Source organism: Uranotaenia lowii, chromosome 2, assembly GCF_029784155.1.
Source record: "Uranotaenia lowii strain MFRU-FL chromosome 2, ASM2978415v1, whole genome shotgun sequence".
Lineage (NCBI taxonomy): Eukaryota > Metazoa > Arthropoda > Insecta > Diptera > Culicidae > Uranotaenia > Uranotaenia lowii.
The window spans coordinates 202,117,243-202,169,878 of NC_073692.1; the positions used below are offsets into that span (position 1 = coordinate 202,117,243).

The window sequence follows — 52,636 nt, forward strand, 5'->3', positions numbered from 1 at the left end:
GAAAGGGAAGGATTTTTACATATTCATTGTAAAATATATCAGAACTCGAGCAATTTTAAAACGATTTTGATCAAATTTAGCACCTAATAAAATTCTTGATGACATGAGATTATTTAAATATGTCCAAACGTTTACCACTTTTGTAAAAGGGGCTCCAATAAACAGTTTAAAAAAAGATTTAACTCGAACAATTTTCGAACAAATTTTGTCAAAAATTGATAAATATTAGCGTTTTAACACGATGAGATGGTTTTTGGTTTGGCAAACAGGTTTTGATCGAATTATATGATATGTTGTATTGAAAGACACTTTCCATTCAAATAATGAGAGCATTCATCTATATCTTTAAAATGAATGTATGTGTGTCTTTTTGTCTGTTCCCAATAGACTCGAAACTACTGAACTAATAAGTTTGAAATTTGCTGAGTAATAGTTTTTGGGGTCGGAAGTGGTTATCAAAATACTTTCAAGCATAGACGTAAGCGTAAGCGTAAGTGTTTTGACATAATTGACGATGATTTGTTGAATTGACAATTATTTTTTTACAAAATAAGAGGATATATGGTGTTGATAGACGCTTCCTTTTTAAATGAATGAAGATTCTCATATTCAATAAATGTAAAAATCGACACGAATGCCATAAGGATGGTAAAGTGTCGTTAATAAAACTTAAAAAAAAAATAAATGTAATATACCGTCAAACGGGGCATCATGCAACAGCGGGGTTAGATGCAACATTTATATATCAACACAACGAATCAATTTTACAATGTTTTGCAATAAAGTAACCTTTCAATGATAACAAAATTATGATGTCATAATTTCACGTATCTTAAGCTAGTTTTTTAAAGATTTTTATTTTTATATAAAATTTGCTTTTTTTCTAAAGATGGTTGAAATAAACAGTAAACCGAAACGTAAAAATTAAGCAAATCTTTTCTTCTAAACATCACCGAACAACATCAACGAGAACCCCCAAAAGATAAAACCAGCGGTGATCTAAACGGTCGTAAATAAAAAAAAAAATTGAAAAACCGAGCAATAAATGAACAAATTTTTACATTTTTCGATGCCGTGAAAAACATTACCCAGTAGAACGGATTGGCTTGATAATATTACCTACAAACTTTTTACTGGTTTCCTCATGGTAAAAAATTTTTTTTCGAAAAATCACTCAATTTTTTTAAATAAATATTTTTATAATTCAATTATGTGTCTGGGGTAAAATGCAACAAAATGCAAATCAAAGAAACACATTGTAAATCTCGTTTCCATGTGTTGGAATATGAATGTTTTGTATCACGCGTTTGTCAACATTGAAATTTCATTCATCCAAACATTTATTTTTATTATTTCAGCTTGTAGAATTTTTCGTAGTACTATTTAACCCCTGAATGTATGCAGCATCCTTATTTTCAATTAGTTTTTACAGAAAAAAAAATTTCTGCAATTGGTGCTATTATGCGTAATGGTCTTTAAGGCATCGCAAATATATTAAAAATTAAAAATTTTCATACCTGTTCTTAATATTTTTCATTGAAAAACAAAGTTTTTTGCAAGTTACCCCATTTTCTAAGGAGGGTGAAAATCACATGTTTTAAGAAAATTAAAAATAACTAAAGAAACCAATAATTTTTCTGACTACGCCAATTTGATGTCTCATCATTCTTACATCATTTGATGCATAAGAGGTAGGATTAACTGTGAACATAAGGTTTTTTGAAGCCATTGAAGCTGAAAATTGCTGCATGTTGCCCCAGTTGACTTGACGGTACATATTATGAAGCAGACACGAATGCCACAAGGCTGGTAAAGTGTCGTTAATTAAAAAAAAACATGTGACTAGTTCAATCATTGCCTGAGTGTTTTCATAAAGTTTTTTACACTTTTGGATTGTGTGCATATTAGCCTGTATTAAAAAATCCTCTCGCTTTTAAAGGGGATATTTTGTTTTAAAATTTTAAAGGATAATTCATTGCATTGCATTGATCCCAGAATATGACATCATTAAGCTTTCAAAATTTTATCAAATAGGCTGGCTTAACGAGGTATCAACTTTCAGTGGCACAAAAATTTAGCAGAACTGTGTTACCTAAAAGCCATGATAGCAAAGTTTGGCTTTTTTTTCTTGCAGTTCGATTTAAATTCCAACAGCTTTAAAATCATGATTTTTGTCGCAGAAATATGATATACCAAATCATGCTATCATTTGGATCTCATTTTCCTGACCTATAAAATTAATGAAACTTTATTGCTGCCTGATTAAGCTGTTATTGGAAAATCAACACCTAATCGTGCTATTAAAAACGAACACACACATATAGGATCTCAGTGAAACTTCATGTTTCTTTGAAGAGATCTAATTTACTTAACTCTAAGGCGTACATCTTTCAAGGATATTATGGCTAGCATCTTACAAATGCTAAAACCACCAGTCCATAGAAAGAGTACTATGTGTGCCGTGATCGGGATTCGATCTCATGGACTCTGGCTTAGAAGACTGGAACGCTATCCTCTAGGCCACGGCCGGCGGCTGATTTTGCTATTAATGCTTTCTTTGCTGTTGGTTTGTCATCTAATTTCAGCATTTTGACACTTTAATGGAACCTTCTGTTGGCATCGGGAAAAAACAACACCAAATAATGCTATCATTTTCATTATTGATTTATGCATCAAAGACTTCTCGGGATTTTTCAAAGAAATTTAACTAATATTGGTATTGCATGCTGATTTATAAAATAAGAGTCTGCATCATTAATTTGGGTTGATTTTGAAAACGTAATACTTTCGTTTTATTTAAATCTATAGTTAATTTCAATTGACTGTAATTCAGCCAAGGAAATAAAAAAGTTAACAGTTGAGACTACTTACATTTTACTTACATTTTACTTAATTTTCCATAGTTGAACCCTTTCAGTTTTATTATGACAACCCTTACCATACTGTTCCGGAGGTGTAGAACACCACAATTTTGTTTAGAAAGTCAGTTTCCTCCATCTTGATGTCCAAAATCGAAAACAAATCGTCAAAAGAATTCAAGACGGGGCTTTGGGATATTTCTACTGTTGATTTGGACCGAGTAGGATTGTATAATTAAGAATACAAGCTATGTGGATTGGATGAAATATGTTTGTGCCTCTGATTAAATGTCTTTGACCAAAAAAAAACAGTAGATACATTTCGTTACATTACACATAAAGAAGAGTACAATTATTTGTCTATCGAAAAAAAGTAGATGTAAGTCAGGTTAGACGAACACCAGAGAGACCCAAATGAACCGACTTTTGAAAAAGTTATGCTCATGGGCCGGATTTGGTCAGATCGGATCACGAGAAGGGGTCGCTCAACGAGCCTGAAGTTTGTATGGGATTTTGAGACATTTTGTTCGGGAGGAATATGAAAATATACTTGCTCATCAATAACTTTGATCCCCTTCGGCCGATTTCTTTAGAATACTGTTTTTCTACTTTAAGCTTTGAGAAAAACTATATTTAATTGAAATCGACCTAATGGAATCAAAGCTATAAATGGAAAAGTGTGTTTTCATATTACTGCCGAACAAAATGTCTCAAATTCCCATACGAATTTCAAGCTCGTCGAGCAACCCCTTCCCGTGATCCGTTCTGGCCCAAATTTGGCATGAGATTTTGTCTTAGGCCTAGGATCAATTTTATCCTGCAGCAAATATCATTTCATAAGTTAGAAATTTCCATTCAAATTTGTGGCAGTCCAACGGACACCCTTAGGTAGATTCATAATATAAAATCAGATATTGCTTTTTACATCGAAGTTTTCGTGCAGATGGGCAGTTTAGGATGTTTGCTATCGGATTTACCATTGGAATTAGTAAATTTCCTTCACCAAGACTGTTATTATAGCAATCTTAAACATGCTTGCTATTTAAACTTTTCAAAAATGGTAGGGTAAAACGGACACAGCATAGAAAAGGTACATTTTGCTGGAAAAGTCGCTGTAGAAGTACATATTTTTGTGAGTTAATTAAATTTGAAAACGCTTTCAAACCAAAATGTAAAAAACTGGTCCGAGTCCAGAAGCGAAATAGTGTGGATTTTGGAATTCCGTTTTTATAGGCGCTGTCTTCACCGGGGCTCCCGTTTTTACAGCTTTATGGCAAGTTTGAGATGCTGAGTGCTTTTCTTGCCAAGCTCTTTTGAAGATATATGGAGGAACAATCCGATGAAAATGTTAAAATATCTAGAAAAACTTCTGTGACCATTTTATCCGACCTTGAGGTGTCCGTCTTACCCGCCTTAGCAACTTTTTTTCAAAACGTTTGTTGCCCAAGCCCTTCGACCGAAATTTGCTTATTTTCCTCCCTATGCACAATGGGGAAAAAAGTGTACAAACCGAGAAGAAATTCAATATCTTTCGTCCTACATGACCCAAATCTATGAAGTTATACTTTCCTTTTGTGAAAATTTCCGGGAAATCGATTGGACGTAGTTTCAAACGCCGCACAAGCTTGCGAACGGATATATAGTGCCTTTTTAACCCCCAATTCCCCTATATTTTGTAAACAATCCAGAAAAACACTGATTCGAACCAGAGAGTTTTGAACGAAAACAGACCTCTCGTGTGTAATTTTTTGAGAGGAATCGAATGAAGGCAGTTTTGGCCACCACACGCTCCAGAAAATGGAGTTATGGCTGTTTTTACCCTCAATTCCCCTATAGTTTTCAATTATTTCTGAAAAAAGCTTGTTCGGACTTGAAAATTGTGAACCAAATGGGTCGTTTCTTATGTAGCTTTTTCCGAGCAATCGAATGAAGGCTGTTTGAGCCACCGCATACTTCGAAAAATGAAGTTATGGCTGTTTTACCTTCAATTCCCCTACATTTTTCAAATTGTTAAGAAAACGCATGCTCGGACTTGAAAATTTTGAATTTTTGGGAACGTATCTTGTGTGATTTTTTCAGTGGAATCCAATGAAGACTGTTTGAGCCACCGCACGCTTCGGAAAATGGAGTTATGGCTGTTTTTACCCTCAATTCCCCTACTTTTTACAATAAATTCAGAAAAAAGCATGTTCGGACATGAAAATTTTGAACCAAACGGGTTGAACTCAATGTCAATTTTTCCGGGGAATTCAACGAAGCCTATTTGAGCTACCGCACGGATTGAGAACAGGAGTTATGGCTGTTTTACCCTCAATTGCCCAACATTTTTCAAATAGCTCAGAAAAAGCATGTTGGGACTTTATGATTTTGAACCAAATGGGTTGTATTTTGTGGATTTTTTCCGAGCAATCGAATGAAGGCTGTTTGAGCCACCGCACGCTTCGAAAAATTGAGTAATGGCTGTTTTACCTTCAATTCCCCTACATTTTTCAAATTGTTAAGAAAACGCATGTTCGGACTTGAAAATTTTGAACCAAATGGAACGTATCGTGTGTGATTTTTTTCGAGGAATAGAACGAAGTCTATTTGGCACACCGCACGCATCGGAAACAGGAGTTATGGCTGTTTTGCCCTCAATTCCCTTTCATTTTTCAAAAAGGTCCGAAAAACCATGATCGAACTTGAAAATTTTGAACCAAAAGAGACTTATCTTATGCAATTTTTTCAGAGAAATCCAATGAAGGCAGTTTGAACCACCGCACGCTTTGAAATATGGAGTTTTGGCTGTTTTACCCTATATTCCCCTGCATTCTTCAATGTTTCAGAAAAAATTTAGGAGAATTGAGGGTTAAAACAGCCATAACTCCATATTTCAAAGCGTGCGGTGGTTCAAACAGCCTTCATTGGATTCCTCGGAAAAAATTGCATAAGTTAAGTCTCGTTTGGTTCAAAATTTTCAAGTCCGATCACGGTTTTTCTGAACTTTTTGAAAAATGAAAGGGAATTCAGGGTAAAACAGCCATAACTCCTGTTTCCGAAGCGTGCGGTGTGTCAAATTCGCTTCGTTGCATTGCTTGAAAAAAATCACACATGATGCGTTCCATCTGGTTCAAAATTTTCAAGTCCGAACATGCTTTTTCTTAACAAGTTGAAAAATGTAGGGAAATTGAGAGTAAAACAGCCATAACTTCTGTTTTCAAACCGTGCGGTGGCTCAAATAGGCTTCGTTGAATTTCTTGGAAAAAATTACATAGGATACAACCCATTTGGTTCAAAATTTTCATGTCCGAACAGGCTTTTTTCTGAAATTATTGAAAAATGTAGGGGAATTGAGGGTAAAAAACTCCATTTTACAAAGCGTGCGGTGGCTCAAACAGCCTTCATTAGATTCCTCGGAAAAATCACATAAGATACGTCCCAGTAGATTCAAAATTTTCAAGTCCGAACATGCGTTTTCTTAACAATTTGAAAAATGTAGGGGAATTGAAGGTAAAACAGCTATAACTCCATTTACCGAAGCGTGCGGTGGCTCAAACAGCCTTCATTCGATTCCTCGGAAAAAACTCCACATAATACAACCCATTTGGTTCAAAATTATCAAGTCCCAACATGCTTTTTCTGAGCTATTTGAAAAACGTTGGGCAATTTAGGGTAAAACAGCCATAACTCCTGTTCCCAATCCGTGCAGTGGCTCAAATAGGCTTCGTTGGATTCTTCGAAAAAAATCAAATAGGATACAACCCATTTGGTTCAAAATTTTCAAGTCCAAACATGCTTTTTTCTGAAATTATTGAAAACTGTAGGGGAATTGAGGGTAAAAACAGCCATAACTCCATTTTCCGAAGTGTGCGGTGGCTCTAACAGCCTCCATTAGATTTCTCGGAAAAAATCACATAAGATACATTCCAAAAGGTTCAAAATTTTCAAGTCTGAACATGCATTTTCTTAACAATTTGAAAAATTTAGGGGAATTGAATGTAAAACAGCCATAACTTCATTTTTCCAAGTGTGCGGGGGCATAAACAGCCTTCATTCGATTGCTCGGAAAAAACTACACAAGATACAACCCATTTGGTTCAAAATTTTCAAGTCCGAATCAGCTTTTTTTCAGAATAGTGGAAAAATATAGGGGTATTGAGGGTAATAACAGCTATAACTCCATTTTTTGAAGCGTGCGGTGGCCAAAACTGCCTTCATTCGATTCCGCAGAAAAAATTACACACGATAGTTCTGTTTTCGTTTAAAATTCTCTGGTTCGATACAGTGTTTTTCTTAAATGTTTACAAAATATAGGGGAATTGGGGGTTAAAAAGGCACTATATCTCCGTTCGCAAGCTTGTGCGGCGTTTGAAACTATGTCCAATAGATTCTCTGGAAATTTTCGAAATTTTCGAAAACGGCTCAGTTTTTTGTCAAAAAGTAAAAATGCTGAAAAAATGCTGCAGCGAAATTCTATTTGACTCGCCCAGGGTATACAATACACCTAGAATATTTACAATGAGATTTGGTTAAAAGTGATTGAATCACCTAGCAGTGAAACAGAAATACTATTACTAAAAAGTGTAGCAATTTTGTAGACGACGGCAACATCGTAGAAGCTAAAAATTCAAAATAAAAAAATCTTTCAATCGAGATGCTTGAAAGTGTTTTTAATAATTTGACGTCCCAGCCAGTATACGAAAAAAGACAACTTCCTACCTTTATTGATGTTATTATTGGCTTCTCTTTTGATGAACGCTAATCTTATCTGTAAACAGGTTCGACTGAAAGTACTTCGAACAAGTATGAGTTTAAGACCGTTCCATTAGAGTATGTGTGAAATACCCTAGCAGGTATCATAGGACTGGCTTGGTTTGCAACATCTCGAATCCCTCATGTCGCATGGCGTTACAACTCATGCTGTTTTATTTAACGTTTCGAATCCATCCCGGAGCTGGTTCGCCTAACGCTGGCAGAATGTCACCACATAACGGAACGTCAAAGTTTCCAATCCCTAAGGTCAATCTGTCATTCGCGATGTTGTTTTTACTACTTCTACTGGCAGGCAGGCTTGATTTCATTCAGTCAGTCTGTGCTATCAATCAGCTTAATAAGCATCACCTTTTTTTCTGTCCGCCTGCGTACGGAAAGTTTTGTTCCTCGACTTTTGTGGCTGGGCCGTAAATTGTGTGGTTGATCCAAAAGGCTGCTGGTCAGTTTTCGAGTGTCTTCACTGGTAGGGCTGTTTTCAAAAATTTCCTCTTTGCTGGTTGATGCTGAATGTTGTTCTAAATTTGCATAACCAGGTACAACCAAACAAAACCAATAAAATCTGAAGGGAAACGACAAATGCCCATTGAGAAGGAGGCAGAAAAAAGGAAAACCAGAAAAAAATCGTCGCATATGTACATAACTTTCCTTTATGTGCAGGGCTCGCGTAGTTTTGAAAGGGAAAATGCCATGAAATATAGCAGGAATGATATTTGATTGGCTTTTTGGTTACGGCAAGTGTATTATACAACGCGTTGTTGGTTTGATTTAATTAAAACAAAAGTCGGGTGAGATATCATCAGCGCGCCAATTCACGAGGTGAGGTGACCGACCACAGATCTCGAAACAGCGATAATTGTAGCGATAAGTGAATGAAAATAAAAACGGGACAGTGCAAAACGGGTCACCATCATCTCTGATCTCGAGCTCGAAGTCCATCCATTAAAAAATAGAAGCTGTGCAAAACCAACAACAGTGAAAAAAGAGGCCAATAAATCCAGTGGAAACGAGTGCCAATTTCTGAGTTCTCAAACTACAATAGGATGTGCTTCTATCTGAAGATTTATTAATAGTTTTCCAATGCCATCCGGATAATTTGGCTTCGGATTTGATGACACACTTGGAACGAATTTTTGTTCTCCGACAAGCTCCATAAGATGGGTAATAGTGTAATATTGTCACACGCGATGGTTGGAAATCTTCGTTCCTAAAAATACTAACCGTACAAGTATCTGAAAATCATCAGATAAAATTTTCGAAAAAAAAATCCAAACATAAAACATAACACCAACTCCATCCATGCTCATCAGGATGGTTTACTCGTCCTGCCGCAATATGACTCGGGCCAAAAACTTTGCCCTGGTTGTGCTCTTCCTCGTGGTAGCGGGGATTTTGATCTTCAACCGCACGTCTGCATCCTCAGGTAAATGATAGCAAATAAAGATTTTTTATGATGGTTTTTATTGAGGTCTTTGAAGCCAAAAGTGCATGAAAGTTACTTTAAAGATAATAAGCTCTAAAGTTGTTGTGCTGCGCGATTTTCAATACATTTTTTCGAAAAGTGTTAGTTTTTGATCGAACAAAAATGCAAATATATGTAGAGTTATTTTCTAAAAATCTGACAACTTCACCAAATATAGTTTGTAATATGAAGAATCGTTAACTCAAAATTGATCATATTAGCACTTAAATACCTCTTTTGTTCGACAATCTCTTTCTATTTGTTGATGCTCACTAAACTCAAGGTTTACATGAAGAAATTTTAACAATTAAATCAATGTTTTCAAATAACGTTTCCCATTGAACTGAAAGTAAGAGCCATCATTTTTTTTATAAGAAAAAAATGCGCCGAGGGTCTTCAAATTTTCTCCGAAAATTTAAATCTAGATGATTTTTGCGACTTAAATAAAAACATGATTTACTACAGATAAGTGATGCAAACTGCAAATAATGCACTGATGGATCTCGATCATTATTGGTTTACCTAATTGCAGTGTATTACATATTATAACAAAGCCCCTTGAATTGTTTACTATAATTTGAATCTTAAATGTTGCCAGTTTGTCATTGTTTTGTTTTAAAACCATTTGTGAAGATTTGGAGGGAAAAATTGTAATGTTAAATAAAATAAGAATAAACTGACATTTTTAAGTTGGTTGTCGACAAGATAACATCTTATCTTAATCCTATCCGAAGGTCTGACCAAACATTTTGGTGCCGTGACCAGGATGGGAATGCTTTCGCCAGGAGCCTATCGCTCCTGATCAGCGATAAGCTATCCCGTCGAACCGCCCTGGACCCATCCAAGTTACCCTAGACGAATTCGACTCACCCCAGGCCAAAGCGAGTGACCATATACCCACCAGAGTGACCCTATACCCATCCGAGTGATCCTAATTCCAATTGAATTTATTAAACCGCCCACGGCAGAATTGCATCGTTCGAACCCAGATCTAGTAAGCGTCGAGCCAAGCCACCCTGTTATCCCAGTTGTATTGACCCGTTCCCGATCTACTATTCGACCCAGATGGAGAGTACTGGTGCCAATACAAGCCATCTAGGTTCCTGCCGTACTGGCTACCGGCCAGTACTAACTCTCGATAGAACTTTGGAGGTCCCATCGAGAGTGATCGCGCCGATAGCTGATCCCTGTGGCTCTTGGCTCCCGGATCAGTGAGTCACAAATATTCCACAGACTTATGTCCTAGCCGATGAATGAAAACCACCAGTCCCAAAGTTTGTGGAATTCAGATGCTCGCAACTAATCTTCCTGTACCTACCAGTTTCTGAAAGTCCGAGCATTCGTGAGCCAGTCGAAAAATCCTACCGAGCGCCTGCAGCTGTTTAATGCCATCAACCGTAAGCCATCATACGTAACAATAGACTAGTCTACTAAAGATTGCGCCCAAGTGAACTTGAAAACAAAACAATCTAGGGCTACCATAGTTTAAACAGTTGTTTAAGGTGGCCGGTATGATGGATCTCGATCATTATTGGTTACCCTAATTGCAGTGTATTACATATTATAACAAAGCCCCTTGAATTGTTTACTATAATTTGAATCTTAAATGTTGCCAGTTTGTCATTGTTTTGTTTTAAAACCATTTGTGAAGATTTGGAGGGAAAAATTGTAATGTTAAATAAAATAAGAATAAACTGCCTTTTTTTAAGTTGGTTGTCGACAAGATAACATCTTATCTTAATCCTATCCGAAGGTCTGACCAAACATGCACATTTAAGTACTTTTTTAGCTTATAACGAGTTTTCGTGTAGATTTTTACTACAAAACATTGTTTTGTTTCATAAGCTGATACAATTTCAATGTCCGTTGAAAAATGATAAAGCTATGTGCATTTGTAAAATAGTTTAATTATTTTAATTTATAATTTAAATTCTGATATATCTTTAATGAAAAAATCTTTGGTTTTAAAGTCACATAGAGTGAGTTACCGTACTTTGAACCTACTTTGGTTCTAAAATGCCAAAAATTGTAATTTATTCATTTCACTGGCATAGATTTAAGATGCTGTTGTGCAAACAAGAAAATTTGAATCTTCTGTTAAGCTATCATACCGCTATTTCTGATATATAAAAATGGAGACGTTTTCTTTGTAACACCATCACGTATAAACGGACGGTCGGAGTGAAGTGAAATTTGGTATCCGAAGGTTTTTCGGGTAAAGATGGTTGGAATATAGGTTTCGATATTCTCACGTATTATAAAAGTGGGGCTCCCATACAAAATCAACTTAAAGTGGGACAAAACTCGATCAATTTTATGACGATTTTTATGAAAATTTATTCACGAGGACAAAGAAGTTAAAAACGTACAGATGAAGTGAAACATTTTCCAACGATTTATTAAGTAAAAAGTAAAACGAAGTATAACGAATTCGGCTGGTTTGAATAAAAAGTAACTTTCATAGAATCCTAGACGTTTTCAAAAATGTACTGTCACGTCAGTGGTAAAACAGAACGCTTAAATAAGTGTAAAGCATTTTTAGAAATAAGATTGAATAAGAAAAAAATCACGTTATTCAACTATCTGATCCAAAGTTTCAAGGGAAGCCATCATCACTGTGATAAATTTGAACTGTTTTATATATTTTTCAAAAAATAAAGGAAAATCTCTAGAAAATTTGGAATATTTTTAAAGGGTTAGAAAGTAGAAAACATTGACCATGGCATTCCACTTTTAGATCCAATGTTATCAAAACATTTGTTTCATTGCGAAAATTCATAAGGGTATAATTATGAGCCAATGTTGAACATTTTAATCTTTCTTTGTCAACTTAAAGAAAATAAGGCACAAAAATGAGCACGAAAAAGTTGTCATTATTGCGCTGCTTGTAAAACTGACTGGGTTCGAAAATATAAGAAATTAAAAATTCATAAGGAGTATTTAAGTGTTCATTATGATCTTTCACAAGAAAATGAATATTTAATCTATGTTAAGGGATTTTTCGAAAATCGAACGTTTTTTTCGATATTTTAGTATCTAGTTTCAGTACTAAAGCAGGAACAGTAGGTTCAAAATTGAAAATTTTAGTTATCCACACCTTTGTAAAGATATCAAAAAACGGCGGAACAAAAGTTCAAAATTATCGTTCAAATTTGCAGATGAGATCTTCAACTATAAAAAGATTTGATGAAAACACAAAACTCCTGTCCATTTGTGAGAAAAACATGGATTTATTAAAACCATCGCTTAAAGAAGGTTTACCAGATGTTTTCAAAAAAAAAAAAAACTGGACATTTCTTGATAAGAAGCGGGACATTGCCAAAATAAGGGGAACATTTTAAAAACTTATTTTCTTGATGATTATTCCTATACATATGTATATGTTCCTTCAGCTAAAATAGTTCATAGAAAGTAATAAAATATGGATAAATGAAATTGGTTTTTGAAATTGAATTCTCAAGGAAAACTTTCATCTTTGTATACTGCGAACACTTGAGTCGAAAATGTTATAACGCAGAGAAAGTATATTTTTAACAGCCGTTTTTCATCATCTGCCAAATTTATTTAATTTAACTCGTCCAATCATTCATTGTTTGATTCAAGGGATTTTGATAGGACTCCGGAGAAACATCTGGTGCCATCATTCTTTGGAAGCAACTTAAAGAATATTTTCTTCAATCGAAAAATATTAACATAGCTAGAACAAGCTCAAAGAATGCTTAACTGAACCAGATTGTTATGGTGATGCTAAGATAAGCTAGCCAAATTGTCCGGTTTAACCCGGACTTGCCCGGATATTTGACACAAAACTTAGGAAAAGTTCGGTCCGGCTCGGTTGCCCGGATTTCGTAAAAAAAAACCTGGATTTGGCACAAATTTATTCATTTTGATCCCAAAACTGAAGAAAAAAAACTTAAATTGAGTTATTAAAAATATTTGTTTCATTTTTGCGTCAAAAAATGACTTTATTTTAGTAAATTTAATCTAAACAATCACGAACAATTTTTAAGGGATCCTAAAATACGATTTAAAATCTGCTCATGTGTTTTGATGTACAAATTTATTTTCAAAGGTATTCCTTTTGATTTTTAATTGAATAATTCCGTGGTTTTTAGCCAATTTGCCCGGATTTTTAGTAGAACATTTTGTAATCTGATGCCCAGATTTGGCTATGTTATTAGATAAATGGACCGAATTCGCCCAGTCCGGATATGTCTGGTACATACTCTGGCAACCTTAAATGCTAAGACCCAAACGAGTTTTAATTCTTGTCTTTATAAACTTTGAAATTTTGAGACAAAAAACCATAAAAAAACATATTTGAATGATTTTTTATGTTGAACCAATGAAGTTTAATTGAGGCTAAATTTAGGTTTTTCCAGTATAAGTCAGTGAAACTTCATAAAAGTTTTACCTATTTTATTTTTAGAGCCTTATCGGTGAATGTCTTCTAATTTAAGTAAGAACATTTCAAATTTTCAAAATCATAAATTGATAAAAGAATATTATAAAAAAAATGACTTGTGTTTAAAAAGATAAAGGAGAGATACAAGTGTGATTTTTGAAAAGTAAAGATTATTATTCAAAAATTGATCCTGAAAGAATTTCGAATCCAAATATTTACGAACATATTTTTTATTTATTTAATCATTGGAATTTCAACATTTATGGAACGGCCGTAGGAACGGAGGGGGGAGGGGGGGGTTGTGATTGGGAGATGAATCCCTTCCCCTTCATGAAGCTTCATGAACGTCTCAGGAGATGTTCTACTGAAAATTTTTTATCAGACTAATAATATTGATTCAAAACAAAGTTAATCGCTTCAAAAACTCTTCTCAAGAAAGAATTTTGATACAGATTTTCATAGTTTTTTCGCAAAAAGGAAAACATCGACTTAAACCCAATGATTAAAGACTAGAACCATTAACTATAGATGTTTTTTCTGATTTCAAATGTACTTAACGCATTTTATTCCATTCAAATTTCCAAATTATGTATTTTTTACCTAACTAAGAACACTTAAATTAACTTAACACTAATTTCGAATCATTATTTGGACACTAATATGAGTTTAATTAATTTGCAAATAAATAACTAGGGGAAGGTAAAGCGTTAGAGTTAATAATTTCAATGTTAATTTACGACTGGTTTTATGTTCTTCTTGGGATGTTGGCTTTTCGGTTTAATAAAATAAATGTTAACAAAATTTTTACACTTTCAACACTACATAGAAAAGCTTACAATCAAAGAACAATTAAAAAATAGAAGTTGATTTGAAATCTCAATTTGATCTGAAATAAAAATTTTAAATTCAGAAAAAATATAAAAACCAACAATAAAATTATATATCATCTTTTAGATTCAAATTCACACCCTTGTTCAGATGAAAATCACAAATTCATAAACACGATGCAAATGGATAATTTTCATTCAGAACTGGGAACTAAATTAGTATGTCTTATTCAAAATATTTTGAAATTCAACCAGTGATTCAATTTAAAATCAAATTAACTTCCTTTGATGTCAACGACATAAAATATTCAAAACCAAAATATTGCCTTTCTCAGATTCTTATTGAATTTTGCATTCGATTCACATTAATATTAAATTATCCGATGTATTCAGATTTCAGATTTATAATCGAGAATTGGAATAACATTTGTATTGAAATCAGATACAGCATTTGGAATTGAAGTTGAAATTTAGAAACCTCAATAAACTTTTAACTCGTATTGGATACTCGTAGCTCTGGATAAAAGATTTAATTTGGAAATTTAAAAAATCGAAGCTCGAAAAGTTGGAGAACGGTTGGCATGGACCGAGTAAATTGGAAGAATATTGTTCATCAGGTTATGTCGTTAGAAGGAACATCAAATAAATCAAACTAAATGTAGCTCGAGATAAAATATTTATGTTGAGAATTAAGAAAACAAATTTTAAACGAGATATTTTGCTTTTAACATTTTATTTAAATAAAAAAAAGCATTTTAAAACAGGTTTAAGCCAAATCCAATGCCAAAACCGCAGCTTCTTGTCCAGATTAAGTTGTAAGAACTTGTACAACATTTTCCATTCTAACTAATAAAAATAAACCGTCAACTGGGGCAACATGCAACACTTTTCAACTTCAATGGCTTCTAAAATCTTAATGCTTACAGATAATCATACCTCTTGTACATCAAAAGTTTTGAGGTTGATGGAACACCAAACTGACGTAGTCAGAAAAATTATTGATTTTACCAGTTATTTTTAAATTTAAAAAAACGTGCGATTTTCACCCTACTAAGAAAAAGGGGCAAGTTGCAACAAACCCTGTAATTCATGAAAAATCAAATGAAATGTAAAATTTTTGATACATTTGTGATGTCATAACGCATTTGTAGTTATTTTTTGTTTTGTTCGAATTAAATTTTATATGTTTTCTGTCAAAAATGTTTTATAAAAAAGTGTTAATCTGCTGCATACATCTAGGGGTAAAAAATACTACAAATTATTCTATTATCTTAAATCATGTAAATATATCTTAGGATGTATGAAATTTTAATGTTAACAAACACATAATGCAAAACAATCATATCCCAGCCTATGGAAACGCGATTTATAAGATTTAGTTCTGACATGCATTTTGTTGCATTTTGCCCCAGTCAGCTAACTGAATTATAAAAATATTTATTTGAAAAAAATTGGTGATTGTTCATAAAATATTTATACACCAACAGTGTTGGTATTGGACAGTGAAAGCAATATAAAATTTGAAGGTGATATCATTAAGCCAATTTGTCAAACGAGGTGAAGTTTTTTACGGCATCGAAAAATGTAAAAATTTGAACATCTATGGCTCGATTTTTTAATTTTTTAATGAGAATCAAAAACTTTAAAAAATTCTTTCACGATGTTAAAAACTATGTCATCATAAAATTGTTATCATTCAATGATAACTTTATTACAGTATATTGAAATGAAAATTGAACGAGTGGCGTGGTATACAAATGTTGCATCTAACCCTGCTTTTGCATGATGCCCCGTTTGACGGTATAAATCATATCTGAAAATCAAAACCATTTCTAGAGATCTATTGTCCACCATTTTTGATTGAAAAAAATTGGCTGTTGCAAAGTCTAAATCGGGATTTATCATAAAGCAATAAGTAATTTTAACATGACAATTTCCGATTCCGTTTCGAACTTCATATTTGCAGCGTTAATAGTAAATAATCATTCTAGATTCTAAGAATTTGCTTATTGCACATTCGCACAAATTAAATATCAGTGTGTTCACTCTCCTTAAAGTTCTAAACATTCTTGTTTAAGATATGGTTGTGCTTTTTTTTTAATCGATTATAGTCGCTTTAACATCTTTTTGTCATTCGCGACTTATATCAACGATGCAGTTGGCGGACAGTCATTGAAAAACTTATCCGGCACAACTTGATGTGATCGATGTTTACTCTTGGGCTCGAACTCACGAACATCGCCTCAAGAAGCAACAGACTTTCCAAATGAGCTTTATCACAAGCCCTATTTGGTTGTGAATTTAAACGTTTTCAAAGAAATTTTGAAGATTTTTTTTGGAAAGTTTAGATTTATAATAAGAAAAACTCCCTAAGTAAAAAACAATTAATAGTACACCATCGAATAATCGAACACCGTAAATTATATTTGTGTGTTGCAGTAGGTTTTGCAGTAGCCGGAAAAAAGACCTTACCCAGTATGACTTATTGGCTTAATGATATCACCTTAAAACTTTAACAATGATTCACTTTCTAAATCTCGTTTCCATATGCTGAAGTATGATTGTTTTGCATCACGCGTTTGTTAATTTCAAAATTTCATCCATCTAAACATTAATTTTTATTATTTCAGCTACCTACCTAGTAAAAACTTTTGTAATATTTTGCACCCCTAAATGTATGCAGCACTCCTACGCTTTTTCTTTAAAAACATTTTTGACAAAAAATGTAAAATTGAAATTGAACAGTACCAAAAATTACTGCCATTGGTACTTAATGCGTTATTTTTTTTATGTTATATTTATGACACTTTACCACTTTATGCGTTATGACATCACAAATATATCGAAAAAATATGAAATTTCATAAGAATAACTGATTTTGTGAAATAGAAGAATCGATAGATAATTGTTGAAGATGAAATTCCAGTAGTTTTTGAATTATTGATAAAATAAAGATTTTTCCACGTCCATTCTCACGTGAAGTGTACGTGGGCCTTTAGACGACAAGTTGCGGCCGAAATACATTATTTGAAACGCAATAACTTTTTTGTTTCAAGTCCGGATTTTAGATTCAAAAACGTTTTTACCAGTTGACCAGACGTTTCGAACTCTGGCTTTCGCTCCTTTTCAGTGGACACTAAAATAATATTTTTAACACTGTTATTATGACAATCTTTAAAATAAACTTTCAATGTACTGGCCTTTGTCTATCCTTATTTGATTCGGGACATTTTGTTTTGATTTTCGTTTACATTTGTGTGTTAGTGTTTGTGATAATTTTTCTAATTATGTTACGTTTTCACGAAGCAAAAGCCCTGCTCACATTAGGTGGTATGAAAAACCCCTAGCAATTGCTTTTGCTAAACTAAATCGAGCAGTCGAGCAGTCGCAGAAAGCAATTGCTTCGGTTGATATGAATAAAGTTTTTTCTGACAGCTGTTTTCTCAGTCAGGAGCTTTTACTTTTAGAACAAGCTAGTTCGGTATGAATAAAGCCCAAATCTGAAGCAATCGCTCGAGAAATCTCCTAGCAATTACTTTATTTTCTAAGCATGCTTGGTAGCAGAATTTTCCAATAAACAAATTCTTCAACAACGTCATGAATTTATAAAATTAGCAATATTACACTTCAATACAATTTAAAAAGGCATTTTCAACATAGATAAAGAACAGTCGAAGTGATAACCCAACTTTTTTCATATTCCTGTTGTTGTATGAAATGATTCGTCTAAGATGAAACAAAACAAATCAATTAGTAAATATTTCAAATTAAAAAAATCCGGCTACAGTGGAAGAAGTCCCAATCGGCTTGAAGTTGGAAGAAAGTTGTAATAATTTTAAACATAATTCAGATCTCCCAAATTTATATGATTTTTTTATAATTCAAAGATAAAAAAACATCTAAGTTAAGATGCGCGCCTATTGCCTATTTTTTTATATATCGGATTATCCCGATCCGAAAACGTGTGGGAGAGCTTATGATAAATGTTAAAAAGCTAGGCCAATTTTTGTTTGACAATATTCAATTTTCTTTAAACATCAACATGCGAGCATGTATTGACTTAAATTTTTCCAATCGTTCTTACACCCACCACCCACACCGTCGATTTCATGGCTATTTTAGCCGTACTTTTCAATTTTTTGATACTCTTCTTTCATTTTACTTTAGAAAATTTCAGATTCTGCTGGTTGGATAGCTCTTTTTTTCGAAGCAAAAGCTATGTTCTAAGACTTTAGTACACATCTGCTAAGCAAACGTTTATTCATACCAAACTAAGCAAATGCTTTGGGCTTTTGCTTTGCTTGATTTCGAGCAAAGTAAAAGCTACCGAAGCAATTGCTAAATCTTATTCATACCACTAATTATCACCAATTATTATTCAATTTCTTCTACCTAGAGCGCTCTAACTTTGATTTTTCCACCTATAATACTTTTATTTCTGTCTAAACATTAGTCTACCTTGAACTTCATAATTCGCCAAAATGAAAAAAATTAAATAAGAATAATTTTTTAATATCCGAGTCGTAATCTGTCTTGAAAAAACAGGAGTTTATTTGCCTCTTAACTACATTGTTGAATATTACACTACGGTTCGTAAAATTATTCAAAAATGTAAACCTTACTGTTATAAAAAGATAACCATTAGACTAGTTCACTTTTCGGCTTTTTTCGCTGATCACAACGCCACTAACAGGGTTTGATCCTCATTCATTTTCAAGAACTCTGGCCGAATTTGAGCTCATTCGAGTAAGTTTCCAGCGTGCGCTAGAAGTTTTATTGAAAAAAGTCCATTTTTCTGGAAAATTTCCGTAGATGTGTTCTAGCAAGCTGTTGTTAATATAAAATGATAATTTTATAGTGCTCGGTGATTGGTATGACAAGCATTCGTATGGACCTGTTTTAGATAATTGACTAAATCAAACCGAAAAAATTTAAAAATTCATAAACTACCAACTTTTACAGAAAATTTACTTACAAGTTAAAAACTTAAAATCAGTAGTAAATAGAAAAAAAATATTTTCAATATAAACTTTTCATAAAAAGATAGCCTTATTTATAACCTTTAATTTGATGTATAACACTTAATTATCGCAACAGTACAAGCAAAGATATTCAAACATTCACATCAAATTCTTTGAATCATATTGGTGTCTCCATTCAAGTTTTAGTATCATGCAACCTGCAAAACGTGGCATCAAGAGGACTAGCTTACAACTTGATCAAAGCGCGGGCTTTTTTTTAACTCCTGGCCCCGTCATGGTGAACTTGAATGAATCAAATATCCTTTCTTGTGCACAAGTTGGTGTGGAGCAAACTTGAATGAAAAATATTTTATCAAATCAAATTTGTGGCATAGATATTTGAATAACTTTGCCAGCACTCTGGCGATCATTAAGTGTTATACATCAAATTGAAGGTTATAAATAAGGCTATCTTTTTATGAAAAGTTTATATCGAAAATATTTTTTTTCTATTTACTACTGATTTTAAGCTCTCAACTTGTAAGTCAATTTTCTGTAAAAGTTGGTAATTTATGAATTTTTAAATTTTTTCGGTTTGATTTAGTCAATTATCTAAAACAGGTCCATACGAATGCTTGTCATACCAATCACCGAGCACTAAAAAATTATCATTTTATATTAACAACAGCTTACTAGAACACATCTACGGAAATTTTCCAGAAAATTGGATTTTTTTTAATAAAACTCCTAGCGCACGCTGGAAAGTTACTCAAATGAGCTCAAATTTGGCCAGAGTACTTGAAAATGAATGAGGATCAAACCCTGTAAGTGGCGTTGTGATCAGCGAAAAAAGCCAAAAAGTGAACTAGTCTAATAACCACAACTTCTTCAATTTTCAACCGTTTTGATAAATAACCACATGAAAATTTTGTTTTGAATTGAAATTTAAGGTCCATAAATTTTTTTTTTTTAATGTAATCATCAAGTATAAAACAGTCGATGAAACAAAATTTTCATTATAGTGTTGGAAAAATTGCAAAACTGTTTCTTAAAGTATCTGTAACGAAAAAAACAGAACTTCTTTTTACAACTGTAGAATAAAAACGTTTTTTTTTTTGGTACGTACATTCAGCATGAAGTTGTTAAGCATTTTTGAGTGTTTCATCACGTCTCATGTCTTGTTCTCGATGAATACCACGATGTTTTTGTTCTGAATTTACTTTTTTTTAACATAATTTTTAAACTGACCATCAAGTTCAAAATGAGATCGATTCAAAGTGTATTGTTTTCAAATTTCATCAAATGTAAAAGCAATCTAGCATGTGACCGAAACCGTCATATCACGCAAGACCTGCCAACGCACATTATCAGCATCAAAGAACACGAGACACGCGATCCGGTGCAATCGGTTCGTTGTGAACGTCATTATGAACAGGGAACAAAAATAACAGAATCACTCCCGAGTAAAGTGTTTATCGCTCTTACGAAACAACCTCCAATACCGGCAATGATACCCCTAATTGGACCCCGCGAAGATGATTATGGAACCTGATAGTGATCACTGATGTGATTGTTCAAAGTCATATAAATTGTTGCAATCGGAGGATGTTCAAGTTAAGGAGTTTTTATTCGGTTAAATGTTTATTATGGAATCTTATTTCGGATGCCATATAAAGCATGGGTCTTCTTAAATCTGAACGCACTGTTTATTATACCATAGTGCTCCTAGTTGTCGAATCTGGAATGTTTTGAGAGTACTTTGTTTTGGAATGTTTCCTCTATCAGTGTTGAAAATTGTATTACGATTCGTTTTGTTTCAAAAAAATTACACGTGATGGAAGCTGCGAGACGAAAATTAATTTTGGACACCCACGTGAAAACCCGACGTGGTTGGGTTCAAAAATCGCGAAATCGTTAAAAATGGTCAAATCAACCGAGTGTAGCGTTCTCAAACGTTTCCGTGAGATGCATACTATCGATCGGCAGGTTCATACCAAGCGACATAGTGGACCTAAGGATCGGAAACTGCATTTGAAGGTGTTGAGAACTTTTTTTTTCCTTGTAGGTGAGAGCCCACTGCGACCAGTAGTTGATCTATTGTGGTATTTACCCCGCGTTACTATATGCTTTCAGGTTCACCTGCACTGTTGACTGGAGAGACAGTTGATTGCTGACTAAGCATTTTATCAAATATAATATAGTAGGAATATTCCTCACTCCTAAGAAACTTGAAGGACACATGAAACGCGCCTCCATGTGAGGAAAGTTCTTACGAACATGAATAAATGCTATCGAGAAGACCTAAGTTGCCTTAGAATAAATTTAGAAAGCTTCTGGCGAAAACTGTTAAGCTCATTATCACCAAAACTTTGTGTCCCGATCTGACAATTATACTAAATACAACACAAGTATATCTACTATTTTTTCCATAATATCTTTCATGATAAGTAAGTTGACTTCGTTAATAAATTTTATACTCAAAATATGATTTTTATTCATCGGTTCAACATGTTTTGGAGTTTTCAAAAAATCAGATGTGCCTAAATGAAAAGTATTGAAAAGAGCTAATTCTACACGAAGGATTTTTTCCTTCACCAATTTATTCATTTTAGAGAAATGCTGATTTCCATTTACCAAACGTGCTCCAGATAATAATAATAATAATAATAATGATGATGTGGTCATCAATAAATCTCAAATAAAATTTTAGAGAAGATTTTAAGATCAATTGTCTTAGTAAATTGTTGCCTTCTTATGATTTCTTTTATGAAATATTCAGTACTGTCCAAACAGTGAAATTTCCATCAATGATTGTTTCAATTCAAATGACATTAGAATCTCAAATTGTAGATTTATTAGCATACTCCATCAATCGGGACCTTTTTTTCATTCGGCAAAAAACAACACAAATTGAGAACCATAGCAACATACATTGCTACACGAAGAAAAGTTGGAGTAGGCTGAAATTCCTATGTTGAAAATAAAACATAAACATAATTTTCTGCGTGGTCATAGAAATGCAAGATCAAACACGAACTTTTGTAGTTAAGACGCGAACCCACGATTGATGGAAAGAATGTTAAGAGTTTCCTCAGTACCTCAATGCTTGAAATTTCCTTCTAGTAAGAACTTTCTCCTGGAGGTGGTGCTGATATAAATGTCCTTGCTGAAGTATATGAAGCATGCTGAGAGTTACCAATGTTGATTATAATATGTTTGATTTTATCCCAATCGGGCATGATATCAAAGATGTATGATATAACCTTCTTAGGGCTGATATGCAACCATATGTCTTGTGCGCTTATTAACTTTGCCCCAAGTACTCGCTCTCTCCTATTTAGGAGGGCGCAGCAGTTGCATAGAAGATGCTCTGCTGTTTCTTTTTCGAACCCGCAGAACTGACAGTCATCGTTTTGAATTATGTTTATCCTTTTGAGATGCTGTTTTGTTGGACAATGTCCGGTCAAGAGACCTGTGTGAGTACTTCACTCGTGCTTACTTAAAGCTTAGTTCTTTTAGAAATGGGACAGTTACGGATGCCTGTATCTAAAAAACCATTCGTTTAAACGAAATACTTTCTTTGAAAAAAACAAGGTAATGTTATGATCTTTTATGAAAAAATTTGAAAAAAAATATTTACCGTTTTTGGTTAAAGAAATTTCTACTTTATTCTTGGTATCTCCCATTGGCCGGCGCACACTTCTATCAGTCATGGTTTTGATCAGTTTCTCCAACTTATACTTCGTAAAATCTATATTTTAGGTGGCTTCACCCTCCTTCTTCAATTTCTGATACTTTTTGGTCCAATACTTCTCTGGAAACTGGAAACTGGAAGCATTTTAGTGGATACAGTTGTTCCGAAATGAACAAATTTGATTATTTTTGACCACATTTTTTGAACGTTTTTTTTCGGTACCGGTTTTACAGCTAAAGAGCTTTGGAACTATCAAAAAATGGATGTTTGAGATTGGATTTCAATGAGTCATCACTAGGCAACACTATCAGCTTATCGGAGAAAATTGTTTTGGACATCTACCAGCGATCTACCCTTAGTTTTTCGTTTATTGAAAATTAAAAATGCTGGTATGAGACTTGACTTCCTTGATGATCCTTAACCGTTGTTGCCGATCATATGCTTAACTCCAATGCTTGATTTGAACTTTGTGGACATTTTTTACAGTGTTTGCATACTTATCCACCACAAAAACTCAGTAATTCTTTGAATAATCAACGGTTTTTTCAGCTATCAATTTGATAATGACGTTTTTTAAAGGAAACTGTGCAAAATATTTTTTTTTCTTTTTCTCTTGCATCGTACATATCTCAAAAACGCGTAAATTTAAAATTTTGAAAAAAAATAGGTCGAATAGTATTTTTTACAGGCAACAAAATGCTGTCAAAATTTTTAATATCCAATAACTATTTAACGAGCTATAAGCAAATGAAAGTGTCCCATTTCTAAAAGAACTAAGCTTTAGGTTCAACATGTTTTTGGAGAATCGTGCGCTTGGTTCAATGAATCTTTTTGCCTGAGTTGATCCCTCCGCTGTTTTCCAGTTGGAAACGATAGTGGTGCTTTCCCAGTTCTTGAGCTCCATAGTCAGGGCACTTCTCGATACTCCGCAGAAAGGTTCAGGTCCAATCAACAGTCCCTGAGATCCTTCCCTTGCTAGATGGTCTGCTTCTTCGAACGAAGAAGGGGGGAACCCTAGGATGCCGCAGTGGCCTGGTACCCAGAATAAAGATACTCTGTTCCTTATGTCCAGGTTTCTTAGTGCAACAATACACTCCCATATTAGCTTGGAGTAACATGTGAACGTTCTTAGTGCTTGAAGAGCTGCCTGGCTGTCAGAGACTATGCAGATACTTGTGTACCTGTATCCCCTTTTCAAACAGGCTAAAGTGCATTCTAGAATTGCTTGAATTTCGGCTTGGAATACTGTTGGCCAGTTTTCCATAGGAATTGAGATCCTGAGTCTAGGTCCGAAAACCCCTGCCCCAGTTCTATTATCAATTTTTGACCCATCAGTGAAGAATAGGATCGATCTGGGACATAGGTCGGCAACCTGCGGCTCGCGAGCCGCATGCGGCTCTTTGGGCGTAAAGCTGCGGCTCTTCAGCTTGCTGCGCAAATATATTAATTTTTGAATAAAATATCTAAAAAATCGTGCTAAAACGATAATTAAGTTTTAGACCTTACACACAGATTTTCAGACAATAAAATTGACTGAAAATTACCAGCCTTGTCCAGAAGACAATTTTAAAATTACATCCAATTTAGGAAAAGCGGAATGGACCAAACGGCAAAATAGCATTTTTTAAGTATAATTGTAGTTTTTAATGCTTTTCACTGTTTTGAAGCATCAGCATATAGAGATCAAGATTTTATTTATCATTAACCATAAATGCAAAAAATAATTGTTGTTTTAAAACAATAACGGAAATCTGATCACTTGTTTGCAAAACGTGTGAATACTTTTTAATTAATCGAACACAAAAGTTGAGCTGTAGCTTACAGGACAATCAAAGTTTTTCATTTATTTACAAACAAGTAGTTCTTAGATAGCCTCTGTTTTGTTATCAAATAACATAACCATCATAAAATTTTATATTTCAAACACTCGCAGTCACTTTTTGCAAAAAATCTACAAAGTTTACTCAATAAATAACAGGTTAAAAAGTAAAAAGAAACATGGAATCAAATACAAAATTCCAAAACTGAGAATCAAGAATTACAAATTAAAGTTTGAAAGCTTTTCAAACTCGAATCATCATTGAGAATGAATTAAAATTTCAATTCTTTAAAAAAAAAAAACGAACACACACATATAGGATCTCAGTGAAACTTCATGTTTCTTTGAAGAGATCTAATTCTGAAAATCTATTTGAAAACTTACTCACAGGCTTAATACTTGTAATCAATGATTAAATTGATCTTTACACTCCGGAGCAGGTTTTTTATAATGAAATTGTATGTGTTTATTTAAAAAAGTAGTAAATCTTTGAGTCTTTGAACAAACGTAAAATTTCAAATGTGATGCCTGCAGCCAATATTTACCAGAAGCACACAAATTTTTAACGAAGTTTCAGTAACGGACATTTTTTTACTAAGAGTTAGTCACCGTTGTTGTATTTTTATTGATTTATGTTTCGAAACTTTAAAAGTTTCCTTAAACTGATTTTCCCTGTTTGTTTATTATTTGTCACGAATTTTTAATACAGATTTATACTGGTCAAACCACAGATTTTTTCCAGTAATCTAAATGTTATCAAGCATTGGTGAATAATCTACAATTAATTGAATTTCAATATTGAAGAATCACATGTGACATAAAATAAAATTTTTGGAATTTCCGGATGCATAACATTCTGAAGAAACTCTCGCTTGATGTCATGAATTTCGAGAATTTTACTTTGACAGAAGCAGAATTTTTGAAGATTAAAATTTTTGGCTACATAAATTTTAGTTTAATTTAACCTCATATTTTGGATTTTGGAAAAGATTACCTAAATTGGAGAATATTATAAAAAGCTTGATAATTTTAAGATTTTTTTTTCCTTTACTTTGTTGTTTTTCTTTGCCAAAGAAATTATAAATATTCTGTTCATTTTAATATGTTCAAATCTTTCACTTTAATACCCTGCAAAGCATTCATTTTAGCTTGATATGGATTTTTGATATTTAATATTTGACTTGATATTTGCCAACGCATTAGAGTTGATATAAAATCAAACAATCAAACCATGTGAGAAGAATTGACAATCCAGAAGAGAATCCATGTACTCAATGTAATCAGAAACAGAAAAAATTAACTGGTTTTAAAGTAGTATCGTAAAATTACTGTTAATTTAACATCAATTTATTTTGTTTCTTTTTACTTAAAACAAAAACAACAAATCTTTAATGAGGCTCTTTAAACCTCTGAAATTTTGAAAATTTGAAGATTTTGGCTCTTCTGCCTCAAAAGGTTGCCGACCACTGATCTGGGAGGAACCGCAGGTCCACCTGACTCCCACACGTCCCTATCATTGATAGTTACATTGTATGGTATGTCTAGGTTAAAAATGGGCTCCATCCAGTCATCATTTTTCACAATGAGTGAGTTTAATTTAAATTTCTTTAGGATTTTGAGGTGTCCTGTAAGATCTCCTTAATAGAGCGTTTTGTGTTTGGAGAGTCTCAAGGCACTGCGTTCCGCCTCTAACTCAACGAATGGATATAGAGGCAGAATATTTAGAAGTGAGTTTAGAGCCTCATTCGGTGTGCTTCGCTTTGCGCCAGTTATAGCTAGCGTTGCTAGTCTTTGAAGCTTTGCTAGTTTTTTCTGGACTGTAATTTGCATAGTTTTGGTCCACCATACTAAGGAGGCATAAGAGATTTTGGGTCTTATTATAGCTGTAAATATCCAGTAGATAATTTTCGGCTGTAGTCCCCATTTTTTCCCTACTCCTTTGAGGCAGACCCATAGAGCTGTTGTAGCCTTAGCGATTACATGCTCTATCTGTGGGTTCCATGATAGCTTTGAGTCTAGTACTATGCCTAAATATTTCACTTGTGATTCGAGGTTTAACACTTCCCCATCTAATGTTAGAGGTTTTAGTGTAATTTTTCGTCTCGTAGTGAAGGCTATCACGGTAGTTTTGGAAGGGTTCCCTCTTCCCTGCACCAAAATAGTGCGTAGTTGAGTACAGTTTGCATTCTATTAGACAACACATTCTCATGTTTTCCCCGAACTATAATACAAAGTCGTCTGCAAAGCCAATAACTTCGAATCCCATGGATACAAGTTTGTTTAGGATGTCGTCCACTATCAAGGACCACAACAACGGTGATAGAACCCCGCCTTGGGGACATCCCTTCGTTGGTGTGGCTTTGATTGTAAGCCCTCCCAAGCTTGCATAAATGGGTCTGTTTATTAGCATGGCACTAGTCCAGTTAACAATTTCCGAGTGGCACCCTAGTCTTTTCATAGCTGTTTTGATTGAAATGTGAGATGCGTTGTCGAATGCCCCTTCAATGTCTAAAAAAGAAGCGAGTGCTATTTCTTTTGCCTCTAGAGTATTTTCTAGTTTTTGTGTAAGAGTATGTAAGGCCGTATCCGTGGATATACCTTTTTTGTAAGCAAATTGCAAGTTGTTTAGCTTACTTAAGCTAAGATACTGCGATTTAATATTCTCAACAAGTATCTTCTCCATTATTTTAAAAATAATGAATGTTAGATTGATAGGTCTGAATGCCTTAGGTTGAGTTTTATCTTTTTTCCCTGGTTTCGGGATAAAGATCACGCGCACCTTCTTCCACTGAGTTGGAATATGACAGAGGGTCATACTGGCGACGAACATCCCTACCAAGGCAGGTGTTACCATTTGGTTTGCTTGCTGTATTTGGATTGGTATAATTCCATCTTCACTAGCAGCTTTAAATGGCTCGAATGTACTTATCGCCCAGTCAACCATTGACGGTGTAAAGATTGCGGGCGATTTGCAGAGAGCTTCCTCGCGTCTGACATTTCGTCTGGGTCTTTCAGTCGGAGTGTATATAATCTCTATCCCTTCGATGGATCCTGGGAAATGCGTAATTAGTAGTAATTGAAGTTTTTCTTCTGGGTCTGTAGTGAACTCCCCATTGTTTTTCTTCAATTGACCCAGTCCATTTGAGTGTTCTTTAGATAGAACTTTCTGGAGTCTGGCAGCTTCGGGTGTAGTTTGCACGGTTTCACACATGTGCTTCCAACTACTCCTCTTAGCTTTTCTAATGTTTTTATTGTACTCTGTAAGGGATTTACGATAATCATCCCAGTTTGAGTTAGCTTTTGCATTGTTGAAAAGTTTTCTTGTTTTTTTCCTCAACTTTTCTAGTAGTCTGTTCCACCAAGGAACTTTCCTGTTTGAAACACGTTCCTTGAGTGGGCAGCTGGCTTCGAAAGCGTATATGATTTTATTTGTGAAACTGGTTGAAGCTTCCTCTAACTGTTTTGTTGTTCGTATTTTCGTTTCCAACAAAGGATTGCAAGCTTCAAGTGTGTGTTTGTAAAGACTCCAGTTGGTGTTCCTGGGATCTCTATAAACGTCCTTGATTATAACCCCTCCTACTATATCAAATGAGATATGTCTGTGATCAGACAGTGGTTCTTCATCCGATACCTCCCAGTTTTCAATTTCAACAGAGAGAACAGTTGACAACTTAGTTTCAATATTATCCAATTTTGTTCTAGAAAACAAAGTTAAGTCAAGGTTTACAAAAAGCTGTAAAAAGTAGGAGAGAATGAGAATACTTGATCTCTGGGGATACTTGATTCCTCAGCTATATCTCGAAACTGGAATGTCTTGCATAGATAAAATGTCTAGAAAAAAAATTGCCAAATAGAACAAAACATCAGATCTGTTATCTCAAAAAATTAAAAAAAAATATTTGTGAGTTACTACACTTTGTTTGAAAAACCTAACAAAATCTAACTTTAAGATCTTTTTTATCATTTGAAAATGTTTCCCACATGAAAAATTTACAATCCAATATGTTCATCGTTAGAGTATAATATGAACTTCTCAATACCATATTTTCAAAGCAATAGTAAACTCTCAATTTTTTTAAGAAAAAGTTTTCCAAAATGCATGTTATGGGCTCTCTTGATCCCTCGAGTACAAAAGGTAAATATTTTATTCTGAATGGACGTTGATCATTGCTAAGCAAGAAATTATTAATATTTATCCAGTAATTAATATTTATACATTTTTTTATTATAAGGACTCAGAAGAAAATGCAAAAAACGGAGATCTGCAAAATTTTACCAAAAAGATATGATGAAAATAAGAAGAAGGGATCAAGTATCCCCATTCTCCCCGAATGTTTCGGGTACCAGCATGTTATGAGTGCCTATCAATGAAGATTTTCAAGTTTCATGTTGAATATTAATTATAAATGTGTAAAATAAATAAGGTACACCGGGGTAAGTGTGGACGATGGCTATTAAATCAATACTGTGCACTATTTTTTCAAACTTTTAATGCAGAATGTTCAATTTACTTGTAATATATCCAATAACTGTGAAAAAGTTACGATTCAGACAGTAGCGGATGATTACAGCGACTTTTTTGAATTTTCTATTTTCAACTACGATGTCGAGTTGATGTGCATCTTTTTCAATTACAAATTTCTCGTAAACTAGATGGCTCTCGATGAAAAACTCTACATTGCAACAATCCTTAAATTCTAAACAACCAGATAGGAAAAGAAACGGCGGTTAAAAATGAAGAAAAAAGAGTCTGTTAACAAAAAACTAAAATTCTGTCTCCAACCCCTTTCTGCGGTAAATGTGGACGGCTTTAAAAAGACTTAATTTTTACTCATTTTTTTTCAATTTTCTGTCCTTCATCCTTCCTGAATTGTATTATTTAGCAATATTTAGCATTCGGATCATAAAAAGTTGGGTAAAGTACTTGTTTGTTCTGTGTTTTTGATAAAATCGGATCTCGTGTGTTGCAACATGAATTACACACAATAGGGGAGAATGAGGATACTTGATCCCTGGGGATACTTGATTCCTTAGCTATATCTCGAAACTTTGATGTCTTACAAAGATCAAATGTTCTAGAAAAATGTGCCAATCGTTAGAAAAAGTCATCGTGAGGTAAGACCAGAAGAAATGCGTTATGTAAAAAATATGTTTCTTGCTAAGAATCGCTTAGATGATCAAGAAAAAAATTTATAGAGATGAATTGTCTTGAAATATTTTAATTGTTTTTATGATCGAAACAAAATAAGAAATATCCCAGATGGTAATGCGTCATAAGTTTATGGTATAAATAAACTCATTAGGTCAACATACGAAATTCTCGCAAATGCAAATCAAATTTCGTGAGTCAACAATGCTATACATTTTGTATATTCGAAGAATTTTCACCAACCTTATCAGAACTCTCAAATGATAAGTTATCCAATCGTATAATAAAATGTATGCACTGTTTTTTTTTTCTGATTCGAAGATATCATCGCTCGGAATTATTACGTCCAATACGACGAATAGATTAAAGCAAACGCTTTACCGGTTTGCATTCCCTCCATACGTACATACATATGTATGTAGCTCTGTAGGTTCCCTATCTCGGAATATGCTTTGGATTGTCCCAAACGGAACTGGCTGGAACGTTCAAATTATTTACAACCATAGAGAGCACATTTGCTTGCGTGCATAATATCGGTGGATAATAAATAACTTGCTCTTCCGGTAAACAAAATAAACGCTGCGCTACGTAGGGGAGAGGAAGGCTATATGCGCATATTAAGGAAAACACTCATTTTCTCCCATATTCCGATAGATAGGAGTCTGAAAACTATATGCACATGAGCGGACATCTGTTTTCTATACGTAAGAGCAATTTTTCTGTTAAAATCTTTTACAGTTTTTGTGAAAATAATTTTATAATAAAAGAAGTCAAAATAGCCGATTTCCGAAACCGGCGGGCTAAATGCGCATATTTATGTTTTAAGCTATATTTCGTTTACACTTGCAATATTTTGAATTTATTTAATTGAAAACGGTAGAAACGGATGTTGAGCATACGTCAAGGCTGAAATTTTGGTGAAATTTTTTACATCATTAGTTCTTTTGCATGAAACATAGTTAAGTATGCCATATGGCCATATTTCATGGTAATATTTTGTTCATATTGTATTTTTACCGGATCAGTATGAAGTTCTTCTTTTTTCGCTGTAAGATCGTGATTTCAGCGTAGATTTAATGTTTAAATGATAGTAAGTAAAAAATTTATAAAAATAATCTATTTTTCTTGATATAGGCATTTAACCTGTCTAGATATGGGCATTCAGAACCTGTCTCTTATTCCAATATCTTATCATCTACAACTTTGCCAAAAGCTTCAATTTGTTGAATTTCCGATTTCCAGATGAATAGGAAAGAAAAACCATTAAAATTTTTGTTCACAGAATCTGTACGCACAATAATTAAAGTTCAATATATTATAACAAAACTAGCAAAAATCTTGTTTGAATTTTTAAATTTTTTCGACTTTATATAACAATTTAATTTTTTCATGCCATGTGTTAAAAGCGTATTAGCCTCAAACTGCACTGATTAGATATGATGAATCTCTAGCCATATCGTCAATCGGCTGTATGCGCATATTACCAAACATGCGCATTTAGGAACACTTCCCCCTACAGCTCGCAATCAAGAATCGTGCGAGATAGCGTTGCGCGTATGTAAAATTGTTTGCGTGGTGCAAGATCAAGCTGGTACTTACCTCTGAACTTGAACTTTGTTTGTCAAGAACTGATCACGATGAACTTGCTTATATCTAGGAACTAACTGTTGATTTGAAGATCTTCTATTTTTTTTTTTTTTTTTTGAAATCTCACTTTGTTGCATAATTATTTCAATCTTTTTCTTTAATTTTCCCCCATTTCTCCCTCAGACGATGAAAGCAACAAAGAATACTCAAGTCCGATTTCGGAAAACGACAGCGTGTCGGTGTGTAATGAAAATTTCAACGACAGCCGCAAACATCTGTACCATCATCAGAGCCAACAGCAGACGGGGGAAAGTGGGTCCTCGGTGAGACCGCTTCCGGCTCCGGAACCGGAACCGATCATCTACTTCGTGACACCGACGTACCCCCGGAGGGAACAGGTGGCGGAAATTACCCGGCTGGGTCAAACACTGATGCACATTCCCTACCTGCATTGGATCGTGGCCGATGATACCGACGTTTGCAACCGGTTCCTGAACGATCTGCTGAAGAATTTCGGTGAGTTTTAAGTATTTCTTCAGTAAGAATTTTCAGATTTGTTAGTTTTATCGTAAATTTATGGTATTCCGAAGGATGTATTCCTTCCAAATTCATTTCACTTTACGGTACTCTAAGTTTTCACTTTAAGAGCACTTTCATTTTAAAAGATCAAGAATTCCTGCTACCTGCCAGAAACAGCGTAATGTGATACAGGCAGGTACTTAAATCTGTTGGTTTAGGGTTTAAAGCTTTGATAACAGATGCTTGCTGGTTGGTGTATGACCGATATTTTCACAAGGCTGTTGAAGACATCTCAATGAGGTTTTCTATCTGCCTGTGCTGTGGTTCAGACAGAAAAGAGATATAAGTTACATAATTAAAACAACATCGTATTGATGTTCACTTACTCAAAGTTGAACTGAGATGAATCATAAAACAAATAGGTATCACTATCGTAGTGAGTCATGAAATGGCTAAACAGCTGATGATGTGAAGCAATTAAGATGCAAAAGAGCAAAAAAAAAAACGAAAAAAAACAAATCTTTTTAGGAAAAAAAGCTGAACCTAAGTTCATCAAAATTGTAGCGTCGATGTGGTCTAGTGGATAGGCTGGCACGAGTATGGTTTTTTATGCCAGGCGTACTGGGTTCGATTCCCAGTATCGGCAAGAAAACTTTTGGGTTCGTATCCCATAAGCTGCCGACAGGTGAGATGTGTTTCATCCATTAATGGTAAGCAAAATTCACATTTATTAATTTGTTTATTAAGAATCTGGTAGATCAAACTTAGTTGATTTGAACATAAAATTAGCTTTTTTAGAAGAGCCTTTATTTCATAAAAAAAACTTATTCTTTTCTAAAATCAAACAAGCCCAATCTTTCAAACAATTTGGAAATTCAATGATTCTAATTTTTGATGGAAATAAATCAAATTTTCGAAAAAAAAGTAAGGGATAACAATCATCAGATTGTCGAATGAAGTTTGCTTGATACATTATTGATTTGATATTACTGATTTTAATATGAAATATGTCTTTAAAAACTGCAATATTCACCACCAACTTAAACAAACAAATGTAGTTTACTCGATTCCCTGTGAATGTGGAAAGGAATACTGTGGTCAAACATCGCAAACACTGGAAAAAACGTATAAAAAAACCATAAAACAAGTCTTAAACAAAACTCCAGGGCCACAGGATTGACACAACATGCTCCTGAGCAAAACCACAAATTTGATTTCGAAAAGGCTTATATTTTAGAGAGAGTGAACCAAGAAGGAAAAAGAAAGACTGCTGAAACATTACATATAAAACTGAAAAAAGGAAATACAGTAAACATAAAACAAGACGCTATCGAGATCTCTAAAACATACAGCTCAATAATCAAAAAACTAAGAGCGACGCCACAGTTCTCAAGAAAGAATTCGAAAACGACGACCTCAAACACGACGACAACAACCGACTGCACGACGTCACCAAGAACGCAAAACGCAAGCTACTAGAAGCGATTCAAAATCTGACTCAAAGTAAGTTAGACAGCCGTTAGGAAAGCACACGGCGAAACAATTGTAAGTGCTTCTAGTGTAGTTAAAAGTGACGGAGAATTGTGTGATTATTCTAACAAAACATTTTTTGTATTATATTATATTTTTGAAATACAGTTTTTCTGAAGATGGCCGAAACAAAACAGTAAGCCGAAACGTAAAGAAGTTGTTTGGATTTGACTTAATTTTCACCGAAAAATATCAACAAAAATCGACAATAACAATTAGCGGTGATCGAAAATCGTCCCCAACATAAAATGTCGAATATTGGTGTCCTCAATGTGTTAATAATATTAAACAATACACCAAGAAAATATAGTATGAAGATGAAGATTTTTCTTTAACAGAAAACATTTTTCATTTTTTTTTTCCTTTTTTATAGGAATTTAACCCATTAAGGTCATTCTTCCTCAAAACCTTTTTCATAAAGGATCAATTCCATAATGAAAATCCTATGGATGATTTTTTTTAAATAAAATTTCTGTTTATCGGATCAAACAAACTAATGTTGATTAAAAATTTAAAATCTTAATCTTATCACATTAAGGACCGCGAAGAAATCAAAGACGAGCAACCATGAAATTCCCCATTCTTTATCTCAAAAACCCCTGGACTTAATTTTACAAATTTAGCATTTTTCAGTTACGGCAAATATTGTGTTCAGTTATGTCGAATACAGTTCAACAATTAAATTCAGTCCATTCGAGTTTTACTTCAAAGTGTAGCACACTATTGGCAAGCGAAAAAACGAGATATCTCGTATTTAGACCGCAATGTGATGAGTTCATGATCTCCTGAATTCCTCAACATTTTATGTTGATTGTAAAATCTATTTACAAGCTAAATATTTTTCTGAATTTTGAATCTGGTATCAGAAAAGGGGAAGGTTTAATAGCGGCACGTTATCCAAACAAAAATTGTGCCTAATTAGCCAAATTTCAATACGATTTCTGGAATTTACAAAAAAAAAACGATTTCCGAATCTTATTCCAGATCAGAATTTTATGAGCCTAGTTTTAAAGCCCTCATTTATGAGTCTATAATTAATATTCTGTAATCCAGGTTTTATCAAAATTCACTATTTAAATGATTTATTTTAGTGTGTATTGAGAATCTGAATTAAAATCTAGCGTGAGCTTTCATTATGTCGTATGAAACAAAATGTTAACAAAAACTGACATAAACTAGTCACAATTTCCATCCATTTAGAATATTTGTAGCCTGTACGTGAAATATAAATTTAATGTCGTTTTTTAAACTTATGCAGCAGTTTTCTGTGAATTCGTAAGATGTTCCATACGACTTTAATGAAAACTCACGCGAGAAATATGAATAAGCGATGATCGAATCTGAGTTTTCAATTTTTAATTGCCATTTTCGAAGCATTCAATGTTTGAATTTTTTGTAAGAATCAAGTTTAAGAATTTCGAATTTGAATATAAAACAAAATTTTCCATGTTAGGAAAACTATTTGAATCTGAAAATTTGATGTGAAATGCAAAACCAAATTTGAACAAGGATTTCAAAGCAACTTTTATTCCTAATTTCTTATGATTATTCGAACCTAAAATCCAGAATCCTGAACTGGATAAAGAATCCGAAATACGAAAATAGGAATACAATTGTGGTTACCTGTGGAACCTACGAAATGGGTTTTATTTAATTTAATATGCAAAATTCAGACTTTAATTTCTATGAACAAGTGAAAATTTTTTGAAAAAGTGTAGCAGAATTTTGAACTTGGGATACGTTTTTGAGGTTTTGGCATTAGTTTTTAGTCTAGATTGCTACTCTTGATTGACCTTACTCTTTTATCATAATTTTATTCTGAATTTGAGATTTTGAGTGTTGAGTAGAATATCTCGCTTGTATTTTTGGATCCTCATGGGGAGAGTTTAACACCCAATGTTCAACATTTTCCCCTACTGCCGGTGCGACATGTCAGGAAATTCCAGGTGTTTGAAAAAGTATTCGAGGACTCGCGTTGGTTTACCTCCATTTTCGTTAAATCGAAAAACACGACTTCGAGTTTGACGGCATGTAAACAATACACATCAATGAGAAAGTATGCAAAATTTGGTAGAGTTTTACCCCATGGTAAAAAACTTATACCCTGTTAAATGTGTCGCAAAAATTTCGTGTTCGCCCTTTAATCGATACAAAAAAAAATGCATTTCAAATTTTACACAGGTTTTTGGATTTTTCTTATTCGGGCTTGTACATCTCTTTATCTGTGGTAATACCTCGAACACATGTTGATACCACATTGCATTAAGTATTTTTTTTTGATCAAGCAGTACAAATGGCTGAGAAATAAACACACATAAATGTACTACCTCAGTAGATTGCAATTACTATTTTCAAGAGTGTTTTGGGCTTTATCAGTAGAAATGTTTAAGGGATCTGGGTACAAAATGCGCAAAGCAGACAAGTTGTGCCACTATCAATAGTGCACTATAGACTGTTCCAGAAATTATAAGCATACTTTCAAAATCAAAAAAAAAAAATTAAATTTTATTCATTATATTTGGCACACTGTATAATTATGTGTGTCTTACCCAACCTTGTACTTTTATTTGATAAAAATCTTTAGTCATAAGCCAGACTTCGCACTTTTCCTCGAACGTGACTCATAAGCTTCTGCACAGTTGCATTAGCCACAATTTTCACCTTTTTTGGAAATCCTTTATAAATTTCCCGATGTAATCAGCTGGTTTCATGTATTTTCGTAGCTTTGCTTTGGTCAAAGAGAAGTCTCCATTGGCCGTGCCTCGGTGCAGTTTGGCGGATTCATATTTTTTTAGCGCAAAACAGACGTTTTGGCTTTTGTACCACCCTAGTGTGTCTTCAACGTAAAGACATGATGCCAAATCGGGCCAAAATATGACGGGTCCATCATGCTGCTTGATCATCGGCAATATACGCTTTTGGAGGCATTCTTTGATATTGTTCTTGGTGTTCATTGTTTCCGACACTTGCAAATTGCCTGCCACACCATCACCTCCTTACCAAATTTTTCAGTGAAAACAGCCTTTTCAGGTCCAGGAAGGGTTATATAGTCCGATTCATCGTCCATGATAATGCACCCAGAACTTTTGCAAAATATTGAATCATACAGTTTCCGGGCCCTTGGTTTGACAGAAGCGGCTTGATCTGGGTTTCTTTTAGGGGTTTTCTGCTTCCGGTAGGCACGTCTTGAGCCCAAGTCGCTCTTTAGCGCGCATCACGTTCGACGTCGGAAGCCGATGGTTTCTGTTTGTAGGCATCCCTAACCTTTTTGTCGGTAGCAGGTCTTACAGGACCAGATTTGCGACCACTCCTGGGTTCATCTTCAAATGTTCATCATATTTTTCAATAGCTGTCCATCCCAGTAAGAGCGTCCTCTCAAAAATCGACAGAGCATTCAAAAAATTGAGAGTTGAGTCACCGAACTTAGAATAAAACGGTTAATTTCGGCGACACTCTAAGAACGCAAATATTCTCATTCGGTTTGTCCTGCCGAGATACCTCCCAGTAAACATGAATCGGCAGGTTCGGTGACTAAATTCTCAAGTTTTTGAATGCTCTGACGATTTTTGAGAGGACGCGCTTACTGGAGATGTTTATGTATCCTAGGCAGCGTCTCCAACTTTCACACTCACTTCACAAAAGTTTGTCAAATGAAAGGCAAAGGCTTACTACTGTAAGTTCGTTTGCGATGTTTTAGTTGAAATTCGACGGTGTTTCAAATGCTGATGACGTTAATGATTTTCAAAGTGCACCTGATGATTTTCATATGAAAATCAAGACATTCAATTTCAAACGTAAATGAAAATTGTTATTTTTATGTGATTTATTTTCAAGTCTATTTTTTTGGGATTTCAAACTATTTCAGAGAGGAAGCCAACTAAGCCAACAAACTTGAAATTAATATTATTTTTATTAATTTTGATTCAAGTTTAACAAACATCATTTACATTATTTTTCGATTTTACAAGCAACAAAAAACTCTAAAATAGAACTTTGTTTATTTTTTATTTTGACAGCTTGATTCTGTTTGTATAAAACGATCTAATAATTTAAATTTATCTACTTATTTGATGATTTTAAACAAGGCATGAAAATGAAAGCAATCATTTTCAATCGAAAATGTTTTCTTTCATTTGCCTGTTATGCGGACCGGTCTGAAAGTTTTGTTTACTGACTTTCATAGCAACCCAAAACAAGGTTTCCAAAAAAAATCTGTGTTTTTGAGAAAAACAATTCTGATTTTCTGTCATTTTACACGTAAATTCTTTGCTGCTTTTCTGTAATGCTTTTTTATGCAAATGGGGTCTTTAACATATTAAAGTTAAAAAAAATTAACATTTTCATTCTTATGATGTTTTGTTAATTCAAAATTAGAAATCTAAAATCCATGTTGACATAAAAAATTACAACTTTTGAAATTCTTTCAATTTTTGTTAAATCTGTAAAATCTGTGAATCTTTAAAAAATTCTGTGTTCTGTGACACAGATACTAAGACAAAAATTTGCTCACATTCTGTGGAGTTATAGTTTTTTTCCTGTGATTTCGGTAACCTTGATTCAAGTATGTCGTCTTTCTGGTAGATTTACCGGATCCGCTTAAAATCTACCAATACTAAACCATTTATATTTAATGTAATTTTCATTATTATACCTTCCACTATTGAAATTAAGCAAAAAAAAAACAATTTCCATTCCTTCGTACCAGAATTTAGAGTTTTTGAATATTAAGCAAATGTTGTAAAATTTTAATTGATATTCAATGCTTTTAAAACAAAATTTTCATTACGAATAGGGAGTAGTACCCCGTGCTAAATATATCATTACAATTTTTCATGATGTGGTGTCAAGACTTCATAATTTTTTAAACTAGTTTGGTCGGGAAATGAATAAAAAAAAATAGTTGAATAAACTTTTAAAATATAATTTTGATAATGATGTGAATGTGGTTCACAGAATTTTCAAAGTTTTATATAAGTCTGTTTTCCTGAAGCTTTTCTAACTTCTCAAAATTATAAGTAGAGTAGAGTTCGCTAAAACAACTGTGGAGACCACTTTAAAAATCAATCATATGATATAATCAAAAACAATTTTCGAAGATACTCTTGATATTAAATTATTTGTTCATCTTTCTGTCAAACTGAAGAATATTTCAAAGATTTTAAATAAAGGTTTAATTCAGTGAACAAATTTTCAGTAGACCGCGTATAATTTTGTTTCCTGGGAAAAAAAAATTACTGTTGTTTTTTTTGTCAATTTTTCCCAATTCTGCAAAAAATACGGAAAATTTGGATAAATTAATAAAAAATATTGTAAATTTTATTTTTCGGCATATCGGTGAAAAGTAGTTCCGAATCTGATAAAGATGGATAGAGAAGTGAGAAGAAAATTTACAGATGTTGAAAAGAGCGAAAGAGTATTTTTGCGAGGAAACTTATTAACGTACACCATACTTTACCCTGCAACATTTCATTATTTAGGAGAAGTAGTACCGGGATAGAGGTGGCACTACCTTAACCTATACAATGAAATCTGGTTGGTCCGAAGTCTACATGTGGTGAACACGTATACTCCGGACGGGCAGTATACGTGTTCACCACATGTAGACTTCGGACCAACCAGATTTCATTGTATAGGTTAAGGTAGTGCCACCTCTATCCCGGTACTACTTCTCCTAAATAATGAAATGTTGCAGGGTAAAGTATGGTGTACGTTAATAAGTTTCCTCGCAAAAATGCTCTTTCGCTCTTTTCAACATCTGTAAATTTTCTTCTCACTTCTCTATCCATCTTTATCAAATTCGGAACTACTTTTCACCGATATGCCGAAAAATAAAATTTACAAAATTAATTAACGGTGGTTAACTTATCTTAAAAATTAAAAAAAAATATTTTAACCAATTTGGCGTTAAGTCGAATCGTGTAAATTTTTGCAAAAAAATCTTAAATGAGTTAAAATCTTCAATACCAAAAACTCAAAGTCTTTCTTGAATGATGTTAGAAATATTTGTAATCTGATCTTTCCCAATTTCTAAAAATTTTTAGAACTTATTTTTTAAGCATATTTTTGAAACGGATAACTAAGCAAGAACTGAATCCGTGATCGATAAAGGATAATAGACAGATTCCAAATCAGGTTTCAGTTTTCACGTAAACCTTATTTATTTATTAGTTATCAAAAATCGATTTTACTTAAGACGGATCAACCTTGAAACTTTTACACGTTATATCACTAAATCAAGAGGTAATAGATAAAATCTGCAAAAAGATTTGTATTTGGGACGCCACAATATTTGAAAGTCTGTTATTAAAACGTAGACAGCAGAAATGATGTTCCCCTGTGGATGTGTCCAATATTGTACAATATTGAGAATTTATTTTTTTTTCTTGTAATCGATTCTCTATTCAGTGACGGTAACCTTTTTGTAGAATTACATCAAAATGAAATCAAGGAGATTTTTCTGCCTTCGTTTCAAATGAAGTTGATGAAGATTTATTCACATTTTTTTTCAAATTAAAGGGTACCGAATTTTTTTTCTGACCAGGGGACCAATTTTGGACCACCTTGTAAAGCTCTCTTATAAATCAACTAAAAATGAAAAAAATTAGTGCATTACATTAAGTGCCTGGGTTTCAACAATATTTGCTAAAAAGTTTCATGATCATTTGTTTTATAAGAGAGCTGGACAAGGTGGTCCAAAATTGGTCCTCTGGTCCAAAATAAGTCCGTTACCCTATATACCAAGAAAAACATTCAATTCTGAAAACATGATAATTTAATAAAGAGCTTCGCGGGCCACAAAAAGATAGTTGCGGGCCAACTGCGGCTCGCGGATTGTAGTTTGGCCACCCATGGTTTAGATTCTCAACTATCGAAGTGTCTGAAAATATTGTCTAATTAATTTTTTCTGCTTGGTGACAATTAATTGAAAGTTATTTGAAATTTAGATCGAAATCAAGGAAAACTTGAAGTGAGAAATTTTCACGACACAGAGATCGTTTAAAGATAAATTTATACTTACCATGGCCAATCACTGCATTTAAAACAAATTAGTGATATTTTTCAGGTATAAAATGTCACAGATTCTTCAAAACACGTGTAGCGCGTATTAGTCACATGGCACGTTTTATTAAATTTCCCCCAAAGTCTGGGGCACACTTCAAGTACTACCTAACAAGCTTCGGGATATAACCAAGAACAGTCATAACTAGGTATTTCAAAAATTTCTGTTTGAGGACACTTGTTCATAGGGAGGTGGCCTCCCCCAATTGAAAGCAGAAACAGTCATTTGAGAAAACTTTAAAATTTCCTACTTTTCAGCCCTATTTTTGCAATGGATTTAAAATGCAATGGTATAAATTTGTATCGAAAAAAAACAGCTACATTTACAACATCCGCCTGATTCACCGCAAACAGCGATAAGCGCCTTCGATTAAACGATCGTTTTCATTTATCGTCATTGCAGGTATCCCGTACACTCACATATCCAGCCCGATGCCGGACTTCTACCGGTCAAAGAAGCAAGTTCCGCGGGGTGTTGCCAATCGGCGAGCAGCTTTGGCGTGGATTCGAAACAACAACCGAAAGACCGGGGTTCTCTACTTTGGAGATGACGACAACACCTTCGATTTGAAGCTGTTCTCCGAGATAAGAACCACGCGTAAGGTGTCGATGTTCCCAGTTGGTCTGATCGGGGATTACGCCGTTAGTACCCCGATTGTGAAAAATGTAAGCCGTTTAAGTGTTCGAATTATCAACCAGTAGTTAAACTGACAGAAGTGCTTTCCTACGTTCTAGGGTCAAGTGATCGGATTTTTCGATTCGTGGCCAGCCAAACGGAAGTGGCCGGTGGATATGGCCGGTTTTGCCGTCAACCTCGAGTACATGGGTCTGAGTCCGAACGTGACGATGCCCTTCAAGGCGGGCTACGAGGAGGACGCATTCCTGCGCAGCATCGGCCTCAAGATGCAGGACATCGAACCGAAGGCCAAAAATTGCACCGAAGTGCTAGTCTGGCACACGCAAACCAAAAACAGCAAACCGCCAAAGATACGCATCAGCAACGGGGCCATGCAGAATGATAAGATTAGCCTGGGGGTTCTGCTGAAGCAGCTCGAAACAATGGGTGTCAACCACATTAGTCACTCGGAAGGTAAGGTCCAGTACTTATGTATATTTGTAGGTATCCGGGTGCTCGATTTATCTTCGTTTTGGAGTAACAACAATTCGATTCAATCACCCATGTGAATGGCTGATTGGCAGATAAGAAACGTATCAATCGATGAGTAGCCAGACAATAAGGATTCCAGTTCGATTGACGAACGATGGGTTCCACTTTAAAAAATTGTCGATGTCCTTTGACATGTTTTGTTATCTTGATACATGCAAAAATATTGTATTCAACATCTGATAAATAAAAATCGAGGTATTTTTTTGAGAATTTTTCGGCTGATAAACATCGAATTTTGAAAAGAATGACAGAATGAGGTGATTTTTTGCAAAACTCCCTCTGTTATGAAGGTGACCCAAATTTGTATAGGATAGAGATAATTTGAATGATCTTACGTGCTTCAGGCTGAAATAGATCGTTGGCCTACTTCTTCACATGCAAAAATTTAAGCCCAATCGGAATTCGAGAGAGGGTATCAAAATATAGTCTCATAATGGATCACCACCAATGCTTTGATGTAGTGTTTTTTAGTCAAAGTTGTCAACTTTACGGAGAATTCACTCAATCTTAGCTACTCACTTACGCACTATCGGGTTTGAGCCGGCGAAAAGCGAAAAACTGAACGTTATCGGATCGCTTTTCTTAACAAGTTGATAACTTAATAATTAACTAAAGGGTGATACGGTCAAAATTTGGTCAAGGAAAAACGCGTGTAAATCAGTGAAATCGTTTATTTAAAAAATCAAATTAAATTTCTTTTTCGAGCTTATAAAAGAATAAAATTCAGGAAAAATATTCAGTTAGGCATCCGCTTTTCCAAATCCGAATTGCCGGACCTTACGCTTAACCCCTGCCATCAGATTTTGTACAGTCACCTTGTCCACCTTCTTCGCCGCAAAAAGCCAGTTTGTCTCGAACTGCTGCTCGTCCTTAGCAGTTTTTTTGTCTTCTTTAGGTTCCGCTTGAGAATAGCCCAGTATTTCTCAATTGGGCGGAGCTCTGGCGTGTTGGGAGGGTTCTTGTCCTTGGGAACCACCTGCACGTTATTGCCGGCGTATCACTTATGGCCTTTTAACCGTAATGGCAAGATGCCAAATCCGGCCAAAACAGTACGGAACAACCGTGTTTCTTCAGGAAAGGCAGCAGACGTTTATTCAAACACTCTTTTACGTAAATTTCTTGGTTGACAGTCCCGGAAGCTATGAAAATGCTGCTTTTCAAGCCACAGGTACAGATGGCTTGCCAAACCAGATATTTCTTCGCGAACTTTGACAGTTTCGTGTGCTTGAAGAATCTGCTACCTTTCCCCTTCCTTTTGCAGTATAAAACTCCTGTCCCGGAAGCTGCTTGTAGTCGGCTTTGACGTAGGTTTCGTCGTCCATTACCACGCAGTCAAACTTCGTCGGCATCGTCGTGTACAGCCTCCAAGATCGGGCTTTGGCCGTCGTATTTTGTTTATCATCGCGATTTGGAGTCACTACCTTCTTGTTAGTCGATAGTCCGGCTGGTTTTTTAGGCTCGATGCACGGTTGTAGACGATACACCCAGCTTATTTGCGGCATCTCGGAGAGAGAGGTTAGGGTTTCGCTTGAAACTACCGGCAACTCTTTTTGTCGTCTCAGCGGCTTCCGGTTTTCGATTTCCCCCCGATCCAGACTTCCTGGCTGTCGACAAACGTTTCTTAAACACTTTAATTACATTTGTAACGGTTGATTTGGCAACTTTTTGCGATTTCGCCAGCTTTGCGGGCGTGTAGCTCGGATTTTCGCGATGCGCGAGCAAATTTTTGATACGCTGCTCTATTTCCTTGGACGGCATTTTGACAACTGAAGAGTGAATTCCAAAATCAAAATAGGAGCAACATTCTACACACACACACACCTTCAAAATGAGGGGTGTTCAGGTTTTTAAAAATGCAAAATTGAAAGAAATACGTCAAGTTGATATTGACCAAATTTTGACCGTATCACTGACGTGATATGCCGAAGTGACGCATATCCTTTTTTCGATTTTGACTTTTTGACGTTATTTTGTGCGTTTTTCTATGAGATTTCAAATGATTTCAACAAATCTAGAAAATATCAAACAGTTTTTGAGAAAATCGAAAAAAACAAATCGCCAAAAAAGCGATTTATGTACCGAAGTAACGCATATGTTTTTGAAATTGATACAGAACAATCTCAATAACCCGTATTATTTCCAAGCTATATTCCTCAGATTTAGAAAAAAAGTCATTTTTAACGATCCAACGATCTGTTTAAGATAACATAGAGAGGACCCCCCCCCCCCAAAATTCAAATATTTATTTAGTTTGAAAATAAAAAAAATTAATAACCCCCCTTAAACTTTTTTCATCGAGCTTTTCCCAAAAATCTTTTTTATTATCAGGCATAAGTGGATAAAGTTTCTTTAAAATCGATTTTTTTTTTCACTTCAACCTCTATTCCTCTGTCTGTTTTCATTTCTAAAGTGAAGCGAAGATTAAAAGTTAAAGTCCGGGGGCGATGGTTTGTTTCACTGTGAATAATGCAAATCGCTTCCAATCTCCTTTAAAACAAGATTTATAATGAAACGAAAACGATCCTCTGACGAATTCCACCTCTTTGATTTCGGCCAGTTTCGGTCGATGGACACCCTATTTTTAACACCGTATATTTTTTCCTCACTCGAATACAATTAAGGAAGATCCAACGCATTGGCCATTTTAACTGAAGAACGAAATTTGTTCCAGTTGCATGACAAGACTGTGGAATACATCACTCCTACGCGTCGAGGAATCTTTAAAGCAAAACAAATGATTATACGCCGCACTGACGCATATCCGTTGAAGCAATTATACGAATTTTACGCAAAATAAAGAATAATTAATCAAAAGACTGCATTTGTCATCTATCTTTGCATAAATTCTACAGATCACACTTTATGATAAGTCCCAGATTAACGAATAATGAGGAAAAAGAGAAAATCACTTTTATTCGCAAAAAAAAATGGTTTATGCGTCACTTCGGCGTAACACGGCAAATAACCCTTTAAGATATCTCCAGTTTTTCAACTAATTATCATGGATACTGAACGACATTGGAAAACTTATATGATGAAGAAAATAAAATTACACATGTTTCTATAGATTTTTTCTGAAATTTAAGGTACACCATATGGAAGCTTATATTAAAAGTTTTCAATTGAACCGTTCAAAGTTTTTACACACTAATTCGATCTAAATACATCGTCTTGATTTATCCGGCTATTTGAAATCATGGGATATTTTTTGGACTGGTGTGATGCAAATAGGGCTCATTGTCTTAAAAATGAAAAATAATTAAATTAAATTAGAAGCTACATTAGATTACATTAGAAGCTTACATTTTTGTCAATTTCGGTTGTACTTACAAGCCAAACAAACACAATTGAGGCCCGTAATCTTTTTTTTTACTTTTTTAATGAAAAATAATATGAATGTTAATTGAGGAAATAAAAAAAAATTAAAAAAAAAATAAAATAATCAAAATAAAATAATAAAAATTAAAAAACTAAATAAGAAATAAAATGCAACTCGCTCATTTTCACCATCTAACATCTTTTCTAACTTTCTATCGGTCTATATAATTTCATAATCTTACATAAAAGGACATCATTTTTTCACTGATAGTGCCGACAAACTAACTAACAAACATTACTTACTATGAGTAAATCCATAATAACTCGCGTGAGCTTTCTTTACGTCGTTTGAAACATCTTAAGAATTCACAGAAAGCTGCTGCTAAAGTTACAAAAATAACTTTAAAATTAGTATTTCCCAAATAAAATATGTTGTCCAGATTACGAATATTCTAAACGGATAGAAGTTGCGACTAGTTTATGTCAGTTTTTGTAATGAACTGTTCGTTGAAAATGTAATGAAAGCTCACTTGAGATAAAATTTTGCAAAATATATCAATGACATTAAACAATTAAGGAAAGTTATTAAATTGTTCCCGGCATTAAGATTTTGCTGTTCACTTTCCGTTCCGTTCCGTTGAAAATATATGAAAAAGTAAAAGCTAAACTGAAATCTTTGTAACTTTTTTCATGTGCGTCGAATTGATTTGAAGTGTTCTGCAAAATTGTTTTCAACTTTAAAATCTGTACGTCACAAAGTTTTTGATGCTTCGTAGTGTTGCCAGAATAAATTTTGAATTATTTTTGAAAATTTCAACTTATTCATAGAAAGTTTTCTACCAATTCGGAGGTCTTTGAGGGTCCCATTGAAATTATCTGAATTAGCTAAAACTTTGCTTGATTGGGGGTGGAAGCTTGGTTTCAATAAAGTTGGGAAATAATGGTCACCCTAATAATGAACACATTTTGTACACTTAAAAAAAACGAACACAAAAACGTATAGGATCTCAATGAAACTTGACGTTTCCTCCTTATCACTAGATTTGGCCTTTCGGTGGAATAAGACGGAAATGGCTATAGAAGTGCAGATTTTGAAGGCTGCTGCTGATCGTTTTGATTTGGCTTTCCGGTGGAATAAGACGGAATTGGCTTTAGAATCGCAGATTTTTAAGACTGCTGCTGATTGTTTTGATTTGGGCTTCCGGTGGAATAAGACGGAATTGGCTATAGAAGCGCAGATATTTAAGGCTGCTGCTGCTGATTATTTTGATTTGGCCTTCCGGTGGAATAAGACGGAATTTTTATGGTTGTTATAATTTGGCTTTCCAGTAGAAAAATGGTGAATGGGCTTGGAAGCGTAGATTTTCAGGCAGCTTCTGCTGATTTTTTATTTTGATTTGTCCTTTCGGATAAAAAAGTAATGGCCATTGGAAGCACAGATTTTCAGGACTGTTGTTCGGCTTATTGTTCGTTATGGTTAGGCCAAAAAGACGTAATCGGCTTGGGAAGTGCAGATTTTTAAGGCTGCTGCTTGTTTGATTTGATTTGGTCACCCTGTGGAAAAAGACGGCATGGATTTTGAAGCGCAGATTTTCAGGCAGCTTTTGCTGATTATTTGCTTTGATATGGCCTTTCGGTGGAAAAAACGGAATTGGCGATAGAAGCGCAGATTTTTAAGACTGCGTTTTTGATTGTCTGCTTCAATTTGGCCTTCCGATGAAAAAAAACGGAGATGGGTAAGGAAGTACAAATTTTTAAGGCTGCTGTTGCTGATTGTTTTTTTTTTGTTTCGATTATAGTCGTTTTACTATCTTTATGGCATTCGCGACTTTATCAACGTTTCAGTTGGCGGATCGTTATTGAAAAACTTATCCGGTACAACTGTGTTCGATGTTTACTCTTGGGCTCGAACTCGCGGACATCGGCTCAGGAGACAACAGACTTGCCAACAGAGCTATATCACAAGCCCGTGGTTGCTGATTGTGTGTTTTGATTTGGCTTCTGGTGGAAAAAGACAGAATTTGCTTAAGAAGCACGGATTTTTAAGACTGCTGCTTCTGATTTTTTTTTATTTTGATTTGGATTTTAAGGCTACTGCTGCTGGTTGTTTGTTTCAAGTAAGCCTTCTGATTGGGTAAGTTGTTTCTAAGAATAATATCAAATTATTCCGGCTCTGACGAATTGTGAAGGCTTTTGGGAAGAATATTTGCGGATTGGATGAAGAATATGCAGAAAAAAATTAATTTGAAAAGCTTTTGACGAGAATGTAATGTAGAATTAAGATTAGGGATATTTGGGATATAAAATTTTGTATTTTAGAAAAACAATAGTCTGTAAATCAAAGATTCTGATGAGATTAGAGTTGAGAAGGAATGTAGAGATGAGATGAGATGAAGGATAAGCAGAAATAAAATAAAATTTGTAGGATGGAGAGTAAAGATGTGGAATATGGAAAAAAATTAAGGATATTTGGTAAAAACATTGTGGTATAAAGGAAAAAAAAACAAAAGCTAACGCGTAAAAAGTTTTAATTGAGAATAGAGGTGAGAAGGAATGTAGGATATTCGGCAACACTGAAGATAAATAAAATGAAACAAATTGCTATGGCAACGTTTGCTATTTTGGCAACACTAGGCAAACAAACAAAACAAAGTCAGTCATTGATCTATTCTTGTGAGCTACAGACGTGTCTAAGTGAATCTCTGAATTGAGATTCGTAAAATCACGACAGGTTATATATTAATTATCAACTTTCCACAAGACTTCAAGTAATTTTGAGTTCTGCAAAAAAAAGTTATAGAGATATTCTAGTTTTTTTATTTTACCCTTTTTTAATGAAGTATTGAACCAAATTGAATATTAGTTATTTTTTAAGCAACAATTTAATCGATATGCAGGTTTGAACAAATTTTGTTAAATTAATTAGTTTTTTTTTTAACTTTATTCAGTATTACCAGACAAACCGTAAACTGGGGGAACATTGATCATTTTTTATATTTATTTTAGAAGGAATGAAGGAATATTCATTTTCAAATATTTTGAAAGGGGTTGCTTTTTTGTAACACTAAAAAATACATCATTGAATCAATTTCTACAAATTTGAGCTACTAGAAGTGTTGTGTTTAATTTTGTTGAATACAGTTTAATTAGGCTGGAACAAATATCTAGTTTTTTTTTGTCACCCTACACTTCGAAATTTCCGAAAAACCCGAAGGGGGAAATAAATAAAGTTTTAAGTATTTCATGAAAATTTCGATGAAAATTTCAAGTATCCGAAATATTACAAGACCAAAAAACAAATTTTGGAAGATTGAAGTTATTTCACCATGTGTATTCTTGATTTTATTGAATTTTTAGATAAAAAATTACTTGATTTATAGATTTTGTGCAATGATATAGTATGCAATTTGGTTGCATACAATCCCTCCCCCCCCCCCCCCTCGCGATTTTTCAACTCAGAGTGACAAAAGAAGGATTTGAAATTTGTTCCGGCGATTATTTAATTTATAACATTAAAGTAATGCTTCTAAGCTTAGCACAGTCCCTGCGAATGAATAAACTAGATAACTCGTATTTGGTCCGCAATGTGTTGATAATTATTTACAGAAAAAAAACTATACAAAAGAACTTAATTATTAATTTATTTACAGGCACCACAGCACAGATCATCAAAGACGGTAAAGCGAAAACCCTGTCGTCTTGGTTCAGCTAATTTGCGCCCGATTGAATACACTACTGACGTTTCAAAGCAGGTGTTGCTGAGCGAGCAATATAAAACCACCAGATATCAGCAACAACTCACAAGGATTTTCCTAAATTATTTTAATTACTAAGAAACCAGAAACACTTTTCAACGCGATGAGTTCGATTCCTTAGGAATGCTCCATCCAAATTTTGGATTTATCACTTGGACGCCACCTAGTAGCAGATCGTGGAATTCCTCCTAGGTTCAGTACCTACTTTTAAGTTCAAACAGTTCCAAAAGGGTGTGTCTTCATGGCAATTTCCCTCCTACAATGATATTCAAACCCGAACAAACTCCTGCATTAGGTTTAGTGCAACGCACATTCTTATCACCATCATCGTATCAAACAAAGATTGTATAGTTACTAGATAGAAAACACTGAAATTGAACGAGCCCACGATGGGTGATAGAAGAAGAAACCTCCTAGTTGATAATATTTAAACGAAACTCATCCGAGATTCAATTTCGACTTATTTAAAATGAATCAACCAGTAGAAAAAAAAAACTAACCCGGAAAAACGACGACACGAAAAAAGATTCACCACATTTATGACCTAACGACACAATCAGCTTAGGGTTATGTTTGCTGTGATATTAGTTTAGTTTTAGTTTTCAGGAAACTGTTTCCTTACGCTGTGTTTGAAGATTGATTAAATCAATCGGATGCTTAATCTACGTAGTTCGAAGTTACTGTTATGTGATAGAACAGGAAACCATTACGATTGCACAAACACTCGTTAGTAAATAGTCGTTTGCTGGGGAAATTTGAATTTTTCCTCACTAATTAAGCATTGCATTGCAAATTCTTTTTCATTGTACATAAAAAAATCAGCAAGATAGCAAAAAACTGACTTTTTTCCTTGAAAATGAAAAATGCCATAGCTTCAACTTTCCTTTATTCAGTCAATTTTGATGTTTTGAATTTATCTTCTTAACTTTCGTATTTCAATTAGATTCTACAGTGATTAAAGAACACAATAAAAGACCGAGTAATAATTTAAAGAACGTAGAATATCGCGAAGTTCATGTAAGAATAAATCATTTCAAACGTAATAAAGCAAAAAAAAAACAATTAGTTAGATAGTCTCCGTTAAGGGTTTTTTGGTGAAAAAGATAAATAATTTATGGAGAAAAAGAAACTCCCAGAACAAAATAACTGAAGAATAAAATGTATCACGTTGAAAAAACATCTATACCTACTACCTTTAACTTTACAAATTGTCATTGTCTAAATTCTTACACTACTCAAAAAACAGCTAACTGTGCTTTTCGTAAATGTTTAATAATGCAAACTAGGGCTCATGAACATAGCTAAAAGACAATTTGATATTTAAAAAAAACCAAACCGACGATTAACGAGCCATGGTTGTGTACATAGGAGTTCAATCATCGAATGAGATACGTTCTTTGTAGCATTTGAATTTGCCTTGTAACTATTTGCTATTTTTTCACAGCTGGAAAATAAACCAATAAACTTTTAATCGAAACGTGCATCAGCTTTTTATTCCGAAATTGTTCCTCACTTCTCACAGCAGACAATTCAAAACAACTCGTTCTCACTTTCTCCGTACTCTTGCAACCCCGATGAATCTTCTCGAACCACACTCATCACCAACAACAATTCAGCGTTCCAAGAAATGTTTCTCTAGCCGAAACTCATCAACAATCAGCCAGCATCAGCATCCGCAGAACCGAATTGATGATAACAGCGGTCACTCGCAAACAAATCTAAACGATTAAGTATTTTCAAACATGTGGACTAGGTAGTTGGTATACAAATCGGTCCGACTTGTCAGGATTGTTCCTAATGATGAAGCAATTCATGAGCCATCCAGTTGATGATTCGGCTGCGTCTACAATAAAACCATACTTCTCTTACTGCAAACGACTGGCCGACCAAATATGAGTTGGTTGGTTCTCGTCAATAATATTATGCGCCTGTTAATCCAGACGGTTTGCTGCGATCAACGTACCCATGTCCCGAACGATGATGGGTAACAAAATTCATGTTGAACTGTATAGTCGAACTCTAACGAAGAAAGATGCAAAATAAGTGAAGCAACAAGTAACAAAGTTTATAATTCCAAAATCAAAAATGAATATATTGAAAACATTCTCCTAAAAAATTTTCGATTTTAGTAGAATCACTCTATCTCAGCTCAAACTTACTGAAGAAAGCACAAATTTTGAGAAAAAAAATAGTGTGATAGTTGATCTATCTTGTGTGTGTATGTGTGTATGGTTCCCCCATCGGTAGCAAGATCCAGTCTATGGCTGTGTGGCTTGGCCTTCAAATTGCTTCTAGGGCTTCCACGGCCGATGGTTCGTCGAGGGAAGGCATCCAACCTTCAGAAACCTACAATGGTTGGCAATCCACTCAGCTTTCAATAGTCTCTTCAGATCTCTCAGATTCATCTGGGGTTAGATGCATTCCCTCTGAAATATTGAGTGCATTTAGTTATTTACACAATGGAACACATTCTATCTGTCGGCAACTTAAGGGATTCTAACCCAAAAGTTTTCTGGCCGATACCGGGAATCGAACCCAGTACGCCTGGGTTACCAGACTCGCGCCAGTCTGTCCACTTTTCTATCTTATGCAAAAAAATTGAACAGAAAATATTTTATCAAATCATTGAAAATATTGTTTTTCCTAAATGACACTAAGACAGGTCCTTCGTTGATAAATCATTTTATAATTTTCATGAAAAAAAAAATGATGGATGTCATGGACAGAATTGGTTGCTTTGGCTCGAAATGTCCAAAACAGTTTATCAACATTAATGTAACTAGCTTTTGTGAATTTGCTAAAAGAAATTAATAACTTTATTTTTAACCAAAGCAAAAGACATTTTTCCACGGAAAAACCTCATGAATATTTTTTACTTTAGTTAGATAATCTTGATCAAATTTGAACTGAAGATTTATTTTAAATTGGAAGTAAACCGTTACAAATAAAATACTCTACAATCAACAGCTAATTAGTCAGGATACTATTTCTGGTCTTGGTACATTCAACATCGAGTTTGTTTAGATTCACTCTGTTAGTGACACTCATAATCCTTTCTCTCATAATCCCTTCTCTGTATCACATTAATGTCTTCGACAAAGGTGGAGCTAGGAATTTTTCCTACTGAATAATTTCATCAAAATATAGAGTTTGAATAACGCAAACGCTATGTTAAGTGTTTTATGATAACTTTATTTTATTAAAATCCAAAGATGTATTAAAAACAACAGTTGACGGTCCCTATATTTAGTCGAAAAAAGCACAAACATGTTAGAGAGTCTCCATTGCAAGGAGGGGTTAGTATTTAATATTCATAGAAATATTTCTTGTACTCAAATATTCTTTGATGCCAAATTTGTTTTATTTTACTTGATTAATATCCATTTTTATCTCCCCGCTGAAAGAAAGAAGAGGCTTCAATTTATCATACAATCATTTCTCGTATTCAAACACTCTTCCATGCCAAATTTGGATCCATATGCTCGCTAAGTTCTCGAGTTATGTATGAAAATTGTATGGAAGCTCCATGGGAAGATATTTGAAGTTTGTTGGCATGAATAGAAAATTTATCCAGCAAAAGGAAACATAAAAGAGGTTGTGTGCGAACGAAGAGTGTTAGAATTCTATTTGGCATAATTTGAAAACTGATCAGGCAAATAAAGCGAAATGTTACATCATTCAGATACTAAAAATGATTTTATAGTAGTTCATGAGCAATTTTCGCATTGGAAGAGGGAAAAGGCGGGAAGTCCTTATTAATAACTAGCTGATTCTAC

General features: G+C 34.2%; 1 protein-coding gene across 1 annotated transcript; it reads left to right on the forward strand.

The window, feature by feature from the left end:
* Positions 1-7,942: 7,942 nt before the first annotated feature.
* LOC129747225 (galactosylgalactosylxylosylprotein 3-beta-glucuronosyltransferase S) lies at positions 7,943-50,331 on the forward strand. Its single transcript, XM_055741320.1, has 6 exons — positions 7,943-8,073; positions 8,144-9,030; positions 31,695-32,027; positions 41,023-41,285; positions 41,355-41,709; positions 48,756-50,331. Exons 2-6 carry the CDS (start codon positions 8,907-8,909, stop codon positions 48,815-48,817), a joined length of 1,137 nt encoding a protein of 378 aa, XP_055597295.1. The 5' UTR covers positions 7,943-8,073; positions 8,144-8,906; the 3' UTR covers positions 48,818-50,331.
* The last annotated feature ends 2,305 nt before the right edge of the window (positions 50,332-52,636 follow it).

What these genes read in the sequence shown, in the direction of transcription:
- LOC129747225 (XM_055741320.1), top strand. Translation starts at nt 8,907, where the DNA reads ATGCTCATCAGGATGGTTTACTCGTCCTGCCGCAATATGACTCGGGCC. An exon ending in GTACCCCGATTGTGAAAAAT is followed by an intron (nt 41,286 to 41,354) that starts GTAAGCCGTTTA and finishes CCTACGTTCTAG; the next exon opens with GGTCAAGTGATCGGATTTTT. An exon ending in CCACATTAGTCACTCGGAAG is followed by an intron (nt 41,710 to 48,755) that starts GTAAGGTCCAGT and finishes ATTTATTTACAG; the next exon opens with GCACCACAGCACAGATCATC.